Here is a 72,089-nt window from a genome sequence, read left to right on the forward strand (position 1 = left end):
ACTACTTAGCAGAAGGCAAGAGTAAGAAAGTAGAAGAAAAGCAACAATTACTAATACTCTGACGCTTCCCCGGCAACGGCGCCAAAAAGATGGTGGGCCCCAGTATTGTAGCAATAATGCTACAACTCCTGGGGCTTCCTATCTCTAATTTTATCAACCCGGTAGTTCGTAACAAACTTGGAAGCGACGGTGTTGTATGCACAAGTACTAGCTCTTGTCGCAGCTATCACTTGGTCAGCTGGCACAAGTCTGCTAGGGCTCAAGCCAACTTCTATATGTTCTCAGGAGAAGCTTTCTAAATGATGAACGAAGACTATCTGAAAGGAAATTAACCTACTTTGCAAGAATGAACTGAAAGCCAACAGAACATGGAAACCCTAGTAAACCCTAATCTGACTAGTCTAATCCGTATGATGCAATGGTGGGAGTGCAAACTTCTAGAAATGATGCCATTACTTCTAGTGATATGAGATGCATGAATTTAAACTACTTCTACTGAAAAGAACATTGTTTTTATATTTTTGCTTAAGTGGTTGGAGTTATTATGACTTGTTTCTTATTAGGTTTTGATTGTGCAGGGGTGGTTTGAAGGGAAAGAAAGCTTGGGAAAGGTCAGGAGGGCTAGGAGAGGTTCCAGGGGATCCAAAACATCATTCCACAGAAGTCCACAATGTTCAGGTGCTCGGCAACCGAGTGTGCAGGCTTCTACAGGATGTCTGCAGGGGTTTCTACAGGATGTTCAGAGACTTCTACAGGATGTTCTAAAAAGAGGATTTTGGAGAATGGATGGAGGGAAAAAGGTGGAGGAACGAGTATGGAGGTGGAACAGGGGTGTGAAGAGGCCTAGGACTTGGTGGATGAGGCTAAGGAGCGATTGTATTTGTTCAAGGGAGAGTGAAGCAATGTTGCACAAAAATTAGGGTTTTGGGAGTGAATGGCAAACGTGAAGCAAGGGTTCTAAGTAGAGGGTGGAGTTGATGGTGCTGATGGAGAATAAGTAGATGAAGGAGTGGTACAGGTGCTCTGCAAGTCGTTTTTCAATCTGAACAAACAAAGACATGCAAGAAGACAAAGATCTAGTTAGAAGACCTATGACCTAGTTACTTCACTCTAATCTGACCTAACAACAAAAGGAAATGAACAACAGTTTATTCGAAATGAAATGCATGAACTAACCTATGCCACTAAGAAATCATCAACTGAAGCATTTAAATACTACTAATATCAGCATCTACAAAAGAGGGTTCCAACACTAAGAATTGCATGGAAAAGAAAAACAGCGTTTTTGTTGGCAGCAAAGTCACGTTGGTCCCAGCTCATGATTCCACTGAGGGGGAGGTGAGATCCAAGGTGTTTGGTAGCCTTTTTCTTGTTATTATCCTACCAATCTATTCTAACCATGAGAAGCTACTTTAACCATCAAAAGAAATCCAAATAACAATGCAAGATTTAAATACAACTAGCAGATTTTATTCTAAGAATGTAGCAAACACATAAAGATAAACGAAGGAGGTACTGGGCGCTTGAGATGGGCCCAACCCCAAGCGCTACAGCCTCCCAAGAGAGATTTAGAGTTGGTGCAAAGCTGGATTCATCTTTATTGATCAAGAAATGAAGAGTTACATCAAAACTGTCCACAAGAAGAACTTGAACATGAGCTGAAAGCAAAGCTAATCTATTGCATAAAAATCGAACTACAAACTAGCTAACTAATGGCTAAAACAAAATGACTAACTGGCTACAAAATGACTACCCACTAGCTAACCCAAATGAGGCCCTAAGCCTTCTTATTTATACAATTTGAGGACCCAACAGTCCTCCTAAAATTTAGGGACTTGGCTGCCCAAGACTTGTAGTTAACAACAGTCCTACTTGACTTGCTTGGCTGCCCTTGTGCTCATTGATTTGGTGGCCTTTGAACTCCGAGCTGATGGTGGAGAATTCGAGGTAAGGGCCCATAAATGAGGGGGACACCTTCCTACAAATCCTCTAGCTTGTTCTCCCACGAATTTGGCTGCCAAGTGCTCATTAAGACCTTCAATTTTGTCTCCAAGTTGACCAAAAAGGCTACACAAAGCACCCATTAGACTTGTTGGCATAATGACTAACCAAATTCACTCTATTAACATAAAAATAATCAAAAACATGCAATAAACCAATGAGAATGGTGGATTAAGTCAACTTAGGAGGTTGAATGAGCCCAAATAATTGTCCATTTTTGGGGCTCATCAAGGTTCTTCGTCTCTAAGTGTGGGCACTTCTCACTGTGTGAACCCTCAAACATAATTCCATCAGGGAGGAGCAGGGTCTGGAGTGTGCTCTTTATGGTATCCAGATCCTTTGGTATCTTGGTTTTCCTTTTTTGCGGAGGGACGTACTCAGGTAATTTCGTTACAGAGCGCACCAGCTAGATATCCTCTTCCATGTCCTCTGCTTCCTCTATCTCATAAATGAGAGCTTGTAGGTCCTCCTCCTCATCATCTGTCTCAATGGTGACAACCTTGCCCTTTTCTTCCATTGAGAGCTTATCGAACCACAGATTCCTTGGGGACATGCGGACTAGACCCGCTGCCTGCTTATCTTTTTTTGGTCTTGGTGTCTGAGGTGATTTCTGTATTTCCAGGGCGACCCCAGTATCTTCAGGAACATCGTGTACCGTGGGGTTCTACGTGGCCTCGTCAGTGGTTCCTTTTGCAAAGCCCAAACCTCTCCATGTAGCCGCCATCTTATTTGAACTGTCTGTGGTCGTTCACAAACTTCGGGCTCGAATATCGCTCGGCACTCAACACATTGTGCTCTAATCAACTAATCAAATCTCAAGTGAACAAGTGTTGTCTCGTTGTTGTGGGGAAAAATGCCTATTTACGACGATCCTATTCACCTAAGGTGTGACAGCGCCTTAGCAACAAACGAATACAGCTATCATGATTTCTTCCTTTATGAAATATGAAAGAGAGGAGATCGGCAGACTTACCGTAAAACGTATTCTGTGGTTTTGCGAAAGGTTTGGCACACCCTCTGCCTAGATCTCCAAAGCAGTTCAATTTGGCCTTTTTCAGACTCTATAACAGAAAAACTCCATCCGAGCATTTGTCACTTTGGGCTCATTAAAACATCGAAGGAGACTAGAGTCATCTTTAGCTTTTTCTCGACTCTTTAAAACTGAAAAAGCAAGTTGTGTCTAAAAGCGTCGTTAACAATTTATTTTAAACGGAACAATCACCCTTTAATCCTGCGTTGATCTTTAGGTTGAAAAGATGGAGCACACCAACCAAGGAGTTCCCTTGGGTGGAAATCCTAGTCCCTTCTCCTCTTGGGGAGATGTTGGTGTGCCCCACATGGCCACATTGTCGCTTCCAGGATTGACAATTGGCCTACCAGTTTGGCTCTTTTCGACCAATGTCGTTCAGAATACCACCACTCCTGAACAGTCGAGTCAACAGTTAGATCAGACAAGAGTTGCCTCCCAGCCTTCCACTTCATCTTCCTCCCCTCCTTCCTCTTCGCTTGACGGAACTGGTCGATCAAAAAATCGGGTTCCTAAGGAGAAGAAGGAGAAGAAGAAGAAAGAAAAGAAGAAGAAGGAGCCTAAGGCGACTGGGGGCAAACAAATGTCATCTAACGAAAATCCACACACCGCACTTGTAAGGCCTAAATCGCCATGCGTCATATGCAGGGGAGACCACTTCCATAGAGATTGTCCCTGTATCCCACGGATACTAAGAGACTGGTCCCCCCGTTTGCACAACTCGGGAGCATCGACCTCTGATAGCCATGTCGATTGCTCACCGTCAACTAGTGGGAGTGAAGCTCCAGGACAGAATGGGAGAGTTAAATTTCCCTGCAGACTATGTGAAGGCGATCACGCCATCCACCATTGTCCCTTCTTAGATGAGGCAAAAAGAGTTCTGGAAGATCGCCCGATTTTACGAGCGAATCTTCCTCCTGGATATCAAAAACTCCTGCCAAGTCCCTCACTAGTTGAGAATCTGGTTGAGCCACTTAGATGGTCAGCCGAAGCACCTGTCATTGAAGAAGAACCGTCTGGATCCATGCCTGACGAAAGTCAAAAGGTTGATACGGCAATTGACCCGGTTTTGCCTTCAGAGGCTCCACCTTCAAATGACACCATCACAGAGGAGAATACAGACGACACCGTCCAGGTTCTCTTCATCAGCACTGATTCTGATGATTAAGGGGGCAATGCCGCCATTCCTTTGTCGCAGGAAGGAAGTTCATCAGAGCGCTATCCGGCCGTATATTCGGTCCCACCACCAAGCAACCTGGTTGTGTCCTTTGATTGGAACCAACTAGGCAGACCCCGGTTGCCAGCCAGTGTGCCATTCAGAATCATTTGTCAAATATACAGAATGGTAATGGCTGGCACTATCATTGATGAGGGGGCATCTGTGAGTATCCTTTCCTCTATTGCTTGGAAAGCGCTTGGTTCGCCGGCGCTTTTACCTGAGATGAGAAATCTATCAGGTTTTGATAAAGGAACCAGTCGACCTTTAGGGATCCTCCCCAATGTGCCTATAACATTGAAAGGGAAGACCGTTCAAATGAACGTGATGGTCGTTCAAGGACCTTTGGATTATAACCTACTCCTTGGATGAGACTATATATATTGCATGGGAGCTGTAGTCTCCTCACTCTTTAGAGTAATGTGTTTTCCGCATGAAGGAAGAATGGTCAAGCTCGTGGACCAACTTTCATTTCCCGGATCACACATCGCAAATAGTCATGTGCCATCCCTAAATGGTCTATTCATGCAAGAAGTGTCTCAACCCACGGTCCGTCCTCCTGATGAGCGCGAGTAATCCGGGAGGATATGACTAGAACCCAGGGGGCATGCGTCCTGGCCTACTTCGGCAGGAAAACTTTGGCTATAGGGTAGGTTTCCGCGGGAGAATATGACTAGTCCGTACCCCATCCGTGGTTGGAAGAGGGGTTGTTCTAGAATAGGATTCTTTTGTCAAAGTTACGTGTTTGACACCAGTCATTCACCCTTGTCTATTTCGGTAGACATTGCCGAGGAAGTGTTTTGTTTGAAAGATTAATGAGACAATCTTTGGGTAACCTGAAAGAGGTAAGCCTCTCTCGATTAAAACAAATGTTTTGGCGGAGGGTAAGTAGAGGTAACCTTGAAACTCTGTTTTATACTTGGGGGCATGCAAACCTTTTGGAGTGCAAGCAAGGGGCGACTATTTATTTTTTAAATTTTTAGGTCCTCCCTTTAAACCTGTAGGTCTAACCCTTTAAACTCGTAGGATTAGCCGTTTCTGAACTTGCATAAAGAAAGGATGGGGAGCAAAGCTTAGTGAGATGAAGCTCCATAAAAAATAGAATCTTGATGAGACACTCTTATCAAAAGACTGGGTAATCGAGCAGTTTTAGCATAAAGTTCATACTCGTTAAAAAATAAACGCAAGATCCAAGCAGTTTTAACGCGGTCTTCATGCTCGTTAAAAAATAAATATAAGCAGTGAGCAATGTTTCCTCCAGAGTTTAAGCTCATTTTTATCTAAAAAATGAACCTATTCCGGTAAATAACTGCTGTGATCGTAAATTTATCAGCCATAAAAAGCCTTGGTCGTGTTTGCACCTGCCACCTCCACTTTCATTTGGCCGATCGTTCACCTCCATATGATTGTTTACCCATTTTGAGGAACAGCTGCGAAGAGTGATTTCACCTAGCCATCCTTGTGACTCTGACGTGATTGGAAAATTCCAACCTGTACCTGGAATCAGTTGCTATCCCTGTTTATCACTCGTTCCTCAAAAGACGAGTCTTCTTTAAGCTCTTTTCAACTGACTCGTAAAATATGAAAAGATTGCCGAGTTTTGGCCTTCCAGCTCGTTAAAGGACCGGAAGAGCTATCCCTCCTCTAGATTTTAATCTTTTTGGACCTGAGGGATTATTGCACAAAAAGGTCGAGCGCTTGTTTTATTCGGCTCGTTAAAGTTATCGAAAACTCATCCCTTCTGTATTGTTTTATACTTTTTCAGACTTAAGGGATTAGATGACGAAAAAGGAATTTTGGAGTTAACTTTATGTACCTTTTCAGACTCTCTAAAAGTGAAAAGGACCGAGTTATCCTTGTCGTTAGACTCGTTAAAATTATTAAATAGCGACAAACTTGTCTTTAGACGAGAACGAGTTTCACTATCGCTAAGCTCGTTAAAACATAGCGATGGGCTTGCCCGAAGGGCAAGTTATAGAACAAGCATATGTTATCCTCCTCAAGCTTGACAAAAATAAAGAGGTACTGGTCAGCAATGACTGGGGAAAAATTGGGAAAAATCAAGAAAACTTTGATGGTAGCAGGTCGCTCTTGAACATGACACTTTTCCTCCGTATCAAATTCGGGTTGGGTTGTTTCATTCACCGGTCACATCACCATGGTCTTGCCATACCATCCATATTTGGGGTAATGCTACCGATCCATCGCATCAGTGTCACCATATGTTCAAGAGAAGTCATTCAGAAAGAGTCAACCGGGTCCCATCCACTGCCATACATTATCCTTCATCCATTCATGACCGCCACCCTGAATCATATGTCACAGATTGTTTTCACCTCCATTAAAATCATTAGCTCCGTTCCGTGTCACTGATGTGGGATTCATTAAGGCCCTCCTTTGACGGATCGCTCCTTGTCAACATCAGCTCATTATCCAAGGAGTTGATCTAGGAACACCCTCTTCAGTACTTTGAAGCTTGCATGCCTCAATGGCAAGTTTCTCACTTCCGGCGACAGGTATACATCAATGACCTTCGACCAGAAGATTTTTCGTGGTGTTCGACGCCAAGTCCTTTATTCACACCACGTGAATTGTACTGCAGTACCTTGAGGGTCATTATCATTATCGGTGATTCCTCTCGCGCTTGTTAACGGTTCACATCATTGACCGGTAATCAAGCGATGTCTTTCCATGTTCGACTTCAGCGCAATTCTCACATGGATCGACTTGTACTTAGAGTGAAGATCGAACGAGTTTGAAGACCCCAGATCTAGTTTCATCCATCCGGGCTGCGATATATATTCAGGAAAAATAAAGACATTTGACATGTACATCATTGCAGCAGATGATCATCCTACTCAAAGGATGATAATTTCACCAAAATTATCAGTCTACCATCAGACGATCGTCTGTTCCATGTACAAAAATGAATTTATAAAGCTGAGCATGGGAATGCCCGCCTCAGCTAGATCATGAAAGCAGTATGAATCATAATGTATTGTATTGTATTTTATTACAAGTCTCCTCCCAGCAGATGGATGAACTTCGGACCCTCCTGGATAAAGCATTTCACCCGATAAATGGCCTCATACTTTAGGGGGCAACTGTTATAGACATTTTTGTGCCTTGCATCACTGAGCATGAAATGTCAATAATCAAGGGATCCAAAGTCCCTAAACATGTTGTTCCTACCCCTAGAGGAACAAGGCCAGCAAACCACAGCACTTAACAAAAGTTCTCCACTTGAAAACACTCAAAAACAAGGCAATTCTGGATCATGTCAACTGCTCCACTGAGCATCTGCGTTGAATTTCAACTGCTCCACTGTCTACCTGCGTTGAATGTCAACTGCAAAGAAGGCTACCTGCATTGGGCGAGTTTGGACATGTGGCAGAGTCATTCCTCAAGGTGTCAATGCCCAGGAAGCTTCCAAAATGACACTTGGATCAAGGAATTCGACTGGTGATGAGTAAGAGGTTCCAAATCTCCAAGTGGAAGCAAGAACCTCCAAGTGGACTCAAGAACTGAAGTGGGAGAGGACACTAGTCAGTCTCAGACCAGTCTCAAGCTGACTCATCCTCTCTCCAATATCCCTATATATAGATCTCTCTCCATGAGGTCAAGGAGGCTGGAATTTAGTATTTGCAAAGAACTGTTGTTGGTTTGTGCCTAAAAATATTGGGTGTGTTATGCTTTGAAGGGAGCTGAAGAAGGAATTCCATTCTGCTAGGAAGGAGATGCTGGGTTGGAGCCCTATGGGTTGTATCTCTTCCTGAACCCTGTTACTTTCAATAAAGCTATCTTGATTCTTTCCTATATGCTGGTGTACTTTGTATGATTGCATTAGTGTATTTGATTTACTTCTAATCCTGAATCATTTATGAATATGTATATTTGCCTTTGTATTGTGTTCTTCTCTTGTTGCAAGTAGTTGTTCTCTTGTCACAGGTAGCTGTTCTCTTGTGATCTCGTGGGATTCATCTCTTGATCAAGCGAGGAGGCAAGTAGCTGTGGACACACAAAGAGAAGAGGATCTAGTTCGAGGGACAACCGGAAGATAACGGTAAGTCTGCCGTTCTCCTCTCTTTCATATTTCATAAAGGAATAAATCATGATAGCTGTATTCGTTTGTTGCTAAGGCGCTGTCACATCTTAGGTGGATAGGATCATCCTAAATAGGAGCTGAGTTGGTCTGCGAAACCAGAGATTCTGGGTTCGATCCCCAGCGGAGTCGCCAATTTGTTGTGGGGAAAAATGCCTATTTAGGACGATCCTATCCACCTAAGGTGTGACAGCGCCTTAGCAACAAACGAATAGAGCTATCATGATTTCTTCCTTTATGAAATATGAAAGAGAGGAGATCGGCAGACTTACCGTTATCTTCCGGTTGTCCCTCAAACTAGATCCTCTTCTCTTTGTGTGTCCATAGCTACTTGCCTCCTCGCTTGATCAAGAGATGAATCCCACGAGATCACAAGAGAACAGCTACCTGTGACAAGAGAACAACTACTTGCAACAAGAGAAGAACACAATACAAAGGCAAATATACATATTCATAAATGATTCAGGATTAGAAGTAAATCAAATATACTAATGCAATCATACAAAGTACACCAGCATATAGGAAAGAATCAAGATAGCTTTATTGAAAGTAACAGGGTTCAGGAAGAGATACAACCCATAGGGCTCTAACCCAGCATCTCCTTCCCAGCAGAATGAAATCCCTTCTTCAGCTCCTTTCAAAGCATAACACACCCAATATTTCTAGCCACAAACCAACAGCAATTCTTTGCAAATACCAAATTCCAGTCCCCTGATCTCATGTAGAAGAGATCTATATATAGGGTTATTGGAGAGAGGATGAGTCAGCTTGAGACTGGTCTGAGACTGACTAGTGTCCTCTCCCACTTCAGTTCTTGAGTCCACTTGGAGGTTCTTGCTTCCACTTGGAGATTTGGAACCTCTTACTCATCACCAGTCGAATTCCTTGATCCAAGTGTCATTTTGGAAGCTTCCTGGGCATTGACACCTTGAGGAATGACTCTGCCACATGTCCAAACTCGCCCAGCGTAGGTAGCCTTCTTTGCAGTTGACATTCAACGCAGGTAGATAGTGGAGCAGTTGACATTCAGCGTAGATGCTCAGTGGAGCAGTTGACATGATCCAGAATTGCCTTGTTTTTGAGTGTTTTCAGGTGGAGAACTTTTGTTAAGTGCTGTGGTTTGCTGGCCTTGTTCCTCTAGGGGTAGGAACAACATGTTTAGGGACTTTGGATCCCTTGATTATTGACATTTCATGCTCAGTGATGCAAGGCACAAAAATGTCTATAACAGTTGCCCCCTAAAGTATGAGGCCGTTTATCGGGTGAAATGCTTTATCCAGGAGGGTCCGAAGTTCATCCATCTGCTGGGAAGAGACTTGTAATAAAATACAATACAATACATTATGATTCATTCTGCTTTCATGATCTAGCTGAGGCGGGCATTCCCATGCTCAGCTTTATAAATTCATTTTTGTACATAGAACAGACGATCGTCTAATGGTAGACTGATGATTTTGGTGAAAATTATCATCCTTTGAGTAGGATGATCATCTGCCGCAATGATGTACATGTCAAATGTCTTTATCTTTCCTAAATATATATCGCAGCCCGGATGGATGAAACTAGATCCGGGGTCTTCAAACTCGTTCGATCTTCACTCTAAGTACAAGTCGATCCATGTGAGAATTGCGTTGAAGTCGAACATGGAAAGACATCGCTTGATTACCGGTCAATGATGTAAACCGTTAACAAGCGCGAGAGGAATCACAGATAATGATAATGACCCTCAAGGTACTGCAGTACAATTCACGTGGTGTGAATAAAGGACTTGGCGTTGAACACCACGCAAAATCTTCTGGTCGAAGGTCATTGATGTATACCTGTCGCCGGAAGTGAGAAACTTGCCATTGAGGCATGCAAGCTTCAAAGTACTGAAGGGGTTGTTCCTAGATCAACTCCTTGGATAATGAGCTGATTTTGACAAGGAACAAAGATTACGGGAATCCTCAGCTGTCGAACGACAAAGGTAAAGATCAACCAAGTGGTTCGACAACAACTTCGACAGAAGTTGTACCGCCCATCATTCCTGAATTAACAATAAAACCGCCAAAGGGAGTAGCACACAAGTCGACGTTTAATCCTCGCGCCAGGGCGGCGCAGCATTATAACATAGTGGAAGATTTGGCCCAATCGCCATCTGCTATGTCGACTCTTGAGGTATTACAAAATTTCCCATCCCAAAGGCAGGCTTTGTTATCAGCTATTGGTGGGGTTGATCCTAAGGATTCCAATCTTGTATCCTTTGATCACAAAGGATAGGATCCTCAGTTACCAGCTCAACTAGCTTTCCTTATTCAAGTGAAAGCCCTCAACAAAACTGTTCACAGATCAATTATTGATGAGGGGGCATCTACATGTATTATGTCGATGAGTTGCTGGAATACTTTAGGATCTCCAACCTTGTCGCGATCTTTGACGACATTGAAAGCTTTCGACGGAAGGACTTATACCCCGTACGGTATCCTTAACAACTTGAAAGTCGAACTGGGAGGAAAAACGGTAGAAATTGATGTTGAGGTCATCGATGGAAATCTTGACTACAACATCCTACTAGGTAGACCATGGATTTATGCCATGGCAGCTGTTTTGTCGACTTATTTTAGGAAGATCACATTCCCGTTTGAAGGAGGGATTACGGTCGTCGACCAACAAAACTTCCTCCCTAATAGTTCACAAGTTACAGGAAGCATTCCCATGATCCATGAGAGCAACCATTCGCTTCAAGATATCGGAGTAGGATTATTGAAAGACCCCACATTGATGGGAACTTTCGCGCTACCACCTCCTATTTACATAGGAAATATACCGTTTGTAGCAACCTGCAACATGATATCTTCCACGAAGGTCGCAAAAGACAAGGTCGACATGGATCATGCAATTGTTTTGCCCCCAAGCCCTTTAGAAATATTGTAGCAATCAATGTTTCAAGCATGGGAGGCGAACCCAAATCAATGCTCGTCAAGCGTTTGGGTAGATAGGTCTAGAGAATATGGTACCCCATTAGATCCTTGGTTGAAAGTACATGGGACTGACGAAGGAATCTTACAATAAATGTTAATTGAGGGGGCACCATGGAATGATCACCACCATCGCTCCCTTCTTCCTGAATATGAAGAAGATACTCAACGTGACCTTTATCACCCTTCAGTTTTTGAATTCCTAACAAATACTGTAAATACGATGGATTCCGAGCGAAACTTATCCAATATTGAAGAGACTATAGCCATAAATATCTCGACTAAAACAAATATTGTAGAGAATATTTATGTTGGCAAAGGTTGTTCCCCTTCAGAACTAGAAATATATAACGCTCTTTTTCGCGAATTTAGAGATGTCTTTGCTTGGTCATATGATGAAATGCCAGGCATTGACTCGAATATCGTTGAACATGAAATTAAAATGTATCCTGATGTCAAACCAGTAAGACAACGGCTTCGGCAGGTGCACCCCAAGAAAGCCACTGCCATTAAGGCAGAAGTTGAAAAAACTTCTCCATGCTGGATTCATCTACTCGGTTCCTCTAACCGATTGGGTATCAAATATTGTCCCTGTTATGAAGAAACAAGGGACGATTAGAGTGTGTGTCGATTATAGGGATGTAAACCAAGCTTGTCCGAAGGACAACTACCCTACACCCTTCATCGACCAGATAATTGATGAATGCGCCGGATGTGAAATCTTTTCATTTATGGATGGATTTTCCGGGTATAATCAAATAAATATCCGCCCACAGGACCAGTCAAAGACTGCATTTATTTGTCCGTGGGGCACATTCGCTTATCGAAAATTACCCTTTGGTTTAAAGAACACAGGGGCGACGTTTCAGAGGGCAATGAATTATGCCTTCCATGACATCAAGAACATTGTTCAACCTTATCTCGACGACCTTCCGGCTCATTCGCTAAAGTGGACTGATCATCTGCAGCATTTAAGAGCGATATTTCTACGTTGCCGACACTACAAGATAAGACTCAATCCACACAAATGTGTGTTTTGCGTCGGTTCTGGTCGTTTACTTGGCTTTGTAGCCTCTAAGGATGGGATTCGTCTCGACCCCTACAAGGTTCAGGCAATCATTAATTTGCCTCCACCTTCAAATTTGCTTCAGATTCAGAAACTCCAAGGGAAAGCGAACTTTCTGAGGAGGTTCATTCCAAATTACACAGAACTTGCTAAAGGTTATACTCGTCTTTTGAAAAAGGATGTACCTTTCGTCTGGGACCAGGTGGCGCAAGCTTCCTTTGATGCTATGAAAGATTGTCTAGTAAAAGCATCATTAATGTACGCCCCGGACTATCAAAGAGATTTTAACCTGTATCTGGCTGCAGCGGATACGACCATTGCGACGGTTTTAGTTCAAGAAGTCGATGGAATTGAACATCCTATATATTATTTAAGTAAAAACTTAAATGATACAGAAAGTAAATATTCTTATGTTGAAAAACTAGCGCTTGCAGCTGTTCAAGCGATTCAAAGGTTTCGACATTATGTCCTCTTTCGGAAAACTACCATTTTGTCAGATTGCAACCCCATGACTTATATACTGTCGCGACAGTTGCTGGGGGGCAAATATTCAAAATGGATAGCGATCCTTCAAGAGTTTGATCTGGAATTTGTAAAATCCAAATCAAAGAAAGCTCTAGTTTTCGCAGAATTATTGTGTGATCTCCCATCGTCGTCCAACGATGAAACATCAGAAGAGTCAATCGTGGACGAAAGTTTGTTTCTGATATCTACAAGCGATGAGTGGTATGGAGATATCATAGTTTATCTCCAAACCCAAAATTTCAGGCCTAACATGTCTCACTCAGAAAAAAAACGTATACGATACCAAGCTAAAGACTTCATGATCGTCGGTGATACGCTTTACCGTCGTGGTATCGATACAGTCCTGAGGAGGTGCCTTACCCATGAGGAGGCCGAAAAAGCCCTGAATGAGTGTCATTCAGGCGCGTGTGGGGGGCATCAATCTGGATATGCGACAGCACAAAAGATCTTACGAGTAGGATACTTCTGGCCAACCATGTTCAAAGATTGCATAACCGCAGTCAGAAGTTGCCATGCTTGTCAAATTTTCAATAGCAAAACCAGAAGACCACCCACACCTTTACAGCCAATAGTTGCTGTTGGGCCTTTCGCCAAGTGGGGCATCGATTTCATGCAATGTAACCCCACCTCGACTGGGGGGCATGGGTATATTATAGTCGCCGTTGACTATTTTACCAAATGGGCCGAGGCGATGCCTACATTGGATAACACTGGTGAAACAGCTGCCCTTTTCTTTTTCAATCATGTAGTCGCCAGGTTCGGCGTACCACAGGCTATAGTTACAGATCATGGATCGCATTTTCCCAATCACATGATGGTTGAATTAGCTGCCAAGCTAGGGCTATCTCACGACAGCTCTACCCCGTATTATCCGCAAGCCAATGGACAAGTTGAAGCAATCAACAAGGTCCTGAAGCGTATGTTGCAAAGGATGATCGGGGTTCATAAAAGAAGGTGGCACCTAATCCTGTACTCATCCTTGTGGGCTTACCGAACATCGGTAAAGAACGCGACCGGGTTCACAGCTTTCCAACTGGTGTATGGCCTGGAAGCAGTCTTGCCAATATAGTGCGAAATTTCGTCGCTCAAACTCGCAATTGATCTCCTCCCCGGAACTTCAGAAGAAGAGGCTCGTTTCTTGGAATTAATCCAATTGGATGAAACCTGTCGTGATGCCGCTTTGGCTAACGAAGCCCATAAGAAACGAGTCAAGGCTCAGTTCGACAAAAATGTCAAACGCCTTGTCTTCTCAGAAGGTGAATTGGTCTTGCTTTATGACCAAGAATCCAATAAATTGGGAGCAGGTAAATTTAATTCCTTATGGATGGGCCCCTACATTGTTAAAAGGGTGTTAGCAAAAGGAGCTTACGAGTTAATGGATTATGACGGAATTCCACTGGCGCAACCCCGCAACGGGTTGTACCTCAAGCGTTACTATGCTTAATAGTAACCTGTATGCTTTTGTTGTATTTTGTTTTCGCCAAAGTATTTGTCCTGGTCAAGTGATCCACCTTTTTCATTTGTTGCAGATGTCAAACCTTCTGGAGACATGTGTTGGATATGCCGACGGAGCGAGTCGTAGTACGCGGAACCTATCCTCCGCAGCCTGGGCCATTTTTGATCCAAGCGGCGAGTTAGTAAGTTTCAGAGGTGTGTGTATTGGGAAATCAACGAATAACATCGCTGAGTATAGCGCGTTGATAGAACTACTCTCTGATGCCATCACACGTGGCATACGCCGACTAATTGTCAGGCTAGACTCACAGCTCGTAATACTACAGCTCAACGGTATATATTCCGTTCGCAATCCAGCTATTTATCGCATGTTCCTAAAGGTTAAGATCTTGGAAAGACATTTTGATTCAATTCAATACCAGCATATTTCCAGAAACTTAAACACATTAACCGACTCATTAGCAAATTATGTGTTAGATAGACGTTTGCGACATTTGTAAAAAGGGATACATCATCAATGATTGTACATATGGATCATATAGCTCAACCAGAATAAAACTCGAAAATAAAAATATATATAAGCTGTTTATCGTTCATACATAATGTTCTGTAACCAAGACAAAATCGGTCATATGACCCAAAAACTCAAAAGTGCTAGGGGGCACCCTAGCCTAGTGGTGCTCATGATAGCACGTCACGGCCTGTGCAATCATGCGCAAGAGACAAGTCCATCGTCTAGGCACACCAGTAGTATGCCGCTGCAACTGTAAAGGTAACTCATCGATCCGTACATCCAGAATACCGAGAGTAAGGCTCTCAACCTGCTCCTGCACAGCTATAAGTGTCTCAGCGTCGTCAAGGTCGCGAAGAATAAGTCTCCCAGCAAGCTCCACTGCCAGAGTAGCAACTGGCGGTCTCGGACGAACTGCTGGACGAACAGGACCAACATCTGCATGCACCCAAGAGTTTGATTAAAAGTCTTGATAGAATAAAGCACAAAAACATTATGAATAAAAACAGTAAACAGTGATATGGTCAAAGATTTTACCAATAGTGCCCCACTGTTCGCCATCCAGTAACACCAAATCCGGATCACCTCGGAAATCCATACCCACATATGGATACTCGGAAAAGACCATCTCCTGGCGCTCGAACCACCTGAAGAAGGCATCAGTGAAAGTAATCTGAGGTTGACCAGCATGCCTAGACATGTGATCGACCCACCTCTGCATGCATGGCTCGGTCAGAGAAGGCAAGTCGAGTACAATATACTGAGGCTGCATCAGTGGGATTTTCTCCAAGGCGAAGGCAGTCAGAATAGAACCAAATCCAAAGTTCTCCAGCTTCCTGTCCTTTACCTTGGTCAACTGACTTTTCATCTGAAAAAGTACTGCATCACACCAGTTGAATACTTTCGGTTGGAGACACTCCAAGGCGTGCCACACATAAGATCTGTTGGCAACATGTAGAGCTGCGCTACCGGCCATCCTACCAATGGTATACAGAATGGACCTGAGAGACCTGTCAGTAATCTCACGGATAACAACCTTGTCGTCTCTGCTCGGCTGGGAACCTTCCCTGCAATACTGGCGGACATAATCTCTCACGGAGTCAGTCCCCCGGGCCGAACCTGACAAAGAAATGGGGGCACCTCGCCTTGACAATCCAGTCAAGAAGTAAATGTCCTCTATGGTCAAGGGGATGGATTTTCCCCTAATCTGGAATACTTGGTTAATGGGATCCCAAGCATCAAGCATATACTGCAGTAGAGAGATCTGTGCTCTCATGCTAGAGATACGGAAAAACTTCAGCAGGCCACAGTTCCGCAGCGCGTTCACCGTGACAGGGTCATGGAGGGCAATCATGTCCTCCTCTTCATGTTCTCGTTCTCGCCATGTAAGGGACATTTTGTTCAAAGATCCCTGCAAAACAAACAAGAGAAGGAGTAAGTTCCTGAGTTTGATGAGAAACTGGCGAAATTTCATCAAAAAAGGTGCTGGAAACTCAGTTTTTTGAGCCCAACGCAGGCAGGCAGTGTCCTACCTGCGTTGAAGGTCAGGCTGCCTTAAGGCAGCTTGACATTCAATGCAGGTTTCGAATGGGCAACCTGCGCTGAAGTTAGGGCGCCCTGGCAAAACCCCTGAGGCTCAGAAAGACTGGAAAACAGGCACAGAATGAAGAAAGGAAACCATGAAAAGAAAGAGCTAAGGTTTAGCTCCTACCTGGTCCAGACGGCGCCGAGAATCGTCCACAGAATCTCCCGAAATCAGCTGGTGAAAATCAAGGGGGAAGAGGCACCTCCAAAGCTCCAACAAACCAAATGCAAATGAAATGGTAAAATGAGAGGTAAAAACACTTTTTAATGGCTTTTTACGTAGTTCAAAGAAAAATATTAGGGTTTTCATCTCATGATTATGTATTTCTAACTAAGTTTGATGCAGCAATTGAAAATACAGTACTATTCTTGGAAAGAGAAAAGCTAGTAATGGTAAAAAATCAAAATTTGACCATATAATCGAGCAGTTTTAGCATAAAGTTCATGCTCGTTAAAAAATAAACGCAAGATCCGAGCAGTTTTAACGCGGTCTTCATGCTCGTTAAAAAATAAATATAAGCAGTGAGCAATGTTTCCTCCATAGTTTAAGCTCATTTTTAAATAAAAAATGAACCTATCCCGGTAAATAACCGCTGTGATCGTAAATTTATCAGCCATAAAAGCCTTGGTCGTGTTTGCACCTGCCACCTCCATTTTCATTTGGTCGATCGTTCACCTCCATATGATTGTTTACCCATTTTGAGGAACAGCTGCGAAGAGTGATTTCACCTAGCCATCCTTGTGACACTGCCGTGATTGGAAAATTCCAACCTGTACCTGGAATCGGTTGCTATCCCTGTTTATCACTCGTTCCTCAAAAGACGAGTCTTCTTTAAGCTCTTTTCAACTGAATCGTAAAATATGAAAAGATTGCCGAGTTTTGGCCTTCCAGCTCGTTAAAGGACCGGAAGAGCTATCCCTCCTCTAGATTTTAATCTTTTTGGACCTGAGGGATTATTGCACAAAAAGGTCGAGTGCTTGTTTTATTCGGCTCGTTAAAGTTATCGAAAGCTCATCCCTTCTGTATTGTTTTATACTTTTTCGGACTTAAGGGATTAGATGACGAAAAAGGAATTTTGGAGTTAACTTTATGTACCTTTTCAGACTCTCTAAAAGTGAAAAGGACCGAGTTATCCTTGTCGTTAGACTCGTTAAAATTATTAAATAGCGACAAACTTGTCTTTAGACGAGAACGAGTTTCACTATCGCTAAGCTCGTTAAAACATAGCGATGGGCTTGCCCGAAGGGCAGGTTATAGAACAAGCATATGTTATCCTCCTCAAGCTTGACAAAAATAAAGAGGTACTGGTCAGCAATGACTGGGGAAAAATTGGGAAAAATCAAGAAAACTTTGATGGTAGCAGGTCGCTCTTGAACATGACACTTTTCCTCCGTATCACATTCGGGTTGGGTTGTTTCATTCACCGGTCACATCACCATGGTCTTGCCATACCATCCATATTTGGGGTAATGCTACCGATCCATCGCATCAGTGTCGCCATATGTTCAAGAGAAGTCGTTCAGAAAGAGTCAACCAGGTCCCATCCACTGCCATACATTATCCTTCATCCATTCATGACCGCCACCCTGAATGATATATCACAGATTGTTTTCACCTCCATTAAAATCATTAGCTCCGTTCCGTGTCACTGATATGGGATTCATTAAGGCCCTCCTTTGACGGATCGCTCCTTGCTGACCAGGACCTCTTTATTTTTGTCAAGCTTGAGGAGGATAACATATGCTTGTTCTATAACCTGCCCTTCGGGCAAGCCCATCGCTATGTTTTAACGAGCTTAGCGATAGTGAAACTCGTTCTCGTCTAAAGACAAGTTTGTCGCTATTTAATAATTTTAACGAGTCTAACAACAAGGATAACTCGGTCCTTTTCACTTTTAGAGAGTCTGAAAAGGTACATAAAGTTAACTCCAAAATTCCTTTTTCATCATCTAATCCCTTAAGTCCGAAAAAGTATAAAACAATACAGAAGGGATGAGTTTTCGATAACTTTAACGAGCCGAATAAAACAAGCGCTCGACATTTTTGTGCAATAATCCCTCAGGTCCAAAAACATTAAAATCTAGAGGAGGGATAGCTCTTCCGGTCCTTTAACGAGCTGGAAGGCCAAAACTCGGCAATCTTTTCATATTTTACGAGTCAGTTGAAAAGAGCTTAAAGAAGACTCGTCTTTTGAGGAACGAGTGATAAACAGGGATAGCAACTGATTCCAGGTACATGTTGGAATTTTCCAATCACGGCAGTGTCACAAGGATGGCTAGGTGAAATCACTCTTCGCAGCTGTTCCTCAAAATGGGTAAACAATCATATGGAGGTGAACGATCGGCCAAATGAAAGTGGAGGTGGCAGGTGCAAACACGACCAAGGCTTTTTATGGCTGATAAATTTACGATCACAGCAGTTATTTACCGGAATAGGTTCATTTTTTAGATAAAAATGAGCTTAAACTCTGGAGGAAACATTTCTCACTGCTTATTGTTATAGACATTTGTGTGCCTTACAGCATGAAGCATGAAATGCCAATAATCTGAGGGATCCAAAGTCCCTAAACATGTTGTTCCTACCCCTAGAGGAACAAGGTCAGCAAACCACAACACTGAAAATCAGTTCTCCACCTGAAAACACTCAAAAACAAGCTAATTGTGGATCATGTCAACTGCTCCACTCTGTACCTGCGCTGAATGTCAAAAGCAATGAAGGCTACCTGCGCTGGGCGAGATTGGCCAAGTGGCACAGTCATTCCTCAAGGTGTCAAATGCCCAGGAAGCTTCCAAAATGACACTTGGATCAGGGAATTCGCCTTGTGATGAGTAAGAGGGTCTAGATCTCCAAGTGGAAGCAAGAACCTCCAAGTGGAATCAAGAACTGAAGAATAACTGAAGTGGGAGAGGACACTAGTCAGCTTCATGCCAGTCTCAAGCTGACTCATCCTTTCTCCAAATATCCTATATATAGATCTCTCTCATGAGGTCTAGGGAGGCTGGAATCTTGTGAATGTAAGGAAGTGCTGTTGGTTTGAGTATAGAACTATTGGGTGATTTGCTTGAAGGAGGTGAAGAGGAGATTTATTTCTGCTGGGAGGTGTTGCTGGATTGGGCCTCTTATGGTTGTAACACTCTCAGAACTTTACTTCTTCCATTAATAAAGCATTTGAGGTTCTTCTATATGCATGTGTCTCAATGGCGTATTGATGCTTGTATATTTGATTTATTCTAATCCTTGAATCAATTATGAATGTATGTTGCTTGTAGTTTCCCTCTCTTGTCATTTTGCAGGATTTTGGTGTAGCTGGGCCAGTGAAAGAGAAAGGAGCTGGGAACAAGCAGCAAAGAGGGAAGATTGGATCAATCATTAGCGGAAGATAACGGTTAGTGGATCTCTTTCTCCTCTCTCTTACATCTCATAAAGAAGTAATCTTGAATAGCTTTGCATTCGGTCGTTGCTGAGGTACTATCACCCTTAGAGTGGGATAGGGTCATTCCGTATTGGATACTTTTCCCAACAACAAATTGGCGACTCCACTGGGGACCGTATCTTGTTGGTTGTTTGTGTTTTTGCTATTCATTTCATAAACAAAGGGAGTACCGAATCGAACTGCATTTGGATCTTTCAAATGCAAAGTAGAGGGCAGCTACTCTAGCTCAGTTTCTGGGCATGTTTATGATTTGAAGAGCTGATTCACAAGGACTCTAAATAGCTCTTAGTGATAGCTTTTCATCCTCCTTTTCATCCCTTAGTGTGTACTTGACTGATAGCTTCTGATTTGGCGAAAAACTGTGAATTTTTTAGCAATCTGTGACCCGGAAACCAAGAGAAACGAAAGTTTCGTTCTTCAGTGCAGGCTGTGTGAAGGCTGTCTGCATTTCAGCGCAGTTCCCGAAGGGGCTACCTGCGCTGAAGGTCAAACTGCCTGTGTACTACCTGCGCTGAACCAGTCTTGCCTTTTGCTACTGGGGTTTCCTGCTGTTTCTTGCCCTGTTTTCACTCTTGTTTTTGCAGCCTGTTACCAGTCAATGTACCTATATGAAACCAACTTTCCTTGCCACTATTCTGCCTCAGTTGTATAAAGAAACTGTGTTTGTTCTTTGTGTATTTCTTGTATCATTTATAGTTTCCCATAACGAAAGTGAACTAGTCTTGCTGTGGCCTCTTAGATCTAGACCTGTGATTAAGTGTCGTTCTGATCTTAAGAGTTAGTTTATTTGCTGTTCATAGCTGATTGAGCTTTTGCTTTCGTCATATGGTTTGAGTTTATATATTTCTAGTGTCGAAACAAGTAAATCTTAAGGTGTCTTTTGATTTTGGACAAGCTTGTTTGCTTTCACTTGAAATTGAATTCGAAATTATACAACAGCTTTCTTTCTGTGTCGCAAAAACATTAAGAAAGAGAAAGGAAATACTTGCATTGTGCATGTGCATTATGACAGTTTGCATGTTGATTTAGGGAAAAATGCATTAGTGTGTGCTCTATGATCTGTGTGAAAAGATGTTATCTTTCTTTTCCCTCGGTAGTTAAGATTTTCAAAGTTGAAAGATTGAAAAGCTTGCTTATCATCTTAGACTGCATTTAGGAGTGTTACTATACATCTCGTGGTGATCCATAAAGGCAAACTGCTAAACAAGATCAACCTTAAAATAAATTGAATTTACATAACAACGCATTGAAACATAACGCAAACACATAGAGGTCTAAGCTAGAGATGTGTTCCGGCGTCGTTAAACGTGATATCTTAGCATTGAGTGGTTGGGTGATTCCTCCACGGTGAAGCGATAAGTATCAATACGGACTTGTGCTCCCACGTACTGTCGCGTATATATTGGGAGAACCCTATAGGAACAAAGCCTTTATCCATAGGAAACCGTTTCGGCCGCCCTACTGATCGCAATGCAGTGAACACAACATTCATGAAGATCGACCACTCGTACCGTAAAACGTATTCTGTGGTTTTGCGAAAAGTTTGGCACACCCTCTGCCTAGAACTCCGTAGCAGTTTCTTTTGGCCTTTTTCAAACTCTATAACTGAAAAAGTCCATCCGAGCATTTGTCACTTCGGGCTCGTTAAAACATCGAAGGAGACTAGATTCATCTTTAGCTTTTTCTCGACTCTTAAAAAGTGAAAAAGCAAGTTGTGTCTAAAGCGTCGTTATAAAATTTATTTTAAACGGAACATAATCACCTCCTATTCCTGCGTTGATCTGTAGGTTGAGAACATGGAACGCCCCAACCAAGGAATTCCACATGATGGAAATCCTAGTCCTTTCTCCTCTTGGGGAGAAGTTGGTGCGCCCCACATGGCCACATTGTCGCTTCCAGGACTGACAATTGGCCTGCCTATTTGGCTTTTCTCAACCAATGTAGTTCAGAACACCATGGTTCCTGAACAGTCGAGTCAACAGTTAGATGAGTCTAGAGCTGCCCACCAGCCTTCTACTTCCTATAACTCTTCCTCCAATCCTTCATCTTCAAAAGGTAGAGCCGGCAAAAGCCAAGCTCCCATGGAGAAGAAGGAGAAGGAGAAGAAAGAGAAGAAGAAGAAGGAGCCTAAGGCGACTGGGGGCAAGCAAAAGACATCTGACAAAAATCCACACACAGCACAGACCGGGCCTAAATCGCCATGTGTCATATGTAGAGGAGAGCACTTCCATAGAGATTGTCCCTGTATTCCCCGGATACTAAGGGACTGGTCCCCTCGGTTGCACAATTCGGGAGCATCAACCTCTGATAGCCATGTTGAATGCTTACCGTCAACTAGCGAAAGTGAAGGTTCAAGACAAAGAGGGGGAGAAAGATCCCCCTGCAGACTGTGTGAAGGCGATCACGCCATCCACCGTTGTCCCTTCCTAGACGAAGCGAAGAGAGTTTTGGAAGATCGCCCGGTTTCACCGTTGAGACTTCCTCCTGGATACAAAAAACTCGTGCCAAGTCCTTCATTGGTTGAAAATACAGCTGGCCCGCTCAAGTGGTCAGCTGAAGCGTCAGTCATTGAAAATGAACCTACTGAATCCAGACCAGACGAAAGTCTAAAGGTCGATACGGCAGTTGACCCGGTTCTTCCTTCAGAGGTTTCATCCTCAAATGACACCGTCACTGAAGATTCATCTTCAAATGACACCATCCAGATTCTTTTCATCAACACAGATTCTGATGAGCATCAGGGCAATGTGCCCATTCCTTTATCGCAGGAAGGAACATCGTCAGGGTCATATCCGGCCGTGTATTCGGTCCCACCACCAAGCAACCTGGTTGTGTCCTTTGATTGGAACCAACTAGGCAGACCCCGGTTGCCAGCCAGTATACCATTCAGAATCATAGTCCAAATTTATAGAATGGTAATGGCTGGCACTATCATTGATGAAGGGGCATCTGTGAGTATCCTTTCCTTTGTTGCTTGGAAAGCACTGGGTTCCCCATCGCTTTTGCCTGAGATAAGAAATCTCTCGGGCTTTGATAAAGGAACCAGTCGACCATTAGGGATCCTCCCCAATGTACCTGTTACATTGAAAGGGAAGACCGTTCAAATGAACGTGATGGTCGTTCAAGGACCCTTGGATTATAACCTACTCCTTGGACGAGACTATATATATTGCATGGGAGCTATAGTCTCCTCACTCTTTAGAGTAATGTGTTTTCCACACGAAGGAAGAATGGTCAAGCTCGTAGACCAACTTTCATTTCCGGGATCACGCATCGCAAATAGTCAAATACCAACCCTGAATGGTCTATTCACCCAAGAAATGTCTCCACCCCCAGTCCTCCTTCCCGATGAGTGCGAGTGATTCGGAAAGATGGGACTGGAACCCAGGGGGCATGCATCCTGGTCTGCTTCGGGTAGAAAAAACCTTGGGCATAAGGTAGAATTTCCGTGAAAGAATATGACTAGTCCATACCCCGTCCGTGGATGGAAGAGGGGTTGTTCTAGAACAGGATTCTTTTGATAAGGTTACTTGTTTGACAAAGGTCATTCACCATTGTCTACTTCGGTAGACAATGCCGAGGAAATGTTTTCGTTTGATGGTGTTAACGAAACAATCTTTGGGTAACCAGGAAGAGGCAAGCCTCACCCTTTAAAACAAATGTTTTATCGGATAAGTAGGGGCAGCCTTGAAATTGTACTTTATACTTGGGGGCATGCAAACCTTTTGGAGTGCAAGCTAGGAGCGGTTATTTATCTGTTTTTGGGATTAGCCGTTTCCGAACTTGCATAAAGAAAGGATGAGAGGGAGCATAGCTTATGTGAGGCGCAAGCTCTATAAAAATTGGAGTCTTACAGGAGATATTTCTTATCTTATGACTGGTATATCGAGCAGTTTTACCGCGGAATTTATGCTCATTAAAAAATAGAAAAGCGAAGATCGAGCAGTTTTACCGTGGAATTTATGCTAGTTAAAAAATAGAAAAGCGTGAGAAAGAGTTTCCTCCAGAGTTTAAGCTCATTAAAAAATGAACCTATCCCGGTAAATAACCATTGTGATCGTAAATTTATTAGCCATAAAAAGCCTTGGTCGTGTTTGCACCTGCCGCCTCCATTCCATTTGGCCGATCGTTCACCCCCATATGATTGTTTACCCATTTTGAGGAACAGCTGTGAAGAGTGATTTCACTTAGCCATCCTTGTGACACTGCCGTGATTGGAAAATTCCAACCTGTACCTGGAATCTGCTGCTATCCCTGTTTATCACTCGTTCCTCAAAAGACGAGTCTTCTTTGAGCTCTTTTCTCCTGACTCGTAAAATATGAAAAGTTTGCCGAGTTTTGGCCTTCCAGCTCGTTAAAGTGACCGGAAGAGCTATCCCTCCTCTAGATTTTAATCTTTTTGAACCTGAGAGATTATTACACAAAAAGGTCGAGCGCTTGTTTTATTCGGCTCGTTAAAGTTATCGAAAACTCATCCCTTCTGTATTGTTTTATACTTTTTCGGACTTAAGGGATTAGATGACGAAAAAGGAATTTTGGAGTTAACTTTCTGTACCTTTTCAGACTCTCTAAAAATGAAAACGACCGAGTTGTCTTTGTCGCTAGACTCGTTAAAATGATTAAATAGCGACAAACTTGTCTTTAGACGAGAACGAGTTTCCCTATCGCTAGGCTCGTTAAAACATAGCGATGGGCTTGCCCGAAGGGCAGGTTATAGAACAAGCATATGTTATCCTCCTCAAGCTTGACAAAAATAAAGAGGTACTGGTTAGAAATGACTGGGGAAAAATTGGGAGAACCTCAAAGCTTTAATGGTAGCAAGTCGCTCTTGAACATGACACTTTGTCCTCCGTATCACATCGGGTTGGGTTGTTTCATTCACCGGTCTCATCACCATGGTCTTCGCCAAACCATCCACATTTGGGGTAATGCTACCGATCCATCACATCAGTGTCGTTATATGTTCAAGAGATGTTGTTCAGAAAGAGTCAACCGTGTCCCATCCACTGCCATACATTGTCCTTCATCCACCCATGATCGCCACCCTGAATCATATCTCACAGATTGTTTTCACCTCCACTAAAATCATTAGCTCCGTTGCGTGTCACTGATGTGGGATTCATTAAGGCCCTCCTTTGACGGATCGCTTCTTGTTGACTTCAGCTCATTATCCAAGAAGTTGATCTAGGAACACCCCCCCTCAGTACTTTGAAGCTTGCATGCCTCAATGGCAAGTTTCTCACTTCCGGCGACAGGTATACATCAATGACCTTCGACCAGAAGATTTTGCGTGGTGTTCGACGCCAAGTCCTTTATTCACACCACGTGAATTGTACTGCAGTACCTTGAGGGTCATTATCATTATTGGTGATTCCTCTCGCGCTTGTTAACGGTTTACAACATTGACCGGTAATCAAGCGATGTCTTTCCATGTTCGACTTCAGCGCAATTCTCACATGGATCGACTTGTACTTAGAGTGAAGATCGAACGAGTTTGAAGACCCCGGATCTAGTTTCATCCATCCGGGCTGCGATATATATTCAGGAAACATAAAGACATTTGACATGTACATCATTGCAGCAGATGATCATCCTACTCAAAGGATGATAATTTCAGCAGAGAATTATCTGTCTATCATCAGACGATCATCTGTTATATGTACCAAAATGAATTTATAAAGCTGAGCATGGGAATGCCTGCCTCAGCTGGATCATGAAAGCAGAATGAAAAATAATGTATTGTATTGTATTTTATTACAGGGCGCCTCTCAGCGATTGAATGAACTTCGGATCCTCCTGATAAAGCATTTCACCCGATAAACGACCTCATACTTTAGGGGGCAACTGTTATAGACATTTTTGTGCCTTACAGCATGAAGCATGAAATGTCAATAATCTGAGGGATCCAAAGTCCCTAAACATGTTGTTCCTACCCCTAGAGGAACAAGGTCAGCAAACCACAGCACTGAAAATCAGTTCTCCACCTGAAAACACTCAAAAACAAGCTAATTCTGGATCATGTCAACTGCTCCACTGAGCATCTACGCTGAATGTCAACTGCTCCACTCTGTACCTGCACAGAATGTCAAAAGCAATGAAGGCTACCTGCGCTGGGCGAGATTGGCCAAGTGGCACAGTCATTCCTCAAGGTGTCAAATGCCCAGGAAGCTTCCAAAATGACACTTGGATCAGGGAATTCGCCTTGTGATGAGTAAGAGGGTCTAGATCTCCAAGTGGAAGCAAGAACCTCCAAGTGGAATCAAGAACTGAAGAATAATTGAAGTGGGAGAGGACACTAGTCAGCTTCATGCCAGTCTCAAGCTGACTCATCTTTTCTCCAAATATCCTATATATAGATTTCTCTCATGAGGTCTAGGGAGGCTGGAATCTTGTGAATGTAAGGAAGTGTTGTTGGTTTGAGTATAGAACTATTGGGTGATTTGCTTGAAGGAGGTGAAGAGGAGATTTCTTTCTGCTGGGAGGTGTTGCTGGATTGGGCCTCTTATGGTTGTAACACTCTCAGAACTTTACTTCTTCCATTAATAAAGCATTTGAGGTTCTTCTATATGCGCGTGTCTCAATGGCGTATTGATGCTTGTATATTTGATTTATTCTAATCCTTGAATCAATTATGAATGTATGTTGCTTGTAGTTTCCCTCTCTTGTCATTTTGCAGGATTTTGGTGTAGCTGGGCCAGTGAAAGAGCAAGGAGCTGGGAACAAGCAGCAAAGAGGGAAGATTGGATCAATCATTAGCGGAAGATAACGGTTAGCGGATCTCTTTCTCCTCTCTCTTACATCTCATAAAGAAGTAATCTTGAATAGCTTTGCATTCGGTTGTTGCTGAGGTACTATCACCCTTAGAGTGGGATAGGGTCATTCCGTATTGGATACTTTTCCCAACAACACTTATATTTATTTTTTAACGAGCATGAAGACCGCGTTAAAACTGCTCGGATCTTGCGTTTATTTTTTAACGAGCATGAACTTTATGCTAAAACTGCTCGATTACCCAGTCTTTTGATAAGAGTGTCTCATCAAGATTCTATTTTTTATGGAGCTTCATCTCACTAAGCTTTGCTCCCCATCCTTTCTTTATGCAAGTTCGGAAACGGCTAATCCTACGAGTTTAAAGGGTTAGACCTACAGGTTTAAAAGGAGGACCTAAAAATTTAAAAAATAAATAGTCGCCCCTTGCTTGCACTCCAAAAGGTTTGCATGCCCCCAAGTATAAAACAGAGTTTCAAGGTTACCTCTACTTACCCTCCGCCAAAACATTTGTTTTAATCGAGAGAGGCTTACCTCTTTCAGGTTACCCAAAGATTGTCTCGTTAATCTTTCAAACAAAACACTTCCTCGGCAATGTCTACCGAAATAGACAAGGGTGAATGACTGGTGTCAAACACGTAACTTTGACAAAAGAATCCTATTCTAGAACAACCCCTCTTCCAACCACGGATGGGGTACGGACTAGTCATATTCTCCCGCGGAAACCTACCCTATACCCAAAGTTTTCCTGCCGAAGCAGGCCAGGACGCATGCCCCCTGGGTTCCAGTCATATCCTCCCAGATTACTCGCGCTCATCAGGAGGACGGACCGTGGGTTGAGACACTTCTTGCATGAATAGACCATTTAGGGATGGCACATGACTATTTGTGATGTGTGATCCGGGAAACGAAAGTTGGTCCACGAGCTTGACCATTCTTCCTTCATGCGGAAAACACATTACTCTAAAGAGTGAGGAGACTACAGCTCCCATGCAATATATATAGTCTCGTCCAAGGAGTAGGTTATAATCCAAAGGTCCTTGAACAACAATCACGTTCATTTGAATGGTCTTCCCTTTCAATGTTATAGGCACATTGGGGAGGATCCCTAAAGGTCGACTGGTTCCTTTATCAAAACCTGATAGATTTCTCATCTCAGGTAAAAGCGTCGGCGAACCAAGCGCTTTCCAAGCAATAGAGGAAATGATACTCACAGATGCCCCCTCATCAATGATAGTGCTAGCCATTACCATTCTGTATATTTGACAAATGATTCTGAATGGCACACTGGCTGGCAACCGGGGTCTGCCTAGTTGGTTCCAATCAAAGGACACAACCAGGTTGCTTGGTGGTGGGACCGAATATACGGCCGGATAGTGCTCTGATGAACTTCCTTCCTGCGACAAAGGAATGGCAGCATTTCCCCCTTGATCATCAGAATCAGTGCTGATGAAGAGAACCTGGACGGTGTCTTCTGTATTCTCCTCTGTGATGGTGTCATTTGAAGGTGGAGCCTCTGAAGGCAAAACCGGGTCAACTGTCGTATCAACCTTTTGACTTTCGTCAGGCATGGATCCAGACGGTTCTTCTTCAATGACAGGTGCTTCGGTTGACCATCTAAGTGGCTCAACCGGATTCTCAACTAGTGAGGGACTTGGCAGGAGTTTTTGATATCCAGGAGGAAGATTCGCTCGTAAAATCGGTCGATCTTCCAGAACTCTTTTTGCCTCGTCTAAGAAGGGACAACGGTGGATGGCATGATTGCCTTCACACAGTCTGCAGGGAAATTTAACTCTCCCATTCTGTCCTGGAGCTTCACTCCCACTAGTTGACGGTCAGCAATCGACATGGCTATCAGAGGTCGATGCTCCCGAGTTGTGCAAACGGGGGGACCAGTCTCTTAGTATCCGTGGGATACAGGGACAATCTCTATGGAAGTGGTCTCCCCTACATATGACGCATGGTGATTTAGGCCTTACAAGTGCGGTGTGTGGATTTTCGTTAGATGACATTTGTTTGCCCCCAGTCGCCTTAGGCTCCTTCTTCTTCTTTTCTTTCTTCTTCTTCTCCTTCTTCTCCTTAGGAACCCGATTTTTTGATCGACCAGTTTCGTCAAGCAAAGAGGAAGGAGGGGAGGAAGATGAAGTGGAAGGCTGGGAGGCAACTCTTGTCTGATCTAACTGTTGACTCGACTGTTCAGGAGTGGTGGTATTCTGAATGACATTGGTCGAAAAGAGCCAAACTGGTAGGCCAATTGTCAATCCTGGAAGCGACAATGTGGCCATGTAGGGCGCACCAACATCTCCCCAAGAGGAGAAGGGACTAGGATTTCCACCCAAGGGAACTCCTTGGTTGGTGTGCTCCATCTTTTCAACCTAAAGATCAACGCAGGATTAAAGGGTGATTGTTCCGTTTAAAATAAATTGTTAACGACGCTTTTAGACACAACTTGCTTTTTCAGTTTTAAAGAGTCGAGAAAAAGCTAAAGATGACTCTAGTCTCCTTTGATGTTTTAATGAGCCCGAAGTGACAAATGCTCAGATGGACTTTTTCTGTTATAGAGTCTGAAAAAGGCCAAAAGGAACTGCTCTGGAGATCTAGGCAGAGGGTGTGCCAAACCTTTCGCAAAACCACAGAATATGTTTTATGGTACGGGTGGTCGATCTTCGTGAATGATGTGTTCACTGCATTGTGATTAGTAGGGCGGCCGACACGGCTTCCTAAGGATAAAAGATATATGCCTATAGGGGTCTCCCAATATATACGCGACGGTACGTGGGAGCACAATCCGTATTAGTGCCACCGAATCTCAGGAGGAATCACCCACCTTCTTCGAGATCGACAGTCACTATGTTTAACGACGCCGGAACACGTCTCTAGCCTAGACCTCTATGTTGTGCATTATGTTACAAAGCATTGTTAGGTTCATTCAGTTTATTTTAGGTTGATCTTTTTAAATTTTTCCTTTCAAGGTTCACCACGAGATGTATGATACAAATTCCTAGATGCAGTCTAAGATGATAAGCAAGCTTTACAATCTTTCAACTTTGAAAATCCTAGTTACTAAGGGAAAAGAGAGCGACTATCTTTTCTCAAAGAGAAATCAGCACACTCTAATGCACTTTCCCTAAATCCAACATGCAAACTTATCAAATGCAAAATGCACAATGCAGGTGTTTGTTTTCACTTTCTTAGTATAAATGCCTACAAAGAAAGCTTTTTGCACAACTTTGAATTTGCTTTTACAATGATAAAAAATAAACAACTTCACTTTCTTTGAAATCAACAAGGGTAGAAGAGATTACAATCACTTTGTGATTTTCGAAATAAAGACTTGTTTTGATACTTTGAAAAGAACAAATTCAAACCAATAACCAAAAGTAAAACTATAATCAATCTGAACAGACAGCCAATGAGCTCTCTTCTAAGATCACTTTCAGTCAGATCTGAATCAAAGGCTATAGAAAGACTACTTTACTCATGCAAAGGAAGACTGTAAATGACGCCACAAACACATAAAAACATTCACAATCTTTTTGTACAAAAATTGGGGTGGAATTCAGGCAAAGAAAAGGGTTATCAGACCAGCACCTATACTTGGTTAAAGGCTGCAAAAACAGAGATCAAAAAAGGGCAAAAAAGGACAAAGAACCCCAGCTGCACAAGACCACACTGGTTCAACGCTGGTCCAACACTGTCAGTTTGACATTCAGCGCAGGTAGCCCCTTCGGTACCTGCGTTGAAATGCAGACTGCCTTCACAGTGCCTGCGCTGAAGAGAGAAACTCTCATTTCCCTTGGTTTCTGGGTCACAAAATGCTCAAAAATCAACTGTTTCAGGCCAAATCAGAAACACAAGCAAGGTATAAACAGAGGGATGCTTTGATAGGGTACTAAAGACTATCACAAGGATCAATCAAATCATTTGTGGATCTAGTTTAAATCATAGACAAGTCCAACATACTGGATCAAAGCAGCAACTTTTACTTTGCATCCGGGAAAGATGCAGTTCAAGAGTTGCTGTCAAGTCTATGAAGTAAACAAATGACGGAAACACAAATGAAATGAATAAACAAGTTCTTCCCCAGTGGAGTCGCCAATTTGTTGTGGGAAAAAATGCCTATTTAGGACGATCCTATCCACCTAAGGTGTGACGGAGCCTTAGCAACAAACGAACACAGCTATCATGATTTATTCCTTTATGAAATATGAAAGAGAGGAGATCGACAGACTTACCATTATATTCGGGTTGTCCCTCGAACTAGATCCTATTCTCTTTGTGTGTCCACAGCTACTTGCCTCCTCGCTTGATCAAGAGATGAATCCCACGAGATCACAAGAGAACAGCTACCTGTGACAAGAGAACAGCTACTTGCAACAAGAGAAGAACACAATACAAAGGCAAATATACATATTCATAAATGATTCAGGATTAGAAGTAAATCAAATACACTAATGCAATCATACAAAGTACACCAGCATATAGGAAAGAATCAATATAGCTTTATTGAAAGTAACAGGGTTAAGGAAGAGATACAACCCATAGGGCCCCAACCCAGCATCTCCTTCCCAGCAAAATGGAATTCCTTCTTCAGCTCCCTTCAAAGCATAACACACCCAATATTTTTAGCCATAAACCAACAGCAATTCTTTGCAAATACTAAATTCCAGCCTCCTTGACCTCATGGAGAGAGATCTATATATAGGGATATTGGAGAGAGGATGAGTCAGCTTGAGACTGGTCTGAGACTGACTAGTGTACTCTCCCACTTCAGTTCTTGAGTCCACTTGGAGGTTCTTGCTTCCACTTGGAGATTTGGAACCTCTTACTCATCACCAGTCGAATTCCTTGATCCAAGTGTCATTTTGGAAGCTTCCTGGGCATTGACACCTTGAGGAATGACTCTGCCACATGTCCAAACTCACCTAGCGCAGGTAGCCTTCTTTGCAGTTGACATTCAACGCAGGTAGACAGTGGAGCAGTTGAAATTCAGCGCAGATGCTCAGTGGAGCAGTTGACATGATCCAGAATTGCCTTGTTTTTGAGTGTTTTCAGGTGGAGAACTTTTGTTAAGTGCTGTGGTTTGCTGGCCTTGTTCTTCTAGGGGTAGGAACAACATGTTTAGGGACTTTGGATCCCTTGATTATTGACATTTCATGCTCAGTGATGCAAGGCACAAAAATGTCTATAACACTCGTGGCTAGCCCTTGGAGTTTTATAGTGCCATTTGAATTCAAATTTGACCATTCCCCCCAATTCTGAGCCATCAATGCTTTCTTAGCAATAGATTGTCCCAAATCTTTCCCTTAATTCGTGTCTTAAATTCCCAGTGCCCGCTCCATTTGGCCTTAAATTGGACATCTCATCATGAAAAGTGATACCAACGGTCACTTCCCAACCTATCCTTGTGGCAGCGCAACCCCCTGTGCGCGGGTGCAAGCCTTGTGACATGCTGATTCTGCACGCACCTCCCTTATCACGCTCCTCCCAAATAGACTCTTTTATAGTCTCGCACTCTCTTTCAGTTGTCCGGAGTGCCGAGGCTGTGCTTCCTATGGCTAGTTAGGTGGTCACACCACCTGTGTGAGGCTTCAACTTGCCTTCCAGTATAGTCCATGAAAAATCCTCAATTACCCTCGTGACAACTAGTGCCGTGTGTTCTATTGTATGTAGTGCGCTCCCCTGGTTACTGCATTTCGTGAGATGCAGTCATAGCCATGGTAGCAAAGTCATAAATTCTTGGCGACAATCTTCTAATCTAGTGGTATGATCATCCGCACCTTGTCTTGTCATCCTTGGTTTATCGACGAGACATGGTTGCTTCATCTCATTTTCCATCCTATTGATCTCGACGTCCATTAGAATGCTCTTCTTCCTCAGTCGTACCCGGTCTTTTTGAAGTTTGCGAAGTCTAAGTTCCCTCGCCGAATGGCTTCCTGAATCCTTATTTGTCTGACCTCATGTTGCTGTGTGATTTCTTCATCCTGGTCTTCGCGTACTGTCACATCTGCGGGTGCTATTACGTGTGGATTCCCCTTTGCATTCTCTTCAAAAATTATGGTCTCTACTCTGTTCCGCACTTTTGGAATCGTTTTCGTGGTCAGGGCTTTGCACATGGTCCTATAGGCCCATCGAACCATTGGTACGCGTAGGTCCCATCAGCGCGTCTTGCCTGGTGAGCCCTATTCAATACTTCACACACCTTATCAAATGCTTCTCCATGGATAATTGGTAGCACGCATCACCTTTCCTCCTGCTACAGTTTGTTCTAATTCTCTATTACGAGAGTGGTGTGCACTTGTGAGGGCTGTATAGCATATGTCCATACCCATTGGGAAAGGTGGGTACACAAGTTGTTCCACCCCTACTGATTGGCTCTCGTTCTAAGTTGGGGTTTTCCAAAATGTTAGTTCCAGTCTTCGCAGCCTGTTACCAGGGATCAAAATGAGCTCTTACTATGTCTGGTTTTTATAGATGTTTTGCACATGAGTTTCAATGCAAATCATATCCTAAGTATGTCCATCAAAAGGAGCTTGGAAAAATCTTTCCAATGGTATATCACACTCCCATAACTAGTTTCTAGATCAGAAGATATGATCGAAATGAATGATTGATTCTTGGTTATGCATGTTTTGAGGTCAGTTGCTGCACACAGGGACAAGTTTACTACAAAATCAATTTGGACAGGAGTTTTACAAAAGTGAAAGAGGTTTTTGTCCATCACATACCAAATAATAAAAATGTCCTTCAGTTTATGCACACTTGTTACTCTGTGGGAGATATGTAGTGATATTTGAAGTCTACATTAAAATAAAATAAATTTTGCAGTTATTTTACTGTTTTAGTCATTTTAGTGCAGTGCCATTTTATAGTAGATGGAAAGTATGAGAAACCAAAAGAGTTTTTTGTTAGCCATGAGCCACATAAAAAAAACATCTTTTAGTTTATTCACAGGCATTGTGAATTGGAATATTTGACTAGAGATTTACAACTTATTTTTACAGATTTAAATTTTTAATGATTTTATGTTTTAGAGATGATTTTGTGGCACAGATTCCAAGAAATTGGAAACGAATTTCCAAAATTTGAGATAAGTTTTTCTCAAATATTAACTTATCTATAAAATATCTTTCAGTTTTGTAATAGGTGCTATGGTTCAGGAGATACGAGTTCATCTTTGACACCTAATTTCAGAAATTCAGTCCAAATTTAATGTAACTAATTCTATTTTGAAGAAGATGGTTGAGCTCAATTCCCTTAGTACAGGGATGAGAAAATTGTATATATTTTATGAATTTTAGAGTGTAAGGGTTGTATTTTTGTAGCAGAGAGAGGTTGCTTGGGACTGTTTAAAGTTTCTCTTGAATATTATTTTAATAAAGCAGTTTCTTCCCTTTGGACCTAGAATCCATCACGGTGTTAATGTCTAGTATGTTTTTCCTATAATTCACTTACATATTTTGTTTTTTTTCCTTGTTACAACATTATCTAAGAGATGTGTCAGGAATTTATCTGTACATGATGCTCCTTTCATGATGATTTTTGTGTTAAATGTAGTGGTTGTCTTTGCAGAATCCATCCTCTGTTAGATGCTCTGATGAGTAACTCTGTGTTTCTCATTCGTCTAATGCTGCTACTATAGATCCATCCCCTGTTTGATGCCTGCAAGGAAGCACACTTTCTCCCCTATTCTTCTCACATTTGAAATATTTTATCTAGATGTACATTACACTTACTTTGCCCCAAGTTTTTCGGCAGAAACTGGCATCGACTCCATAGCCCAATGGTCCTTTCTCTTGTTGTTTTCAACCCAAAAACCTTTCAAACAAACCTCCGAACTCCATAGCTGGCCTAAAATTCATTTATTGCAGCCACATCTTGTTGGCAAAGAGAGAGCCCTCTCTGGTCTAGCAGGGCTAGATGCTAGATCAAAAGCTTGGTTTGTGGTTACCTCGGAATTGCCTCTTCTCAGCCTTGAGGTTCATTCTGAGTGCTAACATATTGGTGTCGTTGCCGGGGATGAGGTGACAGATCTTCTCCAGGAAAGATCGTTCAAGTTGTAGATTTGATTGCTAATGGTGGACAGTAGTCAGACACATATGAAGGCTGAAATCATTCACCTGATGACTCCATTGTTCGAAATCCCGAGTTTCAAAGTATTGATGGTGGCTCCACTGGCTAAATGAAGGACTCAGATGTTGTTTCTATTTGTTCAAGGTATTCATGTATCGATTTTTCTAATCTTCCTGGTTTTCCTAATCAATTACCAAAGGATGCATATATTTTGAGCAATGGCCCTAAATTCAATGGGGAAGATCTGAGCTTGACTCTTGAACATGTAGCAAATTTCAAAACATTTATAGAATCTCTTAGAGTAAAAAAAGATAATGTGTTTATCAGATTGTTCTATGATTCGTTTCAAGGGAAATGTAGACTATGGATCAACAGTTTTCCTATCAGATCTATTAAGTCATTTGAAGATTTTTGGCATATCTTTCTTGAAACATGGATGGAGAAAGCGGAAGAATTCGAAATAGAGGTCACCTCTATTCAAGGCTTTAGAGAATGGGAAGCTATGTGCACAGATGATGAGGTAGATGAGAACTTTGCTTCATCTCTTTTTTCTTATTTTAACTCTTGTAGATGCAGCCATGAAGTTAAGCTCAATTTTTTGCAAGAGTTTTCCATCAAAATTGAAGAAGATCTAACTGAATTGGAGACCCAGATACAATCCCAAGATCTAGACTGTCAAGTCCCATTCTTTGGGGACCTTTTCCAACACAGGGAAGGAAAGGTAAGGGTGCCCTTGGATGTTTGCATTAATAATTTGCAGCTAGAAGCATGTATTGAGGAGTTGGAGAAGAAAACAGAGTCTATTTTCTTTGATCCTATTGTGGCATATATGGAAAAAAAATCAGTTTGAATAACAAGCGAGATTTCCTTTTACACAGCCACACTTATTTTGTGCATGCATGGCTGTCAACATTTCCAATTGTGTCCTGGCTCTAGCACTTCCAAGAAGCATCCTTGTCATAGTTACTTAATTGGTTGGTCTCGCATTACAACATTACTTGATCTATCAATTTTGCATCAGAGTAGGGTATATTTGTAAATAAATAAGTTGCCCAAGGCAACATTTCAGTTTCTGGTATTTGTTTATGTACATATTGCAGTATGTATGTGTTTTTGGATTGGTATGAGTTTTTTGGGTTTATAGATGTTTGTGACCATATTGCCCAATGGATGAGGCACTTGGTCTATGGTGTTCTTGATACCTCCAAGGAGCTGCTATCCCAAATAAGGCCAATGTTAGTTCCAATCTTCCCAGCCTATTACCAGGGATCAAAATGAGCTCTTACTATGTCTGGCTTTCAGATATGTTTTTCACATGAGTTTTAGTGCAAATCATATCCTATGTATGTCCGTCAAAAGGAGCTTGAAAAAATATTTCCAACGGTATATCACACTCCCATAACTAGTTTCTGGATCAAAAGATATGATCGAAATGAATGATTGATTCTTGGTTATGCATGTTTTGAGGTTAGTTGCTGCAAATAGGGACAAGTTTACTAAAAAATCAGTTTGGACAGGAATTTTACAAAAGTGAAAGAGGTTTTTTTCCATCACATACCAAATAAAAAAAACCTCCTTCAGTTTATGCAAAAGTGTTACTATGTGGGAGATATGCAGTGATATTTGAAGCCTACATTAAAATAAAACAATTTTTGCAGTTATTTTACTGTTTTAGTCATTTTAGTGCGGTGCCAGTTTACAACAGATGGAAAGTAATTGTAAGAAACCCAAAGGGGTTTTTGTTAAAAACAAGCCATATAACAAAAACCTCATTCAATTTATTCATAGGTGTCATGAATTGGAATATTTGACTAGAGCTTTACAGCTTATTTTTACAGATTTAAATTTTTAATGATTTTTTGTTTTAGAGATGATTTTGTGGCACAAATTCCGAGCAACTAGAAATGAATTTCCAAAATTTGAGAGAGGTTTTTCTCAAACATGAACTTGTCTAAAAAATGTCTTTCATTTAAATTGTAACAAGTGCTATGGTTCAGGATATACGAGTTCATCTTTGACACCTAATTTCAGAAATTTTGTCCAAATTTAATGTAACTGATTCTATTTTGAAGAAGATGGTTGAGCTCAATTCCCTTAGTACAACTTGGTGAGCACCAGTATTGCAGCAATAATGCTACAACTCCTGGGCTTTCTACTTTACTTTTATCAACCCAATAGTTCGTAACAAACTTGGAACCGATGGTGCTATATGTACAAGTACTAGTTCTTACTGCAGGTTGTCACTTGGTCAGCCGGTGCAAGATCACTTGGAAATCAAGCCAACTTTTATGGATTCCAGAAGAAGCTCTATATATTATGAAAGGAAAAAAGGATATACTACTCTACTGATTCTATTCTTCTTGCAGAAAGGATGACTGAAATGTAAAGCAAACAAAGGAAATCCTAGTTAACCACTAATCCTACTTTTGCAGAAAACACTGTGAAAACCAAGAAAAGAAAAGCCATTATCTACTCAAGGAAGTAAACACCATATAAATAAGCTATTTCTAGAAGGAAATGAGAAAAAAACATCTTTTTGGATTTTTATGTGAATTTGTCATGCATGTAATTTATTTGTTTGTGAATGTGGCAGTGGATAGGTGGCGATGGAGGGCGGTTTTGGGATGTGAGAGGATGTAGGATGGTGTGGATGGGTCCTAGGAGGTCTCAGGTGGTCTTCTGGAGGATTTTCGCATGATTGGCCTTCAAAAGGAGGCCTACAGGAAAATATACAGGAGGACACAGGAAATCTACAGGAGGAAAAACAACGTTGTACAGGAGGCCTACAAGAGGAGGTCGAGAGTAGTTTTCACTGTTTTGAAGGTGTGATAGTGGATGGAGAAGGTAGTTGGAGGTTGGAATGAAGTGTTAGGGCACCTAGGGTCTATCGAGAATCATTAGGAGAGAGAAAGATGATTGGATTTGCTCAAGGAGAGCGAGGAAAGTCTATGGAAAATGTAGGAAACTAAGGCAGAATTGAGAGGAGACTTGGTTGACCCATAAGGCATGCATCTGATGGAGGATGGAGTGGTTGATAGGCTGAATTATTGCTAGATGATATCTATTTCATACACAACTGATAGTCAACCAATGAGATTAAGCAAGCAAGGAAATAAGTGCATAAAAAAAATGAAGTTTTTGCATCAAAATAAACTATGATCTATGAAAGAAAATGTTGATAACCATTGCATGAAAGAAAAGAATGAAAGAATACTATTAACTAAGGAAATTAATACTATTAACTAAGGAAATGAGCATGATGAGGAAGTTCTAAAGCAAAGCAAACTAGAATATGAACCAACGAGAAAGCTGCACACACTAGAAGTCCTATGAAGGAGGGAAATCTGTGTTTTTGGGGCAGCAAGAGGGCCTTTGCCTGAAATCATTGTCCCAGAGGGAGGAAGAGAGGCCAAGGCACTGTTGCTAGCCTTTTGGATCTTTTCTTTATCACTATTTAACCTGTGATTTAAAACACAAATGGAAGAAACTACTGAATCATCAAAAGCAACCTATTCTTAACCATAAACGAAATGCATCTTACAACAAGCTAATCTACAAACTGAAATGAAACATACAAATACAAGTAAGGAGGAGCTTGGCTGCTTGGATTGGGCCTTAACCCAAGAGATTCAGCCCTCTGAGGTAACTCAATGCTAACTCAAAAAGGATTCCATCTTTATTCTCAAAACAACAACAAGATTACATGAACTATCAAAATAATAAGCTCGAAGTTGAGCAGAGTTTACAAAACTGCAACAACAATTCAACAAAAATTCAACCAACTCCCCAGTGAAGCCCTAGGCCTCTCTACTTATACAAATGAATCTTCCAACATCTTCCTCAAAATTAGGGAGGCTTGGCTCCCAAAAATCAAAATAAACATCAGTTATCCGCCACTTTGCTCGGCTGCCTGCTAATGCATGACTTGGCTGCTTGTACTCCGCGCTGAATGAAGGGAAATTCAAAGTGGGGAATAATAAATGAGGGGGACTCCCTATTATAAGTCCTCTCCTTTGTCCACTTTGAGTTATTGTTGTGATTTGTCCACTAGATCCTTGACTTTGACCACAAAAATCATCAATAATTTGCATTAAACACATATTAGACCTCATGGCATCATAACTAACTCAACTCACTCTATAAGCATAAATATAATTAGAAATTCATTCAATAAGCTAAGAGAATGGTTGATTTGACTAGGTTAGGAGGTAAAATGAGCCCATATAATTACCCATTTATGAGGCTCATCATCACCCCCCCACTAAAAGTGTTTCTTATCCTCTGAGCAACTTAGTCCATCTCATCTTTGATGGCCCTGGTGGCTTACCTAACATCCCTTGCTTCTGATGTGGTCTCCTCTTCTTTGTCATGGAATCCTACCTTTCTGTGTACCTCTTCCCACTGCTATTGCTCTTATTCTTCTTTTCTGCCTTCTAGCATGCCTAGCAGTAGTGGGGGACTCAATTTGAGGCCAATCCAATTGACCTTCAACCTTTGCATGGTGCACTTGTACATTTGCACTCTCTTTAATGCCTCTTTCATCCTTTCTGGGGAATGATACTCCCTGATCTGCAAACTATGTGGTAAGGTGTTCCATCTCCTCATACAAGCATGCACATAGTCATCCCCAGGTAACCTTTCCATATCCTTAAAATGTGCAATGGCTTGAGCCTGAACAATGATATATCTAGGGGAAATTTGAGGATTATTTGCAAGCAGGTTATGTGTGTTGATGAGTGCCATGGGGTCTGATAGCTCAGCTCTAATCATTAAGGGCTCATTTTGTTCTTTTATCATCAACCTTCTTATTTCTGCTGCCTTTAACTCTTCATGGTTCATCCATGAGGCCATGGCCATAAGTTGTAGGTCCCCTAGCCTAGCATTGGGGTCCCACACATTCATGTCTGTAAGGGCCATGTTATGCAGATAGAATTCTGCCATATTTTCCTTGTCTTCTTATGAGATTTGGTCACATAGTCCATAAAATGAATGTAATCTTGGGAAGGCATTGTGCCTCTCTATACCAAAGTCTTGATCTAGAATTGCATCCATTGGTCCTTGAGATACAGGCCAAAGGACTTTGCTGGTGTCCTACATTGCAATGCTTCCATGGACCAACTGGCCATGCATGCCAGTTGGGTCTCTTTCTCTTGTAGCTATCTTCTTAGCAATTCGTTTTCAATTTCAAGGTGATTTCTTGTGATTGCTTCTCTATGTCTGATAGCACTTAACTCTCTGCCCATTTCTCTGAGTTTTTTCTCCATATGGAAAATATCCTCAACTCCCTTGGATTTGGCTATCTGCATCCACCTATGGGTCCTTATTCTTTTTTTCTCCAATTCAAAGAATAGTGGAAATGTAAATTTATGTGGAATTATTCTTCCCCCTTCAAGAAGATTGTACTAAGAGCTAAGACTAGGTTGGGGGTCAGGTTCTTGTGCCTTTGTTGCTTCCTCCTTCCCTCGTGGCTATCCTTCTACCCTTTTTTCAAGTTTTTCAGTCTCCTGTAGTTTTGACAGGGTCTCCTGTAGAACTATTTTTGAGTCCTGTAGTTCTACCTTTTTCTTTCCATGTGGGAGATCTAGGAGTCCCCGTTTCATAAGTAATAGGTTCCTTAGAAGGGGATTCCTTTTCTTGGGCAGAGGGTGAATCTTCAATAATAATGGGAACTTTAGAAGAAGGTTGGGGTTTCGCTATTTTGATCCTTGTGCTCTTCCTAGCCCTGAAATACATTCTGGTTTGTCTCTTTCTCTTTTGTTTTCATTTAATTGGGGTGTTGAGGGCAGTGACAGCAGCTGCTGCCTCTCTTTCTAAGGTTTCAGGAGACACTTCTGTATTTTCTACCCCTTTTTCTCCTCCTTCTGTCTTTTTCTCTGTCTGTTTGCTTTGTTTCTCCCTACTCTATTTTGGTTTCTTTCTTCTTCCCTTCTTGTTCCTCAGTTTCTTCTCCTTCTCCCCCTTGTTGATTTTCTTCCTCACTACCAGTGGGGCTAATATCATAAGTCAGGGCCTTGATGTCATCTTCAGTAGTCATGTTTTGGAAAATTTCCCAAGTTATGGGGATTGTAAATGTATGGAGGGCCTCTTCCACTAAAATTTTGATTAACCCATGGTGAGCTAGCTAGTATGGATTTCCTGCTTTTGCCTTAGTACTGGAGTCAATGAGGGACTGCAGGAGGAAGTAAGGGATGTTGAGTTTTTGAGGGGTTGGAGTGTCCATGCCATACCTTAATTCATGCATGATTCTAAAGTGGTAACCATAGACAATGCTATACCTCCCCTCACAGGAAATATACTTGATTATTTGATAACTAACTTCATCCCAAGGGTATGGTATGCTAGCTCTTCTTATGCCATTCTTATCTTCTACAGGGGTTTCATTGTTTTGGAAGAATTTGTTCTTGGCCGCCTAGCCAATTGGTTTTTCATCCTTGCTCCAAGGCAACCCAAGAGGAAGGGTAGTGACCCTACTGATGAATTCAGGGGTTATCTCCATGGACAGGCCTCTAAAAGTGATAGTGGCATGTGTTCTGGAGTGAGGGACCAAAGAGTGGGAAAATTCTTGAGCAATTTCCTCATCATAGCCATAGAATTTCTCAAAAAAGTTCATCCAATTGGCTCTTGTGAATATGTCCACTACTTGGGGGTGTGCATGGAGCCTGGAGGAGTTGGTTGGCTCCTTCCTCATGAAACCTTGTGTCATTTTGTCTATGCTTCCTTGGAAAACAAACTATGGAAATGGGGAGAAATTAAAAAAAACAAAAAAAAACAAAGAGACAGACACCGTGTTTTGTTTTTTTTAAACAATAAGCAGCAATTTTTATGAATTTTCTCCACCCCATAGTTCTATTTTCTCCTCAAAAACTAAACCACTATTGGCATATTTTGATATTCAATGGAGGGATGCCAAGAAAATACCTCTACAGCCTGAGAATTGTGCTAAAGATTGTGTTTTTCCTCTCCAAAACAGCTTACTGGCCCTCCTGTAGAACATTGTCAGCCCTCCTATAGGATTCATCTAGGTTCTCCTGTAGAACCTATAAGTGCTCCTGTAGAACATCGAAAGCAGGGATATTAGAGAGATCAATGGAGAGCGATGGGTACGAGGCTTGTAGGGGCACGAGAAGGTAGTAGGAGTGGAGTTTCGAGGAGAGAATGAAGGAGAAAGGTGGTGAGAGTGCTTTGGCAAGGAGTACTTATGGATTTTTATGGATATTTTCGGTGATGGAGGGTGAGCTGGCCAAGTGTACGTTGGCCCCATTTTGACCGTTGGTCCCCACCTACCCTGTCATCATTTCCCTTTCCTCGTAATCATCTATCATGTTTGCATCAGAGTTTCCCTCGCCTCCACTACCCGTCCTTGACATCTCTCTTGAGTTTGACTAAGCGCACATGTGGTGATACCTCTGAATGAGTAAATTCAACTGGATGAGGGTGGCCAAGTTAATTGGCCACCTCATCCCCAACCAACCTCAACCATCTTGTTGCTATTGCATGCTCTCTAAATATACCAATGCAAATAGAGGAGCGGGTTAGTTACTTACCTGAGACTCGAATGTGTTTGCTGTGAGGTGCTATGGCCTTTCCTTCTGCTGCATGCTTTTATTTCCTTTTATGCATGCTTATCTGGTTACTGATATGTGGCTATGCTTTGTGTAGGTGAATTTTTGGCTGGATCTGATCTTCAGGAGTCTGCTTCAATCTTCAGATTTGTACCCTCATGCTCCTGATGCTAGATTTTAATGGGATTAGATGCTATAGGAATTCCTACAGGAGCTCCTGAGCTGCTTCTCCCTTTGAAATTTTAGCCTTTTATGTGCTTAGATCTATGAGGATGATGCCAAAAGTGTAGATGGATATGGAGAGGTAAAGGGTAGGTTTCAGGTGAGGTGATTGGTGCTGTTCCTTTTATTTTTTTTTCTTTTTTTCCTTTTTCTAAGAAAACCATTTTTTTCTAGGCAGGGAGAAGAATGGTGCTTGGGATATGATGCAGGTCTAGAAATGATGGACAAGAGGTTTAAAGACTGTAATAGGATTTATAAATCCTTGCTTCCCTACTACTCAAACTGCTTTTAAAATCCATTTCTGGCTCTCTCTAATTTCTACAGGAGCCTCCTGTCGAAAACACAGGGCCTCTTGTAGAAAACATAGTTTTCAAAAAAGGAGCACAGTGAGGTGAAAAGAATGTCAAGAATAATGGAGAAAGGTGAGGGAAGGTAGGATAGGTGCTGGTATTGGTTTCATAGCTCCCTTAGCACTTGTTGTTGCTTCCTGTAGTCCTCCTGCAAACCTGTAATACAAATGGAAATTCAGTTTTCTTTTTCTTTTTCTCTTTTTTCTTTTTGAAAACAACCAGGGTACCTCAAGGAGGTTTTCAGCCTAGCTGCCTGCCCTAGGCACCTCCAAGGGAGGTTTTCACCCAAGGATCTTATTTTCTTTCTTCTCTCTTTTTTTTTGACATCACTAGGCCGCCTCAGGAGAGGTTTTCAACCCAATGATGGGACACAAGTGCCTCATGGAGGTTTTCACTTGAGTTTTTTTTCTTTTTCTTCAGTGAGTGGGTGAGGTGGAGGTTGAGACATGCTCCACTACCATCACTGAGTTATTCAATCCTTCAATGAACTCTTGCTTGGCGAGGGGTTTCTTTTAGATTTTCAACCGGTGTCCATTGACAAGCACGGGGATGGATTCATCATCAACGGTTCTAATCAGAACTGAACCATTATCATTGAATTTCTCCACAGTGTAGGGTCCCAGCCATCTTGTCCTTATCTTGCCCTTGAAATATTTATACCTTGAATCATAGAGTAGTTCCAAATATCCCTCTTGAAATTGCTTCTCTTTGATGTTTTTTTCATGCCATATCTTCCTCTGAAGCTGAACTACCTCTGTATGGAGAAGGGCCTGCATTTTGTGCTCATCCAATCCATTAAGTTGGAGTAATATTTCTTTCTGTGCATGGATAAGGTCTAGGTCCTGCTGAGCTGCCATTATCAGGTTATTGAATTCAAATTCTATTGACAACAAAGCCTTCTTCCCATAAACAAGCTCATAGGGTGTGAACCCTATAATGGTCTTCCATGTTGTGTTGTAGGCCCAAGTGGCCTTAAATAATCTGTCTACCCAATCTTTTCTGTTGCTTCTCACTACATTTGTCAGGATCCCTTCCAATGCTCTGTTAATGACCTCCACCTACCCATCGGCTTGTGGATGGTAGGGGGTAGAAGTCCTGTGCTTGATTCTATGATGTGTGAGTAGGTCTTCAATCAAATTGGAAGTGAACTAGCTGCCTTGATCTGTAACCAACTCTCTTGGATACCCGAACTTGTAGAATATGTTTTCTCTAAAAAATTCAGCTACTTTTTCCTTTGTTGCTACTTTGATTATTTTTGTCTCTGCCCACTTTGTCAGGTAGTCGGTGCACACAATAATTTATTGCTTCTGTTTTGAAGGAGGGCTGATAGGCCCCACAAAGTCCATGCCCCACTTCTCAAATGGCTCAAAGGTCACTTGAGGCTACATGGGCATTTCATCCTTTGGAGTGGGTTTCCCCATCCTTTGACACCAATCGCACTGGCTGACATATCTTCTCACATCCTGATGAAGAGTGGGCCAATAGTAACCTACTTGCAGTATCTTGAAGGCAGTTCTTTTTGCTGCAAAATGACTTCCACAAGGCCTGTCATGACAGGTCAAGAGGATGTCAAAAACTTCCTCCTCCCTAACACATCTTCTCAAGATCTAATCTAGGCCAAGTTTGAAGACATTGCCCCAAATCCAGGTGAAAGGGGCACTTTTCCTTACTATCTTGCTCTTCTCTTTTGAGGATAAGCGTGGTGGGAATTGTGCTGAAACCAAGTAGTTTGCTATATCAGCAAACCATGGAGAGAGTACTAAGATAGAAAACATGTGTTCATCTAGCATTTGATCATCCACCATTCCTTCTTCACCTACAGGAAACTTTACTCTAGACAAAAAGCCAGCAACAACATTTTCTCTACCAGGCTTATCAAAAATAGTCAAATCAAACTGCCGCAGTAAGAGCAACCATCTAATAATGCGAGCATTTACATCTGGTTTGTTCATAAATATCTAATTGCAACATGATCCATGTGAACAAAAGTTTGATAGATTGTGATATAATGTCTGAGTTTGTTTAAGGAATGCACTATAGCTAGGAGTTCCTTCTCGGTTACTGTATAGTTCAACTCCACCTTTGACAAGTTTTTGCTTATAAAGTATATGGCATAAGGTAACTTTTCATCAATTTGTCCCAAGGCTACTCCTATTACTTTTTTTGAGGCATCTGTGTGAATGTGGAAAGGCAGGTCCCAGTTTGGGCCTCTCAAAGCTGGGGCAGTCACAAGTTTACTCTTTAAGGTATCTAGGGCTTCTTGACAGTTTTCTGACCATATAAATTCGACATCTTTTCCCAAAAGAACAAACAACGGAGAGGCTAGCTTGCTAAAATCTTTAATGAATCTTCAGTAGTACCCAACTAAGCCTAGGAAACTTCTGACATCTCTCACCTTTTGAGGAGGTGGGACCCTTTGGATGATGGCAATTTTTTTGGGGTCCACCTGTAATCCTTGTTGAGATATTGCATGACCTAGCACGGTCCCTTCAGTCATAGAAAATTCACATTCTAGATTGAGGACTGGTTCATCTTAATACACTTGTCTAGAACTTTTCCTAAGTTAGATAAAGCTTCCTGAAAGTCAGAGCCATAAGGAGTAAAGTCATCCATATAGATCTCTACTGCATCATGAACTAATTCAGAGAATATACTTAGTATTACTCTTTGGAAAGTGGTTGGAGCATTACACAAACCAAAAGGAAGGACCAGTATGCAAAGGTACCCCAAGGACAAGTGAAAGTGGTATTATCTTGGTCTTTCGGGCTGATTTGAATCCGATTATAGCGGCTAAACTCATCTAGGAAAGAGAAAAACTTTTTCCTTTCCAGGCTATCTAACAATTGATCTATGAAAGCTAGAGGAAAATGGTCCTTTTTTGTGGCTTTGTTCAATTCTGATAGTCGACACAGATTCTGCACTTACCATTTTTATTTGGCACTAGCACCAAAGGAGAGACCCGTTCACTGTCAGAGATGGGATGGATTGATTTTCAAGGTTCTTTCTGGACCGAACTCTATATTATTAACACAGAGAGAAATGGAGTCGGTTGCACAGAGATCAGTTGAGGTGTTGTTTTGGGTTTCTCTTACTATGTCCTCTAAACGCGATACACTGGGAGGTGGATTTTGAATAAGATTTTCAATCATATCATCATCATCTTGCTATTTTCCTCCCACGACGGTTTCTAATGTACAAAGAGGTGTAGAATAGACTTCATCCTCATCTTCCTCCTCCAACCAGAGAGGTAGATCATGTTTTAACGAAGGTTGGGCAAGAGGATATAGGATTAATTGCTTGGACATATGCCTGTTCTTTATGGTCATGTTCCCAGCTCAACAACTGATGTAGGCATCAGCGGTAGCCAACCAGGGTCTTCCCAGAATGAGAGGTTACCCAGTGAGCTTTGCCTTGGGCTGGATAACTAAGAAATCAGCAGAGTACTCCCAAGAATCAATGGAGACCATCACATCTTCCACAATCCCCTCATGGGTCACGGTGGAGTGGTCTACTAACTGTAGCACGGTTGTGGTCTTCCTCAAGGAACCCTAAAGGTTGAGTTTGAGCATTATATCCCTTGTCATCACATTAATGGCAGCTCCCAGATCAATCAAAGTGTGTGGGATCATGGTTCCATTGATGTGGAAATCAACTACTAGGCTTCCAGCGTCTAGATATTTCGGACAAATTACCTGCCCCAACATCACGTCGAACAGTTGCCCTATGACATTGATGGTTGGGGCATCTCTCTTATGCCTCCCTAGATTCTTAAATCGCTTCTCTTTAATCAACTTATTGTAGATAGGCACATCTTTTATGGCTTGGAGAAGTGGTATCTTTACACATAAGTGTTTTAACTCCCCCAGGAGTTTAGTTTCTTCTGGGGTAGGCTGGATTGTCATGGATAGTCTGTCAGGAAAGGGTGGAATTGCTTTAGGTTCACTTTCCTCTTTATCTTCCTCAACCTCCCTAGGTGGAGGTTGACTATCTGGGAGAACTTTCCTAGATCACAAGTTAATTTCCTGAATCTCCACAGCATAAGTTGGGCATGATGGCTCCCCACTATATACTTGCTAAGCTTGTCTGTTGTTCGGGTTTGGGTTCGGCTAGGTAGGCATTTTGGGTTGCTTTGGTGGAACAGGAGGTAATGGCTATGGTTGGGTAGGTGGTGGAGGCAAAAGAGTAGGAAGAGAGTTGTATTGGGGCCTCCACCCCTGATGAGGTGCATTCCATTGAGGTGATGGCTTAGCATAGGATTGAAATGAACGATTAGCTAGCTGGGCATGATATTGAGATGAGAAGGACCAAGGAGCAGGCGTGGACTAGGAAGGATGAGCAGGGACCCTAAGAAGGTATGGAAGTGACTGTGTTGGGGTTGTAGTATGCCTAGGATGTCCCTTGCATCCCCTGCTAGTATGGTCTAGGTCCATGCGGCCTTATTTGGTTTATGTAATAAAGTTGTTTAGTGGCTCCCTCATCCCCTTGATATACAGCTTTAATTCTGGGCAAGGAAGCGCACTTATCTATAGAATGATTCTCCTCACAAACTAAACAAACCTCTATAGAGTTTAATGGGCATTCGTTCCTAGGATGCCTCCTGGTGCATCTATGGAAAAAGATGGCTAAAGCCTTCTCTACTTCCTCTTGTTTACATTTGATATGAAAGGTATCCATTTGCATGGCAAGAGTCTACAACATCTCACTCTTGAAGTCTTCCATCATGGTTTCAATTTCTTCTTTTATGGATGAGTTAGAGGAGGAGGTACTGGCTATGTGTTGACTCACCCTACCTTTCTTTCTAGCTACTCTAGAATGGTTTCTAAAAATAGTCTTTATGTATTCATAGGAGAGTTGGTAGATGTCTCCCCCAGCCAGTAGATGGAGGGTGTCTAAAAGATCTTCCCGAATTCCCCTAAACAGGACCATCTTCAGAGACTTAGGGTCAAGTGCACACCTGGCCCTTTTGTAGCTAAGCTGGAACCTCTCCTCATAGTCTTCTAGGGACTCATCACTTCCTATAGTCATTCAAAAAATTTCTTCGTTAGTATCTTTTGACCTACAATAGTCTCGATACTTGTTGTTAAAGGCTTGCTGCATCTGAGCCCAAGTTGTGATACTATTCCCAGGTAATCCCATGAACCAGCACAATGTTGCATCCTTGAGAGTAGAAGGGAATAATTTCAACTTTTTCTCATCTTCTGCATAGTCATAGGTTCGAAAAATAACAACAAACTCAAACAAGAAGGTGTCAGGATATTCTGTAGTTAGACCATGGAAATGAGGTAGGGAGGAAGGGCTTATATTCTTCATTTTGGTGTCCCCATTGGTCTCCCGGATGGGAAAGGTACCCTTTATTCTTTGTCCATTCACCCTAGCATTTCTGTGTTCAGCCATTGGTTCCAAAGGAATGTTTTCTTCTTCTTCTTCCCCTATAGGTTCTTCAAATATGTCTGGCTGTTCACCTAAGGGTTCTTCTTGATCGCAACCACCGAAGGAGAGAGAAGGTTGGTTGTGTGAAGCAGTGGGGGAGTTGGGCAAAAATTTACCTGAATTATATCTATTCCTATGAAGCATGAAAGGAAATCTTTTTGGGTGGTTTTTGTTTCTTTTTCCCCACACTAATAGTACCTGCAAAACGGAAACTGATTGAACAAACAAATTGCAACTAACTGAAATGAACTTGCTGAAATGAAATTGCAGAACTGAAGATGAAAGCAAATGAAATGCAGAGCTAAAAGCAAGGAAGTGAATAATCTACTTTTGCTAAAATGGAAATTGCAGAATTGAAGAGGAAAGCAAGGAAGTCCAAAATTGAAAGAAAGGAAATGACTAATATAATTTTGCTGAAATAAACTATTAGCAGAATGCTGCAAGAGAAAAATAGGAGAAAGCAGTAATCACAGAATACTTTGATGCTTCCCCAGTAACAGCACCAAAAAGGTGGTGAGCACCAGTATTGTAGCAATAATGTTGCAATTCCTGGGCTTCCTACTTTACTTTTATTAACTCGGTAGTTCGTAACAAACTTGGAAGCGATGGTGATGTATGCACAAGTACTAGTTCTTATTGGAGGTTTTCTGTTGGGTCCCTATAATACTAGTGATTACCCCATTACTATTGTAGTTATACCCCTTATTTATATTGTTGTGCCCCCATTACCCCCATATTGTTATTAATGTGCCCATAGAATCCCTCTATTGTTATTTTTGTGGCTTTATATTATTATTGTTAGGTCGGCTGGATTATATTGTGACTCCATAGACTCCTATATATAGAAAGGAGGTTTTGTCATTTGTATCATCCAAGAATTGTTCATTTATGTAATGTAAAGGAGGTTTCCCCCTCGAAGAGGCTGAATTCTAAGGCATGGATCTCTCTTTTCTATCTTTTTGTGAGCTGGTTTCATAACATTTGGTATCAGAGCTTTGGATTCTAGGGTTTCGCTGCTCCAAACAGGTCATCGGGGAATTTTCGCTATAACGTTTTTTCTGTGACGTTTCAGAAGTCGCAAAAAGAACCCATTTGAGAATAAATCGCGATTAACCTTGGGTCTGAATTTCAGAACGTTTCGCGAGATATTGTTGGAGATATGATCTCAGGAAGTTTGTCTTTTTGCAGACTCATGAATTACACTCAAAACAGGTGACCTGGGGAAAATCGTCATAACTTTCTTTCTGAGCATCGGATTGAAATTTCGTAAGAAGGTACAGAAAGAGGACGGACTTTAGGTTTCTTTTATATATTTTTTATAGCCAAAGGTTGAAACAGTGACACGTGGCACTTCATACAATTTCGCTCTACTAAACTAGTCTATAATCAGGTCACTGCGGGAGATTGGGCATAACTCTTTCTTGGAGAATCCAATTTGGTTCAGACTAGTGGCATTGGAAAGAGGACATAGAAGGCTACTACAGATCACAATTTCAAAACTGGATGATTCGAAATTACAGAGATACATCAGATTCAATATCAGACTTCTACAAAGTAAAAAAAGGTGTGTAGTTTTTATTTTTTATTTTTGCATAAGCTTGGTTTGAAGGAATTCAAAGGGCATAGTAAAGCATTATTATCGGTAACTGATGCCCCGAGGAAAGAAAATGAAAACACCTAGTAAGGAACCTAAAAGCTCTAGCATGACTCATGAAGAAGAGGAAGAAATGCAACATGATATATCAAAATTACAAGACCAAGTGCAACAACTGTCCCTTGCACAAAAGGGAACAGAATCTAAGATGGATGGTTTAAAGAAAGATGTAGAAGCTAAGATGGATGGTTTAAAGAAAGGTGTAGAAGCTAAGATGGACTGTTTAAAGAAAGGCGTAGAAGCTAAGATGATTGACGTGGAAGCTAAGATGGATGATTTGAAGATAGATTTGAAGACAGACATGGACGAATTGAAGATAAATATGAATAAGTTGCTACAAGAAATCGTCCCTAAGGGTGAAAGGGTACTAAAGGAAACTCATGATGAGAACAAAATAAATGATTCCATAGACGCTAATGTTGGATTGAAGAATCACCATATTCCAAAAATCGATATGAGGAAGTTTGATGGCAAGGATCCCGCCACTTGGATATTACAGATGGAGAAGTTCTTCGATCTCAATAATGTGCAAAACACACAAAAGGTACGTATGGAAACTTTATATTTGGAACCAAATAAATTTGTATGGTATCAATGGCTTTGCTCTCGTAAACAATTTATCACTTGGGCAATTTTTACGGAAGAATTGATAGCACATTATGAGGATACAAAAAGCAACACTTTTTTTAGCCAATTGATAAGTCTCAAACAAAAGGGTTCAATAATGGAGCACATTGAGGAGTTCCAAAAATTGAACATAAGGGTAAAAGATATTCCATAGCAGCATAGGATTGATGTGTTCATAGGGTCTTTAAAGGATAATATCCAACATGATGTTCGACTTTGGGAACCTGATTCATTAGAGAAGGCATTCAGGTTAGCAAGAAAAATGGAAAGCAAAATTATGGCAACCAGGAAGCATACCACTCACAACTATAAAGACGAAAGTGCAGTTGCCCCTAGTATTCCACAACCTATAAGGTTGACACCACAACAATTGGAAGAAAAAATAGCAAAAGGGCTTTGTTATAGTTGTGATGGCAAATACACTAAAGGTCATAAGTGTGTTGAGAAGAAATTATTCTACATAGATTGTGAAGAGGAAGAAGAAAAGGAGCAAGAAAGGTCAAAAGAACAGGATATGTTCCAGGAACAAAGCCTAGATGAAGAACAAATAAATCCGACCATATCTTGTAATGCATTGGCGGGAATTACCACTCCTCAAACCATCAAGATAGAAGGACAAATCAAGAAGAAAAGGGTGATAGTGTTGATTGATTCAGGAAGCACCCACAATTTTATCCATTGTAGGGTAGCAAAAGAATTGAATTGCTTCCTATATCCAGCACCAAAGTGTCAAGTGATGATTGCAAATGGAGGAACAATAAATTGCTCTGGAAAGTGCCATAATATCAAGCTATCCATGGGAGAATATGTATTGACTAGCCCAATGCTTTCCATTCCAATGGGAGGTGCTGATGTTGTACTAGGAGTCCAATGGCTACAATCCTTGGGTACAATAGCTTTTAATTTTCAAGAAATTTTCATGAAATTTTTTGTGGAAGGAAAGGAAGTTGAATTAAGGGGTATTGCAGGGAAACTAGGAAAGATAATCAGCTCTAATGGTATGACAAAGCTTCTAAAAAAGGATCAAAGGGGTGTAATTGCACAATTATGTTCGCTAGATGTTTCCACATTAGAATCATCTATTGCTCCAGATCTCCAAAAAGTCCTGGACAATCATTCCAAGGTATTTGAGACTCCCAAAGGTCTCCCACCTATGCGTGATCATGATCATGCTATTCATCTGATTCCAGGAAGTGTTCCTCCAAACATCAGGCCGTACAGATATCCCTATGTCCAAAAAAGTGAAATTGAACGTATGGTTGCAGAAATGCTAGAGGCTGGTATAATTCAACCGAGTCAAAGTTCTTTCTCTGCTCCAGTAGTATTGCTGCACAAGAAGGATGGATCATGGCGCATATTTCCAGATTATAGGGAGCTCAACAAGCTCACTATTAAAGATAAGTTCCTCATTCCTGTCATTGATGAATTACTGGATGAATTGCATGGATCAATTTACTTCACCAAGTTGGATCTTCGTTCAGGATATCATCAAATCAGAATGAAGATTGAAGACATTCCGAAAACGACATTTAGAACTCATGAGGGTCATTATGAATTTTTGGTCATGCCTTTTGGCCTTACCAATGCACCTTCAACATTTCAAGGTTTGATGAATTCAATTTTCAAACCATTCCTTAGAAAATTTGTGTTAGTATTTTTTGATGATATACTTATCTACAGCAAGTCTTGGAAGGATCATGTTGAACATGTTGACAGGGTGCTACAACTATTGGAAGAGAAACAATTATATGCAAAAGATCCAAATGTTTCTTTGGAGTCCAGGAGGTGGAATATTTGGGTCATATTGTATCCATGAAGGAGTTAAGGTAGACCCTACCAAAATTAAAGCCATTAAGGAATGGAAAATCCCCACATCCATAAAGCATTTGCGCGGATTTCTTGGGTTGACAGGGTATTATTGCAAGTTTGTTAAGAATTATGGGAGAATAGCAGCACCTCTAACGACATTATTGAAGAAAAATGCATTTTCATGGACTCCGGAAGCAACAAAGGCCTTTGAACATCTTAAAGAGGCAATGTGCCAAGCACCGGTCTTAGCTACACCAGACTTCACAAAAACCTTTATTGTGGAATGTGATGCTTCAGGAAATGGAATTGGTGTTGTTCTAATGCAAGATGAAAGACCCATTGCTTTTGAAAGTCGTCCAATCAAGGGAAAGTTTCTAAGCAAAGCTATTTATGAGAAGGAAATGTTGGCAATACTCCATGCACTTAAGAAATGGCGACCCTACCTAATGGGAAGACACTTCAAGGTAAAAACGGATCATGATAGCCTTAAATACTTTTTAGAACAAAGATTATCCTCTGAAGAGCAACAAAAGTGGGTCACAAAGATGTTGGGTTATGACTTTGAAATCATCTACAAAAAAGGGAAGCAAAATGTGGTGGCAGATGCACTCTCAAGGAAGGATGAGGATGTGGAAGCATTTTTGTGCGCTATTTCTATCATCCAACCAGATTGGATAAATGAAGCAAGGGAGCAATGGAAGAATGACGAAGAAGTGTGGGCACTTATTCGAAAGCTACAACAAGATTCCAGTACGTCTAATACATTTAGCTGGAAAAATGATTCATTATGGTACAAAGATCGCTTATACCTCTGTAAGAATTCCCAGCTAAAACAAAAGATTCTTATGGAATTGCACACTTCTCCCTTAGGAGGGCACTCAGGATTTTTAAAAACTTACCACAGGGTTAAGAAGGAATTTTTTTGGGATGGCCTTAAATCAAATATTCAAAAGTTTGTGGCAGAATGTTTGGTTTGCCAACAAAATAAAGTTGAAACAATTAAGACACCGGGTCTATTACAACCTTTATCCATTCCAAGCCAACGTTGGGAGGAGGTATCAATGGATTTTATCACAGGTTTACCCAAGTCTGAGGGAAAGAGTGTCATCATGGTGGTAGTTGACAGACTTACCAAGTATGCACACTTTTGTGCATTATCACATCCATTTAAAGCCAGTACAGTTTCTAGTGCATTTATGGAAACAATTCAAAAGCTACATGGAAACCCAAAGATTATTGTAAGTGACAGAGATCCCATTTTCACTGGAAATTTTTGGACACAATTATTTTCTTGTCTTGGTACTCAGTTAGCTCATAGCTCATCTTATCATCCTCAATCTGATGGGCAAACTGAGATAGTAAACAAATGTTTGGAAGGATATCTTCGTTGCTTTGTATCTGATAAACAGACACAATGGGTCAAATGGTTGCCTCTGGCTGAATGGTGGTATAACACTTCCTTTCATACAGCAACAAAAATGACCCCATTTATGGCACTTTATGGGTATCAACCACCATCCATCACATCATATTTAAGAGAAAATTCTAAGGTCCAGGCAGTGGAACATCACATCGAACATCAACAACAAGTCCTCCAACTCTTAAAGGATAACCTCGTGTTGGCACAGAATAGAATGAAACAACAGGCAGATCAACATCACAGTGAAAGAAGTTTTGATGTAGGTGATTGGGTATTCCTACGGCTACAACCATATAAGCAAATTTCCCTCAAGCAAGCTAACAAGGATAATAAATTATCACCAAAGTATTATGGTTTGTACAAGGTGTTGCAAAAGATTGGTACTATGGCATACAAATTGGAGCTTCCTGCAGCTTCTCGATTGCACCCAGTTTTCCATGTTTCATGCTTAAAGAAGGTTATAGGTGACAAGCTCCCAGTTCAAACAATATTGCCAGAACTTGACGAGGAAGGAAAAATTATATTGGAACCGGAAGCAGTTATAGAAACAAAAACTCGACAGCTACGAAATCGATCAATTTCAGAGTACCTTATCAAGTGGAAGAACTTATCCGCTGAAGATTCCACATGGGAGGATGAGAATTTTATGCAGAAGTATCCAGAACTACTCAAGCATTGAGGACAACACTTTTTTGAAGGAGAGGGGCATGTTGGGTCCCTATAATACTAGTGATTACCCCATTACTATTGTAGTTATACCCCTTATTTATATTGTTGTGCCCCCATTACCCCCATATTGTTATTAATGTGCCCATAGAATCCCTCTATTGTTATTTTTGTGGCTTTATATTATTATTGTTAGGTCGGATGGATTATATTGTGACTCCATAGACTCCTATATATAGAAAGGAGGTTTTGTCATTTGTATCATCCAAGAATTGTTCATTTATGTAATGTAAAGGAGGTTGCCCCCTCGAAGAGGCTGAATTCTAAGGTGTGGATCTCTCTTTTCTATCTTTTTGTGAGCTGGTTTCATAACATTTTCACTTGGTCAGCCAATGCAAGATCACTTAGAACTCAAGCCAACTTCTATGGATTCCAGAAGAATCTCTATATATGATGAAAGGAAAAAAAGAGAGATTACTCTACTAATCCTATTCTACTTGCAGAAAGGAAGACTGAAATGTAAAGCAAACCAAGGAAATCCTAGTTAACCACTAATCCTACTTTTGCAGAAAACACTATGAAAACCATGAAGAGAAAAGCCATTATCTACTCAAGGAAGTAAACAGCATCTAACTAAGCTATTTCTGGAAGGAAACGAGAAAAAAACATCTTTTTGGATTTTTATGTGAATTTGTCATGCATGTAATTTATTTGTTTGTGAATGTGGCAGCAGATAGGTGGCGATGGAGGGAGGTTTTGGGATGTGAGAGGATGTAGGATGGTGTGGATGGGTCCTAGAAGGTCTCAGGTGGCATTCTTGAGGCTTTTCCCACAATCGGCCTTCAAAAAGAAGCCTACAGGAAAATCTACAAGAGGACATCGGAAATCTATAGGAGAAAAAACAACGTTCTACAGGAGGCCTACAGGAGGAGGCTGAGAGTAGTTTTACCTATTTTGAAGGTGTTAGAGTGGGTGGAGAAGGTAGATGGATTTTGGAATGAAGTGTTAAGGCACCTAGGGTCTACCAAGAATCATTAGGAGAGAGAAAGATGATTGGATTTGCTCAAGGAGAGCGAGGAAAATATATGGAAAATGCAGGAAACTAAGGAAGAATTGAGGGGACACTTGGGTGACCTATAGGGCATGGACCTGATGGAGGATAGAGTGGCTGATAGGCTAGCTTACTGCTAGAAGATATCTGCTTCATACACAACTGACAGTCAACCAATGAGATTAAGCAAGCAAGGAAATAAGTGCATCAAAAAAATAGAGTTTTTGCATCAAAATAAACTACGATCTATGAAAGAAAATGCTGATAACCATTGCATGAAAGAAAAGCATGAAAGAATACCAATGCAAATAAGGAAATGAGCATGATGAGGAAGTTCTGAAGCAAAGCAAACTAGACTATGAACCAATGAGAAAGCTGCAAACACTAGATATCCTATGAAGGAGGGAAATCGGTGTTTTTGGGGCAGCAAGAGGGTCTTTGCCTGAAATCATTGTCCCAGAGGGAGGAAGAGAGGAAAACGATGTTGCTAGCATTTTAGATATTTTCTTTATCACTGCTTAAGCTGCTATTGAAAACACAAATGGAAGCAACTACTGAATCATCAAAAACAACCTATTCTTAACCATAAAAGAAATGCATCTAATAGCAACCTAATCTACAAATTGAAATGAAACATAAAAATACAAGTGAAAAGGAGCTTGGCTGCTTGGATTAAGCCCTAACCCAAGAGCTTCAGCCCTCTGAGGTAATTCAGTGCTAACTCAGAAAGGATTCCATCTTTATTCTCAAAACAACAACAAGATTACATGAACTGTCAAAATAATAAGCTCGAAGTTGAGCAGATTTTACAAAACTGCAGCAACAATTCAACAAAAATTCGACCAACTCCCTAGTGAGGCCCTAGGAATCTCTACTTATACAAATGAAGCTTCCAATAGCTTCTTCAAAATCAGGGAGGCTTGGCTCCTAAAACTTGAGATAAACATCAGTTATCCTCCACTTTGCTTGGCTGCCTGATAATGCATGACTTGGCTGCTTGTACTCCGAGCTGAACGAAGGGAAATTCGAAGTGGGGAGTAATAAATGAGGGGGATTCCCTCCTATAAGTCATCTCCTTTGTCCACTTCGAGTTATTGCTACCATTTTTCCACTGGATCATTGACTTTGACCACAAAAATCATCAATAATCTACATTAAACACATATTAGACCTCATGGCATCATAACTAACTCAACTCACTCTATAAGCATAAATATAATTAGAAAATCATGCAATAAGCTAAGAGAATGGTTGATTTAGTGAGGTTAGGAGGTAAAATGAGCCCATATAATTACCCATTTATGAGGCTTGTTAGCTCTAACAGAGTTTGCAATATTTGATTGATGAAGTCAGGTCAGGCAATGCTGGTTTGGGTTGCAAAGGATTTGCAGCCATTGGTTTTATTTCTCCCTTCCATTTGTATTATGCTCTATTGGCTCCTTATTCCTCCATTTCCACTTTCCTCATAAATCCTCCTTATCTCCATTTAAACCCCTTTTATCCCTGTTTTTTGTCTCATAGACCCCTTTTTGAACTCATGGGCTTCTTTTTGTTTAAAAAACCTATTAAACTCTGTTACCCTTTACAAAGCCCGATAACCTTTTTAAATCCTTTTTCCGCATCCCTACGCGTTCTTGGTCTAAATTTTATAAACCCCGATGACTTTATAAACCCCATATTAGCCTATTTTCGTTCTACCCCGGCACTATAGTCATAACCCTTATAATCATGCGTATAATAAAATAACCCTAAGTTTTAATAAAGCCCGGGCCCGCTCTCACCTGTCACATCATCCAACATACATGTGTATTAAACCTGGGCCATTCGATTACCATCACCATGATCTGACGTTGTACGCTTTCCCCACTCTGTGAACTTGCTCATCTGATAACCAGCGGGGAAGCGGTTTCCCACCTGCCACGCGTCATTTGTTGTTGCATCACTTGCCCTTGTATGTAAACTACCCTCTACCAAAAAGTGGTGCGCGGAAACCGCTCGCCTGCAAAGCCCCCGTCACCCCGCATGTTAACTTGCAACCACCTCTGCCTCCCGTCAGCCATTGAATCATTCCTGCCGTGATCCAATGGTCATCGTCCACCTATCCTTGTTTATGCCCGATAACCCTCTCAGATCTAATCTCTGCCATTGGATTTACCAGATCCGATAGCCTACAATCCATCTCACCTCTGTGCCTGCCCATCACCTCCAGTCATCAGATCTGGGCCATCCATTTTGTCATCCAACGGTCAGCATTCATTCGGAGGCCATCGTCTATTTTCAGTCTATTCTTCAGTGTTTTTGGCCTGTTCCGTGCCTGTGAAGGAGAAAGCAACCCATTAGCTCCCTGTATATTGCGCAGTTAAATCTCAGCTACTGCATTTAAAGGTAGAATGACTGAAGGACAAGTAGTACAGGGCTCGAGAAGATAACCGTATAAATCAGTCATGGAGCTTTGTACACATTACATTCCATTTGCTCAGAAAGGACATCAAAGTACAGAAAGAGCCATTTTGTTCATTAAAAACAATCAAATTTTATCAGAAGCCCATATCTAATTGTAAATGTGGTTGGTGGTCAGTTATGACCCCTCCACGGATGCGTTATGTAGAGAAATTTTATATGCAACCTCTATATATATTGAGAAAAAAGATGTGATGAGTGTTATTTTGTTGTAAGGTTCAACTTCTGGAGATTGTAATTGTGTGATACCTATAGCATCTGGTCTTCATTTTCAGCTAATGCAAGCTTCTTTTACTGTTAATTTCTCAATGTCCACTTCTTATTCTTGTTCCAAGCTGTGCCTGTCTTGCATTTATTCATGTGTTTTTAATGTTAGCATTAGAGGGGCTGTCATCCCACCTCTGTGTTAGGATTTAGCATGTATCATTGAATTTGTATATAGGTTTCTATTCTTTTAGTGCCAGAGAGCTGTCATCCTATCTATGTACTAGAAAACAGATTTACAGACCTTTTAATTGGTTGTAGCTAGCCATCACAGGATCCTGTGCATCTACTGGTGTGGTTAGTCTTCTCCATTATCACCTTATCCTCAAATTGTGAGTAATTGGTGGTCTAAAGCCTTGTAGTCTGGGGGTGTTCACCCATGTCTGGGGTCAAGCATAGTAGAAGTGGTTATCTGGATTGAATATGTAGCCATTCTTTCATTCATCCACCATTTTCCAACATTTTTGTTGAGTTTGTAATGTTCCCGATCATCTCTGATATACAACCTAGGAGAGTTTCTTGGGGTGATAACATTAATTGCGTTGTCACTAGGGAAAGGAGAATTGAAGCTCAGCTTTCCTGGGAGAATGACACAGCTTCAAGCTTTGATGACATACAAGCTTTGAACATAGTTTCTGGTTGTAATCATTTGTCTGGTGATTCCATTGGAGGAAGACCATCATTTGGTGACTCCACATTGAAGTTCTGGCTCAGTTTGTGAGACATACTCGAAGAAATCCTCAGAAATTTCCAGTTGAACCAGTGCCTGAACATGAGAGGACTGTTAAATCAAAGAAATCTTCACAGAAAGGGGCATCAGGATCAGGTAAGCCTAAGAAATCTAATTCATCTCTGAAAGATAAAGTTGTTGCTGAAGATTTACTGTTAGAAGATTTAGAGCACAACATTGTTAATAAAGGAAAACCTTTAGAGATTAGTTCAGCCCCTTGTTCAATTAGTTCCCCTTTGAATCTCAGTCCAAAGAAAGCTTCCCATTCAGTCCAAAACATCCCTTTGTCTCTGCCATCCATCACATTACTTCCTATCATACAATCTGCTAGTGTTCCTCCACATATTCCAATCATGGCAGGACAACAAGCACCTACGAAGATAGAGAGAATTGTTGCTGCTAGATACAGACCTTTGGTATTGCTTGTCCCTTTGAATCCTATGCATGTGGGAGAATATCAAAAATATATGCCTAAATTCACTAGCACAGATGGAGTAACAACAAAAGAACACCTACAAGCTTTTTACAGTTATGCTGATAATTTAGATATAAGTGAAAATGATGTGTGGATGAGAGTTTTTGTTCAGAGCCTTGATGGAGAGGCTAGGAAGTGGTTTAGAGAATTACCCTAGAGATATATAACTGATGTTGAATAATTTGATGATGCATTTTTGAATCAATGGGGAGATAAAAAGGACTTGTTGTATTACCATACTAAGTTTGGTAATCTGAAGAGGGAAAACGGGGAGTCAATACCTAATTTTAATAAAAGATTTAATCGAATGTATAGTAAGATACCAGCTAAGGTAAAGCCTACTCCTACCTCTACCAAAATCACTTATGCAAATGCTTTTGACTCTGATTTCTGCCTATTATTGAGAGAAAGGAGATGTGCTACACTGGCAGACATGCAGGATGCAGCCTTCGAAGTAGAGTCCAATATTATGGCAGCAGAAAAGCTCAAAAGTCAAGTTGATAGGAGAAGGCAGAGAAATCAGGCTTCTACTTCTTCTGCATCATCTTCAGAGCTTTAATTAGACAAGATGACTAAGATGATAGAGTCATTGGCTGCTGAAATATCTAAGCTAAAGGTTGAGCAAAATTTAGGGAAAACAAGGCAGCAGAACACATTTGCTCCAATAAACCCAAATCTTTTCAGAAGAGCAAATGAGAATTTACAAATTATGCAAAGGGGTGAAGAAATAAAGGATGAGCAGAAAGTTAAAGCTTCCTTTTAGAATGTAGTCATGGAGGAAGAACAATTTGAATAAATTGAGGATGAAATTCACTGCATGGAAGATACAGGCAGCGCTGCATTTTTGACATTGGCTGAGTATGAACAATCATTGCTGCAGGAACAGAATAGTCAGGAGTGGGACAGAGGAGCTGTTCTACAAACTGGTGACCAATAGAGATATAATCTAAGATCCAATGCAAAAATTGCCAAAGAAAACCCTGCACAAAGAGCTGCTGCCCAAATAGAACCATAGAATAACAAGCAGAGAAAACCAACAGCTGATCCAGTTATCCTCAAATCTCCAGTTCAAGAGGTAAAAAGTTCTGATAAATCATCTTATTCATCCAGCTTTGAGTCAGAAGTTCAGAAATTGAAAATATCTGTACCCCTAGTTGAGTTGGTGAAGAGTGAAATATTTAAGAAACCTAACCTTGAAGCCCTTGAGCTAGAAACCAAACAAACCTCCACTGACTCTGTTAATTTGCAAGATGACAAACCTACCATTGTGCTCATCCCAATGGTTGAACCTGCTGATAATAATTCTCCATATTTTTATGTTTCATTGACCATTCATGACAAAATCCTCCACAATTGCCTGCTAGACACAAGGGCCAGCCACAATCTAATGCCTAAAGCTGTCATGGAAGAGTTAGGCCTTGATATCACTAGACCCTATCATGATTTATTTTCTTTTGATTCAAGTAAGGTCAAATGTCTTGGATTGATTAAAAATCTAGCTATTACCTTAACTCAGCTGCCCATGAAGAGTATGGTGATGGATATTGTGGTAGCAGATGTCCCTCCTAAGTTTGGCATGCTGCTATCCAGAGGGTGGATTAAGAGACTATGTGGGACACTTCAGAATGATCTCTCTTATGCCACTATTCCAATTTTTGGAGGAGAAAGCAGGAGGTTATATAGAGAAGCACAGCTAGCATACATCATTAGTGATGAGAAGAATCCTACAAATCATCCCATATATGCAGTGGACACTGATTTTGGAGCGTGCATTCTCCAAATAGAAGAATCTCAGAAGGCTGAAATGCAACTCAGGAAACCAATTGTTCAGGCCGAGAAAGAGCAAGGAAGTCAGATTTGGGATATGTTCTTTGATGGAGCATGTTCCAGGGAAGCTGCAGGAGCAGGGGTGGTGCTAGTATCCCCACAACAAGAAAGAATTCAGGTGTATTTTAAGCTAGTTTTTCAAGTCACAAATAACATAGCAGAGTATGAGGCTTTGCTGTTGAACCTTAATTCAGCAAAAGGCAGAGGAATCAAGAATCTAAAGGTATTTGGAGATGATGATCTGATTATTCAGGAAGTAAATAAAACATCTCAAACAAAGCACCCAAGGCTGAAAGCATACAGCGATGAGGTATGGACAATCAGAGACTCTTTTGATTATTTCTACATTTCATATATCCCTAGAGTCCAAAATCAGCTTGTTGATTCCCTTGCTGTGTCTACTAGTCTGTTTATTCCTCCCATGCCTCCCAGACTAGTTTATGAAGTGGAAATGAGGTATAGACCATCCTTGCTCGATAATGTCCTGCATTGGAAAGTTTTTAACGATGATGATGAGATAAATAGGTTCCTTCAAGTCATTGATGAGTTTTCTGAGATGAAAATTGACCAAGAAAATGATGCCTTGTCAGAAAACCCCAGTCGCAGCTTAGAAATAAAATTGGTAAATACAACATAGTCTAGCTTCCTAGTAACCATATTCCTAAAGGTCTAATTCCTCTTGAAAGATTGTTTGACCAGAATGATGTGCCTTACAAGGTTGCCCAAAAAGAAGACCAATCTATAGTTTGTAAGCATGATATATGAAGTTCAGGTCAGCCTAGATATGTAAATCTGTCCACTCATTTTTCTGCTGATCAAAGTGCTGAATACTGCAATTTAATGGGGCAGTTTGCTAACGTGTTTGCCTGGGAGTACAGTGACCTGAAAACTTATGATAAGAGCATAATTCAACACAAAATACCTCTAGAGAAAGACACTATTCCTTTCAAATAGAACTGAGACCAATAAATCCTATGCTTCTTCCACTGATTGAAAAAGAAATTAAAAAATTGCTAGCTACCAAGATCATTGTTCCTCTCAAATATTCAAAGTGGGTGGCCAATTTAGTGGTGGTGAGGAAGAAGAGTGGAGAAATCAAACTGTGTGTTGATTTCATAAATTTGAACAAGTGCTCCAAGAAAGACAACTATCCCCTGCCAAAGATGGAGCACTTGTTGCAAAAGGTCTCAGGAGCTAAAGTGATGTCAGTTTTGGATGGATTTTCAAGCTTTAATCAGATTGTTGTGCACCCAGATGACCAAGAAAAGACGGAATTTACCACTCCTTGGGGCACTTTTATGTATGCCAAAATGCCATTTGGATTAATGAATGCTAGAGCCACCTTTCAGAGAGCTATGGATATAGCATTTGTGGGAGAGAAGGACAAATTTGTGCTTATTTATCTTGATGATATAATAGTTTATTCCAGCAACCATCAAAATCATTTGCAGCATTTGGAAAAAGTGTTTCTGAAGTGCAAAAGGTTTGGAATATCAGTCAATCCCAAAAAATCACAATTTACTTTGAATGAAGGCAAGCTGTTGGGACATGTTGTGTCTACTGCAGGTGTTCAAATTGACCCAGAAAGAGTTAAAGCAATTCAGACTTTGTCTATCCCTAGATCAAAGAAGGATATTCAATCTTTTCTGGGCAAAATTAATTTTGTCAGGAGGTTCATTCCAAATTTTGCTGAACTAGTGAATCATGTTACCTCCATGTTGAAGAAAGTAGCAGAGGCAAGATGGACTTATACAGCAAGGAAATCATTTGAGTCAATTAAAAAAGCTATTATGGAGGCTCCCACATTAATAAGTCCATATTACAGCAAGGAGTTCCATATTTTCTCATTTTCTTCTGGAGACACCATTGTAGCTGTTTTATTGTAGCAAGATGAAGAAGGTTTAGAACATCCAATAACATTTTTTAGAAAGAACTTGAGAGATGTTGAACTAAGGTATGATATTATAGAAAAGTAGGCATATGCTCTTATTAAATCCTTAAAGGCTTTCAGAGTTTATATCTTGCATTCAAAAATAATTGCATATGTGCCTTCTGCTACAATAAAAGATGTCCTAACGCAACTTGATGCTGATGGAAGAAGGGTAAAATGGATTGCAAAAATGATAGAATTTAACATTGAGCTGAAGCCCACTGAGTTGGTCAGAGGTCAGGGGCTTGCCAAGCTATTAGCTGAGGAAAATTGTAGGTCTTTAGACATTGATTTCCTATATGCAAATGCCGAAAATGGTTAGGCAGAATAAGAGGAAATAGCTGAAACACTGAAAGAACAGTCAGTGGCCGAGAATCGAGCTTCGTGTGGTTGGTATTCTGCAATAATTAATTTCTTTTTGAAGCTAGAAATCCCTTCAGGCTTAAGCACAAGTCAAGCTAGAACTTTAAAACTTAGAGCAGCAAAATATTGCATCAATGAAAATCTGCTCTACTAGAGGGATCCATTTGGAATATTTTTAAGGTGTTTGGACAAAGAACAGTCAATTGAAGTGATGCAGTAGTTTCATAACAACATGTGTGGAGGGCATCATTTTTGGAAAACTACAGCCCACAAAATTCTCAGAGTTGGGTACTATTGGTCCACTTTATTTTCTAATGTGTTTTTTTTTTAAATCTTGTGACAGGTGCCAAAGATTTGAAGGAAAACAACAGTTGAAGTCCCTACCCCTAAAACCAATACATGTAAAAGGACCTTTTCAGTAGTGGGGTTTGGATTTCATTGGAGAAATCAATCCATATTCCAGTGGCAGCACAGGTGGATATTAGTAGCTACTGATTCTTTCACAAACTGGATTGAAGCAGTCCCTACTAGGAACACTGATCATAATGTGGTCATGAATTTTTTGACAGAGAATATCTTCAGCAAATTTGGTTGTCCACATAAACTAATCACAGATAATGCAACAACTTTTAGGGCAAAAGAGCTAGTGGAAATGTGTGATTCAATGGGCATTAAACTTGTTTATTTCACCTCATATTATCCTCAGGGAACTGGTCTAGCAGAATCCTCTAATAAAAGTCTAATCAGGATAGTTAAAAAACTATTAGAGGACAATAAAAAGAATTGGGATTCAAAGCTCAAGTATGCATTGTGGCCTGACAAGGTCACCATTAAAAAATCCACAAGCAATTCTCCATTCAAGCTGGTATATGGCACTAAAGTTGTATTTCCAATTCAGCTAACTCTCCCTATGGAAAAATTCCTTCAAGAAGAGTAGGATGAGGAAGAAGAAATGGCAAAGAGAATCACTGATTTGACAGAAATACATCAGATTAGAGAACAGCTGGTTGAAAAGGCTACAACACATCAGAAGAGAATCAAGGAAGCCTTTGACAAGAAGGAAAAAACAAATAATTTTCAGATTGGTGACTTGGTTTTGAAATGGGATGCACTAAAACAGAAGAAAGGAAATCATGGTAAATTTGATGCTTTCTGTACAGGGCCTTTCATCATTTCACAGGTTCAAGGGAACAACACCTTCATACTGAAAAGTATGGGAGGAGAGACAGTTTTTGATGGCCCAGTTAATGGGCAGTTTTTGAAAGTTTATGTTGTTTAAGGTCTTTTGGCCTTAAAAGCTATAAATATTTTGTGTTTATCAGTGTGTGCAGGCAAAGTAGACTTCATGCCCAATGGAACACTAGGAATTTTGGTTAACTTGTTTTCAGCTGGAAAGGCATTGATCTGCAGGTTCTTGAGACCTCACAGGGAGGATCTCATCCCCAGAAGGAGCCAGTGTTAGCTCTACCACAGTTTGCAATATTTGATGGATGAAGTCAGGTCAGGCAATGCTAGTTTGGGTTGCAAAGGATTTGCAGCAGTTGGTTTTATTTCTCCCTTCCATTTGCATTATGCTCTGTTAGCTCCTTATTCCTCCATTTCCTCTTTCCTCATAAATCCTCCTTATTTCCCTTTAAACCCCTTTTATCCCTATTTTTTGTCTCATAGACCCCTTTTTGGGCTCCCGGGCTTCTTTTTGTTTAAAAAACCTATTAAACTCCATTACCCTTTACAAAGCCCGATAACCTTTTTAAATCCTTTTTCCCCATCCCCGCGCATTCTTGGTCTAAATTTTATAAACCCCGGTGACTTTATAAACCCCATATTAGCCTATTTTCGTTCTACCCCGGCACTATAGTCATAACCCTTATAATCGTGCGTATAATAAAATAACCCTAAGTTTTAATAAAGCCCAGGCCCGCTCTCACCTGTCACATCATCCAACATACATGCGTATTAAACCTGGGCCATCCGATTACCATAGCCATGATCTGATGCTGTACGCTTTCCCCGCTCCGTGAACTTGCTCGTCTGATAACCAGCGGGGAAGCGGTTTCCCGCTTGCCACGCGTCATTTTATTATTGCATCGCTTGCCCTTGTACGTAAACTGCCCTCTGCCAAAAAGCAGTGTGGGGAAACTGCCCGCCTGCAAAGCCCCCAGCTCCCCGCCTATTAACTTGCACCCATCTCCACCTCCCGTCAGTGGTTGAATCATTCCCGCCATGATCCAACAGTCATCGTCTGCCTATCCTTGTTTACGCCCGATAACCCTCTCAGATCTAATCTCTGCCATCAGATTTACCAAATTCGACGGCCTACAATCCGTCTCGCCTCTGTGCCTTCCCATCACCTCTAGTCATCGGATCTGGGTCATCCATTTTTTCATCCAATAGTCAGCATTCATTCAGAGGCCATCGTCTATTTTCAATCTATTCTTCAGTGTTTTTGGCCTGTTCCATGTGTGTGAAGGAGAAAGCAACCCATTATCTCCCTATACATTGCGCAGTTAAATCTCAGCTACTACATTTAAAGGCAGAATGACTGAAGGACAAGCAGTACATAGCTCGAGAAGATAATCGTATAAACCAGTCATGGAGCCTTGTACACATTACATTCCATTTACTTAGAAGGGACATCAAAGTATAGAAAGAGCCATTTTGTTCATTAAAAACAGTCAAACTATTATCAGAAGCCCACATCTAATTGTAAATATGGTTGGTGGTCAGTTATGACCCCTCCACAGATGAGTTATGTAGAGCAATTTTGTATACAACCTCTATATATACTGAGAAAAAAGATGTGATGAGTGGTTGATGAGTGTTATTTTGTTGTAAGGTTCAACTTCTGGAGATTGTAACTGCTGTGATACCTACAGCATCTGGTCTTCATTTTCAGCTAATGCAAGCTTCTTTTGCTATTAATTTCTCAATGTCCACTTCTTATTCTTGTTCCAGGCTGTGCCTGTCTTGCATTTATTCATGTGTTGTTAATGTTAGCATTAGAGGGGCTATCATTCCACCTCTGTGTTAGGATTTAGCATGTATCATTGAATCTGTATGTAGGTTTTTGTTCTTTTAGTTCCAGAGAGCTGTCATCCTGTCTGTGTATTAGAAAACAAATTTATAGACCTTTTAATTGGTTGCAACCGGCCATCACAAGATCTTGTGCATCTGCTGGTGTGGTCAGTCTTCTCCATTATCACCTTATCCTCAAACTGTGAGTAATTGGTGGTCTAAAGCCTTGTAGTCTGGGGGTTTTCACCCATGTCTGGGGTCAAGCACAGTAGAAGTGGTTATCTGGCTTGAATATGCAACATTTCTTTCATTCATCCACCATTTTCCAACATTTTTGTTGAGTTTGTAATGTTCCCGAGCATCTCTGATATACAACCTAGGAGAGTTTCTTGGGGTGATAACAAGGCTCATCACAGGGATGAGAAAATTGTATATATTTTATGAATCTCAAAGTGTAAAGGTTCGATTTTTGCAACAAAGAGAGGCTATTTGGGATTGTGTAAAGCTTCTCTTGAATATTATTTTAATAAAGCAGTTTCTACCCTTTGGACCTGGGATCCATCACGGTGTTAATGCCTAGTATTTTTTTTCTATAATTCACTTACATATTTTGTTTTTTTTGCCTTGTTATAGCATTATCTAAGATATGTGTTAGGATTTCATCTATACATGATGCTCCTTTCATGATGATTTTGTTGTTAAATGTAGTGGTTGTCTTTGTAGAATCCATCCTCTATTATATGCTCTGCTAAGTAACCCCGTGTTTCTCTTTCATCTAACACTGCTACTGTAGATCCATCCCCTGTTTGATGCTTGAAAGGCAGTGGGCTTTCTCCCCTATTCTTCTCACATTTGCAATATTTTATCTAGGTTAACATTGCACTTACTTTGCCCCAAGTTTGCCGGCAGAAACTCACATCGAATCCATAGCCCAATTCTCCTTTCTCTTGCTATTTTCGACCCAAAAACCTTTCAAACAAACCCTCGCACTACATAACTAGACTAAAATTAATTTATTGCAGCCACATCTTGTTGGAAGAGAGAGAGCCCTCTTTGGTCTGGTAGGGCTAGATGCCAGATCAAAAGCTTGGTTTGTGGTTACCTCGGAATCACCTCTTCTCAGCCTTGAGGTTCATTCTGAGTGCTAAAACAAAGGATAGGCACATCACCCTTATGCATCCGTACCAGTCCTAAAAACTTCCTTGATGTGTACCCCACCATTGTGCGGGCATTGCGCGCAGTGCCCACTTCACAGCATTGAACCACTGTTGTTCTGAAATTGTGCTTTCAAATTTGTTCAAGAATTCATCCACCGCGGCCCATCATATGTAGGCAGATCCCTTGCTTCTGTTGTCATGCATTGTAGTGATCTAACCATCATGTTACAATTAAGCGTTTTTACTTCGTGCAACCAATTCTACCATCACTCTATCTCTTCATTTGAATCCGAAGCGTAGGAGCTTTCGCGCTCCCACGAAATCCTTCCATCTGCAGTCAGATTCACCCAATCCTCTGCTCATGTGGTTATCTTGTAAATATAATCAAGATTGTCATTACTATTGTCGTTGCGCACCAGTTCAGTGTATCATGCTCCTTCGACTGGATCTAGCGATAGTACTACGCATAGTGAGTTTTTCAAAGATCATTTTGCGCTTCTTCAGATTTATGACTCCATTCATATCTAACCCAATCTATTCCTAGCAGTGTGGGATAGGGATTATTGTTATCGACAATCTCTATCACTTCAAAATCTGCCTGCGCGCTCGCACCTTCAATATCTACTATTACCCCTTGCAATCTTCCCATGGGCAAGATCTTCTATTGGTTCACCATTCGTAACTGAATAGGAGACCATTATAGTGTGGGTCTGACCATGCGTTCCCATGTTTGTTTTGGCAGTACATTTGCATCCGATCCAAGATCTAGGATTACCTGATCCATTTCATACTTGCTAAATTGCACAGTCAACCTCATTTCCCTTCCTGTGCACAATGCATGCTTTCCAAGTTTTCAGACCACGCATAGTTCTCCTAACCCCACGCACCTAGTGATAAGTTCTTGTAGTCCTTTTACTGCCTTGTTATCGCGTAGTAGTTTCATGCATGTCTCCAGAAAGGTAGTGAGCATTGAAGGATCCATCCCTGATTCTAGTTGATCCTTACTACCTAATGTGGATGCCTCTGTGAAGCTCTTCTTAGCTTCCATGAATGTCTCCTTCATGTGTTCTAAATCAAATTTAGGTTCCTTTGCAGGAGCCTTATGAATCCACGCACTTTCTTCTAATTGCTTACCCTTATCATCGCCAATGGTCATACCGCTCCTGAGCATCATGTTTATATTCGGGTCTTCTTCACGCAACTCAGACATCATCATCTGCAAATTCTAAGTTGGAGGGGGCTGAAGTACCCCTTTTTCACGCAGTATCACTATCAATGTAGGGAAGTCTTCTACCTCATGATCAAACTGAGTACAGTACATGCATGATGTCCTTGTTGGGTTTTTATAATCGCGGGCATAGTGCCATGGCCCCCCGCAATTGTAACAAATTAATTGTTTGCAACCCCTTCCTGGTCCCATTCCACCTGGACCTCGACCGCGCCCCTGAAATCCCATGTGCACCATTCCTATATTTGGGTTGAGGGCTCGCGTTTCAGTCTGCACCCTATAGGAAAGGTTTTGATCCATCATTAGTTCATAGCTTCTGCAGGTGCGTTCATCATGGCCTGCCGACCTGCAAAAATTACAAAACAATTGCTGGGACATCTATGTATACTTTTGCAGTAGATGACAATTATCCATAATGTGTTTTCCTCCTATCTGAAAGATCGTGCACCATAATGCATGCGTCATGATTGGTCCTGCCAATGCCTAAGGTCTTAGCAGCATCATCTCTCCTCCTTCCAAGTAATTCGCAAATATTGGACAATGGTCCTTGTCATGCCCCTGGCCTTTGAATTTTATGCACCATACCTCCTCGCGTGCCTCTGACAGAGGTTTCATGTCCTATTTTAGACTCTGTACCTCCAAACACAGATTTTGCAGTTGCATGTGGATTTGATGGACTCCTAGACCAAGGTCTTGTATAGGGGTCTCATGCAATCTCATTTCCATCTCCAAAGCTTTGGCTTGGGTGGAAAGTTTTTGTTGTGAAAGTGCCACCCTTAAGTGCGGTGTTAGTGATGCTATAAACCATGCGTGGTGCTATCCATCTATCAATTTCATGTTGGCTTCGTGAATCATGCCCTTCCATCTCTGGTCCAGATCCTAGGATGTCTCACCTGGGAGCATTGCGATCTCCTTAAACCTGATGATTGATTGTGTTTCCGACTTTGGCCTACTAAATTCCCTATTCAGCGTCGTCTGGATTTCTGCGATTCCTGCATTTGGATGGTCATCAAAATGCTTGATGTACCATGTCAATGTGCGATCCTGTAGTGTGCTCACCAATGTAGACTTCTTGATATTGTCATCCACAACTCCTTGCGCTTCCCATACTGCTCTTACCATGAACCAGAATTGGTCCAGGTCTTCATTCCCTACTCCTCTGAATACTGGTAGTTTGAGTGCACTCACCATACTGAACTGTGGTTATGGTGGAGGTGGGGTGGGTGGAGATGGGGTTGAGTAGGGTGAGATGGGTGGTGGTGTAGGTGGAGGTGGTAAGCGTGGAATTCACTGCCTTATTAGACTGACCATGCTTCTTAGAGAAACTTTCGCGAGCTTTTCCTCGCTTTCCCGCGAGGGGAAAATTAAGGGACTTGTTTCCAATTCTTCACTACTTCTGCTTCTGTAGGTCTTCCTACTTTGTGTAGTCCCAAACATTAATTTATTCACATAACCCGCTTTTCACATAATAGCATCTTAATACAAGTGTTCAAAGATTTAATATACTTACCTCGCGGTCCCTTAAGATAAAATCGCTCTGCCTCACTGTAGCTGATAGTCGTATTTACCACGAACTCATTGATACATCCTCCTATAATTTAGTTTAGTCAATGGTCTATAGCTTGTGCGATCTTATCTCCTGATGCTTTTAGTCTGCACACTAATTCCAAAGTCCACACGATTGGTTTATCAAGCCTACACCTTCCTTGACAGTCTACTAGTTTTGCGATCAGCTCATACATCTCAAAAGGAAAGGATGCAAAGAAAATTTCATGGATTTCCGTATATAAGTAGCGCTCCAACCATTGTTCTTTAGATACTCGAGAATTTCTATTTTCTTGCACCGCGAACTCGTGAATCTTCTTGTCCAACCACTCTTCAATTTCTTTCTTTATTGGATTCCAGTGGCATGACATGAGACATCCCTTATGCAGATCCTGGGCCCAACAATGGAACCATTTGTTGGCTTGTATGGGCTTGACCTAGGTTCAGAGGTGATTTAGCCAAACAAATCCTCGTACTACTGGCCTTTTTAGTAACAGTCCATGGAGCGCGGACTAAGGTCTCACCGGTAGGAGTATGGGAGGGTGCTAAAACGAGGTTTCCACACCATGGGGATGTCTGATGAGCTTCTAGCGGTCCACAGTTTGACCCTTCATGTACGTCGCTACGTGCATCTATTAGTTACGTGCAATCTGTGATGCTGCCTTCACGCAACCCTATTGGGGGCGCGATCCATATTATACCCAAGTTCATTACTATTTAAACTGTTTTTACCTGATTACTTAATATCTGTGTAAGGCTAGTGATAATTAATGGGATATCCAACAATCATATAAGTGCATGCGATAAACAAAATAGTATAAATGAATAGAATGCAATACACAAGCAGATGCACAAAATTTGGAATCAACTTCTCTTTATTATTCTTCGTTTAAGGTTATAGACTCGACACCGCCCTACGCACTTAGTTGCAAGGGTCCATGAACTTAGCTATGGACTCTACTAAGCCTCTGTGTACTCAGCTATAGAGCCTCTTCCTACTACTATGGCCCAATACACTTAGACTCTTACTCTATGCTCTATCTCTTTCTTCGCTCATTCGCTAGCTATCTTTACAACTTAGAGCCTTGCTCTATTTATACAATCCCATGGTCCACGGACCATGGGTAGGCTAACATGACATTACATTACAAAACTTAGGGTGGACATCCCTATGACTCAACCTATACTTCGCGCTTCGCCCTCACAATTCGTGGAGTCTTACAATACATTTGACCAAAACCTTGGATTTGAGCCCCAAAACATGCTGTGGGGGGATCCGATGCCCAAAAATATCACTGTGGTGTATAGGACTTGCTTTCTCCAAAGATCTTTTTCAACCAGACTACTTTGTAACTAGAAATGCTAGCAATAATATACTCTACCTCAATAGTACTCAATACTATAGACTTATGCTTCCTGCTAATCCAAGATATCATGGCCGATCCAAGACTAAACAACATCCAAACATAATCTTCTTGTTGATAACATTTCCTACCCAGTTAACATCGATGTATCCATGAAGTCGAACATCTCCGATAGAATATCTCAAACCAAGTGTGATTTTCGCATCAAAATATCTCAAAATG

This window comes from Pinus tabuliformis, chromosome 6 (assembly GCF_031772625.1).
Source record: "Pinus tabuliformis cultivar Carrire ecotype Pingquan chromosome 6, CPIR1, whole genome shotgun sequence".
Taxonomy (NCBI): domain Eukaryota; kingdom Viridiplantae; phylum Streptophyta; class Pinopsida; order Pinales; family Pinaceae; genus Pinus; species Pinus tabuliformis.